Source organism: Nuphar pumila, chromosome 9, assembly GCF_984573655.1.
Source record: "Nuphar pumila chromosome 9, dmNupPumi1.hap1.1, whole genome shotgun sequence".
In the NCBI taxonomy this organism is placed as follows: Eukaryota; Viridiplantae; Streptophyta; class Magnoliopsida; order Nymphaeales; family Nymphaeaceae; genus Nuphar; species Nuphar pumila.
In genome coordinates this window covers 86,631,249-86,703,337 of record NC_143257.1, presented here as the reverse complement: position 1 = coordinate 86,703,337, position 72,089 = coordinate 86,631,249, and positions in this window count along the sequence as shown.

Here is a 72,089-nt window from a genome sequence, read left to right as displayed (position 1 = left end):
ATGTCTCCTACTAAATAGATTGTAGATCACATATCTAATGTTAGATTTGCAAGAAAAATAACAAAAAAAAAAAGTTTAAAAAATTGAAAAATTAAAACTCTCTGCACCTTCACACTGTTATAGACACCCCAATTTTGACCAAATCATTTCACGTCAGGAGTTACATGACAAAATCCAATATTTTTGGCCTATTTTAAAGTTATGCCAAGTTTAACTTTATTTTTTATCTTAAAAATGATATCTTCAAGATTTTTGTCCAAAATATCAATTAAACTAGAGGATCTTAGATTTCAAATAAATAAAAAATTAGGTTAATCCAACAATGGAGTCAACAATTATAGCCAAAACAAAGTGACTTGTTTAGTAAAAATCATATTTTTTAGGTAGGGCCTACTTTGAGTGAATTTTTGACTGCCAAAACGATCTAATTTGATCTTTTACTTAAAATATAAATTAAGGTTGAGGATGTTAGCTTTCCAATGCACTAAACTGTGTCTTAATTTGACATTAGTATATGAAGTTATGCCAAAAAACTTAACATACTAGGCCTATTTTAATCAAATTTTTAACGACATTAAGGTTTGTTGTTAGGAAACTGCTAATGACAATTGGATTATCGTTAGCTATTTTTTTGATGTGTCGTTAGAAAGGTTAAAAAATGATGATTTGTCATTAGCAAATCTCAATGTCTTTAGCATTTTTTAGTGACATTAGCACCATGTATTGTTAGCAGTTCATTTGGTTCTGATTCGTGCATCAACTTGAGATAAGCCTCTAGAAGCCTCTTTCCCTATATCTAAGACTTAAAATGTGTATTGATTGAACCTAGACTACATCTTGGGGTCCCAAAATACCGATCTTGTCTATATTCTTATTCGAGAAACCTTATCTCTCATGTAAGGTAACTCTAATCAATTAGAAAGAGATTTTCAAAGCTCCAACCAATAGGATTTTGCTACATCATCCATGTACAGATCTGGATCTTTGGATCTCGAATTCCTATGATTAAGATCCAAATCCACTAGAAAAAACTATAAATAGAGGTCATCCCTTCTATTCTAAATCTAGAACCTAAGTAAAGAAACTCTGTTACACCTACTGTCCAACCTAGCTTCCTAGATCCTAGTACCTAGACTTCGTCCACATGAGTCCAGTCCAACTAAGACAACCCGAGCCTAGTCTAGGTCTAGATCCCCTATCTCACTTAGTCTTTTATATCCCATATCTAGTCGGAGTGTTGTCAGAGTCTCTACGTGCTTGTTATCATCATAGGAAAGGGCTACATAAGTTTGAGGTGAGATTCAATTTTTTACACTTTTTATTGTATTTATTTTATTATAAAAGTATATATATATTTTTAACAAATATCATATTTGTTATATTTTTGTTCTTTTCAAGAGTTGGTGGTGTTCTGTACAATTAACCTCAACATTTTTAGGATTCACATAATGACGATCATGGTGGGACCACTCTTTTAGTCTTAAAAATCAACATCTTCATGATCTTAGTACTATGAGGTTAGTTTTACTTTTTTTAGTATTTTTAGATATTGGATCCCGTGGATCCAAAATCTAATTCTGCCTTTTTTTCTATCTAACCCTACCCTATTGGTAGGATCATATCTTTCTACCTATAAGTTGTATTACGATGTTCTAGGAGTCGTTAGAAAATAGATGACTAGACCTTCGATTCTCATTTTTTGGCATGGATTCAGATTCTACATCTAAAGCCTCCTAAAATGCATGAAAATTGAGAAGACAGTCAGTTTCTGACTATTTTCTATAAACATGTTTCTATGTCTTAGACCATATCTTAGTGCTCTGGCATTGCAAGCCAATGTTTTTATAGCCTATGAAAAAATGAGACATGGATATAAAAATAGTCTATTTTGAGTCAGAATCGAAGACCCTCTTAGGGTCATCATTTTAGGGTTGCAAAATCGAAGAAAAATTTTAGTCTACAAAAGGTTATCACCGATCAGTCCGCCTTCCAGAAATCATATCTCTCCAAAACTATCGAGGTGGTATCCCATGTGGTAAGCAAGGTCTTATGCCAAGCTGAAGGCCTAGGTTCGAATCCCTCTACCACATGAGGCTTAAGAGATATCTGGTCAGGGTGGCTTTGGTGGCGTTGGAAAGAAGACTTCTCAAACTATTTATGCTCATTTTACTAATTTTCTGATTTATAGTGATGGTGGCCAAAAAATAGCTTAGAACAATCAAACTAGGTGTCTTGGTGGTTGTTTTTCTCTTGTTTTAAGTACATTGCTGGGGTGGTATCTTAACACCTGTTGATCACTTTTCAACGAAAAGAGTGTCGTTAGAAAGATCTCTAAGTCCTATTTTGTTGTTCTTTTGGGAGTTTTTTTGAAATCTGCCATTTTTTTAGTACAAAATCAATATAAAAAATCTGATATGGATCTTGGATTTCATATATACCTCGGTAGCTCCCTAGCTTTGGTTTGGATTTGGTTTTTAGGCACTGGAATCCCATGATTCCACAACCCCTGCGCATTTTCTTTAATTCAATATTGTTATTTGGATGCTCGTGTGCTGCATTTGGACCCAAGAAAATCCTAGGCAAGGGTTTCCTTCGGATCCAATTTTTGATCTTGTGATCCATATTCCCATGAATTAGATCCCATTAGAAAGTCGTGTCTTATAAAAATTGATTTTTGGCTTCTTAAAACTCTTGATTAAAAGAATATATATATTGGGTGTTTATTTCTTGTTTTATAGGTAGAAATCCTTGGTAGACACTTGTTGAAGAAAATTTAGTCACGTAGGATTCTTAGGAAAATTTATAACCTCCAATAAGGTAGTCATTCACTCTATGCGAGACATTGTTTGCATTGCCTTTGCGCCTCTCTTGATTTATCCTCATTTCTTAGGACTTTGGTTGTATAGACTTTGTTTTCTTGTTTGGATTTTGCAAAAACTCCTCATCTTGTTATATATTTTTGGATCTCTAGATCCCCCACAAATACCAGAAGCCATTAACTTGGGTAAATCGATATTGGACCAAGGAGGCCGAGTACCCACTCCCTATACTAGGCACCATAGCTCGGGTATATAGCAAAAGGTTCAGTAAGAAGGAACCCCTACCCATTAGAAGCCAATGGAGTGGTTTAATAGATCCGTGGAGCATTCGAGGAGACCAAGTAAACTTGATTTTCAAAAATTTGATCGGTGTGTTATGTGATTTCTGTAGACACTTTTTTATAATTAGATCCCATGCCAATGGTTTAGAAGAATGATTCTCACATAGATCTCCCTAAGAGCCCAAATTCATCTAATCAAGGACAGGGTTTTGAGAACCCTAACTTGAATCTGCAACTTGATTCCATAGCCCAAGATCCACCCAAAAACCCTGAGAAGAAGGCAGAGGTGAAATTCCACTAGAGGGGGGGTGAATAGTGAAATACGATGCAGATCGATAAAATAAAAATATAAGGCAATAAGGCACAACATAATAAACACATGATTTATATTGGTTCGGTCGAGTTACTGACCTACATCTAGTCCCCAAGTAAAACACTTGAGCCTTCTACTATAAAATCCGTGTTACGGGATAAATAGTACAACACCCTCTTCCTCAGAGGTCTACTTCTCTCAACAGAGAAGGGAAACACCCTCTTCCTCAGAGGTCTACTTCTCTCAACAGAGAAGGGAAAACACCCTCTTTCACAGAGGTCTACTTCTCTCAACAGAGAAGGGAAACACCCTCTTTCACAGAGGTCTACTTCTCTCAACAGAGAAGGGATACAACAGAAATCAGAAAGTTACAACACTTTCCTATAGAACCTTCAGAATGATATACAGAGTATGAATGCACGTATGAAGATTCTCAGAATGATTTTTTTCTTTTCTTACACACTCTTGTATTTTTCTGAGAGCTTTTCTTGACTTTTTCTCTTTCTTTTTCTAAGCTCTTTTCTCAGAGTGTCGAGCAGGAATTTTTCTCGTTGAAAGCTTGCTTGTCTTTTCACACTGTTGTGTTTGTATATATATAGTCTTTAGAAAACTAGTCGTTGTCTTTTTGAAATGATTGTCCTTTTGGGATATGAGAAGTCAGGTCATTTCAAAAACAACTTAGTGTGAAAAAGATAAGTGTACTATATTGCTTTTTCAAAAAGTCTTCTTTCCATACGAAGCATTTTTGGAGTACACTATTCGTTGGTGTATTTTAAATGAGTTATTCTTTGTATTAGGTCTTTTCTCATAATAAATGTTCTGTAGTATTTTTGAACGTTGAAGTGTAGTTTATCATGTAGTTTATCATGTAGTTTTGTCTTTACTCAATTTAATGGTTTGTAGTACATTGAACGTTGGAATATATTCTATCATGTGATTTTGTCTTTACTCAATTTAATGAATATTAGTATATTAATATTTTTCTTACAAGTCGTCACTTATAATAAATGTATGTAAGTGTGATAAATGTTAGTTGAGTACTTTATTTATAAATGGTCATTTCTTAAAAGCTTTTTGGAATAACATTTAATGTTTACAGAAGGAATGATGACTTTAAGTAAGTCGACATTCTAGAGTGTGGGTTTTATTTATAAATAAATAGTCATTTCTAAAATGCTTTTTGAGGTGACATTTAATGCTTACAAAAAGAATGATGCCTTTAAGTAAGTCGACATTCTTGAGTGTGGGTTTTATTTATAAATAAATAGTCATTTCTCAAATGCTTTTTGAGGTGGCATTTAATGCTTAAAGAAATAAATGGTCATTTCTTATTTTAATAAAATAATATTTATTTTCTCAAATCGTCAATTCTAAAATGAATGGTTGTGAAGTACACTAAATGCTTGAGTAATACTTATATTACAAATAGTCATTTCTCAAATAAATGCTTGTGTATTATGAACCAATATATCTTTTCATAATTTATCTTTTCTTACATAAATGTTTATGTATTATGAACCAAAATTTTTTACGTAAATGTTTGTGTATTATGAACTAATGCATTTTGTCTTTTCTTACATAAATGCTTATGTATTATGAACCAATACATCTTTTCACATTTTGTCTTTTCTTCATAAATGCTTATGTATTATGAACCAATACATCTTTTCACAATTTGTCTTTTCTTACATAAATGCTTATGTATTATGAACCAAAATTTCTTACGTAAATGTTTGTGTATTATGAATTAATTCATTTTGTCTTTTTCTTTCATATTTAAAATCATTAGCTTTTATATCTTTTCAAGTTGTCTTTTTCATAAATGCATGTTAGAAGGTACAATTAATGCTTTTGAAATCATGAGCTATTATATCTTGTCAAAATGTCTTTTTCATAAATGCTTGTAAGAAAGTACAATTAATGCTTTTGAAATCATGAGCTATTATATCTTGTCAAAATGCTTTTTTCATAAATGCTTGTAGGAAGTACAATGATTTGTTTCAAAAAGGTGTTTTTGAAATGCTACAATATACATGACGTATCCTTTTATGAAAGCTTAACTTTTTGTAAATAAATGGCTTGTATGATTTCAAAGCATATAGTCTAATATGAAATATGCATGCTTTTGAAGGTTCTGTTACATATGACTCTAAAGAAGAAAAAAATCTTCATCTTGAGGTAGCCGATCTTCTTAGATAATCTTTATGAATGTATGACCCATCAAACTTTTTCTTCAAAGTAGTATGATTGCATCAAATAGTTGCACTTGATCAAGTTGTCTTCACTCTTCTTAAGTGAAATAACCTTGCATCAAATACTCGTTAAATACATAGCACATCATATCCAGTCATAATATAACATATTCAGTTTCACATATGAAAGCATATCATATTTAGCATATCTCATGAAAGCATGTCATGTATTTATCATGTATCATATATATGCATCATGAAAGCATATCATATTTATCATGTATCATCAAAACATAGTTTCTCAACAAGAGGTACCAGGGAGTTATGAGCCATGTTAGGGGAGAGCTCTAACATAGGAATATTGATGACCTTTCTGTCTGGAGAGGACTTTTGGGTAGCATGATGTAGAAGAAATAGATAAAAAAGAGGAGGAAGATAGACTTAAAAAATGAGTAGTCCACTAATTTTTGGGCGGATCTACTCTCAAAGAGTTAGAAAACTTCAATGTAACTCTAAAATTAATGATAAAAGAGATTCAATAGAGGTTCATGAAGAATGGAATTTGGTTAAAAAATTTGCAACAAGAGAAACAACTATAGAGGCAGGAAGTCATACTACCTTTGTCAGACATATCAAGACAACCCACCATCCAAAGGTCATAGTTTCTATGACCTAGATTCAAAATCTTCAACCCAATGAATATAGAGAACAACTTCGTAGTTTGAAAGAGTGTAAACACCCCAATTTTTCCTCATCCATGCTCAGACAACCCTCCTCGTGCAGTGCCAACCCTGTTAGGTCAGTGTAGGAGTCAAACCCCGAGTCTGTTTCAGAAAATCACCAATTTACCCATTTTTATTAGGAAAATTATCATTTTACCCCTAGGTCATCCCAGACCCCAGTTAGTCGGAGTCAAACAAGCTCATTGGTCAGTTCAGAACAATTAGAATATCAGTCATTTCAAGCTCACCTGAGCTCACAATGAACAAGGCATTTTCATTTTCGACAATTCCTGCCAAAATGGGATCATTTCTTCAGAAATGAGCTCATTTCTCAATTAAATCCAAACCAATTGTCTTCGAGTCGATCATTCTCAGTCAATCCTACTCCCATGAGTCTAGCTTGAGCTCACCAGGAGTTCAAGTGCTCCGGTTTAAGTTCAAAACCATTTCCAAGTGTCTAGGAGTCCATTTTAGTCTATTTCAGCTCTTTCAGCTGGAATTGAGCTGAGTTCAGTCAATTGAGCTAGTGTTCGAGCATCAATTTTAGTTCATGTCAGTATTACTGATCTTTGTTCTAGCTCAAACCTAGCTCAGATTTGTAATTCACTTCACTCCAGTGACCATTCTGTACCGTTTCTCTATAAATGGCAGCTTTTCTTGAAAATTTAGTCGGAAAGGTCAGTTGAGTCAGTGTATGGTCAGTTCATTTGAGTTCAGAAACTCTAAAACCCAGATCAATCCAATTCATTTCAGTTCAAATCAGTTCAAACCCCATTTTTCAGTGTCACTATAGCTCGGTAGAGCCTGAAAACCATTTCTTCAACCATTTTGCAAATCTTATCAATTTTAACACTTTTTGAACTGGTACAACTGCCAATCAGGGTCTAATATCTAAAATTCTTCATTCAGGGTCTGCATTTCGCACGACATTTCATACTATTTCTCATCATTTCATATCATTTCTCAGCATTTTATCACATTTCATTTCATTTTCGAAGTCCAGAACTCCATTTTTATAAATTTCAATCCAGATTGAGTTTTAAAAGTTTTCAGAAATCAATTTAAAACCCTGGGTTTCTAAAATTAACATTTTTACCCTCGGAAGTTTAAATTTGGAAATATTTTTTCGAGAAAAATAATTTGGATTTCTTTTAAAATCAAAATTTTAAATTCTACACTGGATTTGCTTCACCACGAGGTATTGAACTTCAAATTCTGAGTTTGTTCCAAAAACTGCCAAAAATAGCTCGTTTCGTCCAGGAATTTTTCTAAAAAGACTATTCTACCCCTATGATTCTCAAAATGAATTTCAAATTTGGAAAGTGAGCCCACTCTGAAAACTCCTTCATTTTTATTTAAAAATAAAAAAAAAATTATCTTTTGCTTTCTTTCGTTCTTTTTTATTTTTGTTATTTTTTTTATTTTATTTTATATTTTTTTGTGAGAGGAGGTGGGACCCACAAGGGGGTCAACCAAGCCTCCAGCCCCATTTCCTTCTTTCTTTCATCTTTTCTTTCCTTTTTCCTTTTTCCTTTTCCTTCCCCTTTCCTTTCTTCTTTTCCTTTTCTTTCGTTTCTTTTCCTTCCTTTCTTTCTTTCTTCCCTTCCCGACCTTCCTTCCTTTTCCTATTCTCCAGCCATTCACATAAAGGGGCTTCCTTTTTCATTTTAGCATCTCAACACTAAGTTGAGAATGAAAAAAACCTAAGTTTTCTTAAGGATCAAAAAAAGAAGAAAAACACTCATACGGCTGCACCATCTCTCTTCTCTCTCTCTCTCTCTCTCTCTCTCTCTCTCTCTCTCTCCCTTGATTCCCCCTTAGCTCCAGCTTGCAGCCACACCTCCACCTTGAAGGTCCAACACCACTCCAATGCCTTGCAGCAAGATCCACACCTCCATCTTGTTGCAGCCAGCTCCCAGCCCTTCTTGGTCATTGCTCCAACATCTCCAAGCCACCATTCACAGCATATCTGAAGCAGCCACCATTGCTCCAGCTTTGCTGTGGTGACAGTCATCTCCACCACAGAAGCAAGTCTTCCTTCCTTAGCGCCATCTCCAATCGGTTCCAGCATCATCTACAGCCTACCAATCCAAGGTAATAAGCTCTCTCTTCTTTTTTTTTAGGTTTTACATGAACTTAGGGCTATATGGATGAGGTGGTCCATCCGTTCAATAAATGAAGCCCCTCATTCCAAATAGCTAAAACAAATTTCAAGCACGCCTCCCCAAATTTTTTTCTGTTTTCTTATTTTCTATCATATAACTTTCATGTTTTAGACATGTTTAGTTTGTTTTTCATTCATTTAGTTATCTTTTTAAAGTTTCATTGATAGTTTATAAATTTAAATCCATGCATGTAGTCTAATTATAATTTTGTGAATATATTTTCATTCAAAAATACAAAAGAAAATTGTGATATCTTTAGTTGTATGTCTTTGCTTTTTTGCCGAAAATTTGATAAAATTTTAGTTCGGAACCCCTTCTAGCAAATCAAACCTTAAACTGAGATTTCTGTTCTCCAGAAACTCCAAATTCAGTTTTAGCACGAGAGAACCTATGAGATCCCCTAAATGGAAGATCCGAACCTTCCCTTAAAAATTACAGTAGATTCACGGTGAAATCTACTAATTATCTGGAAATTTTGAGATCTTTACAAGTAGATTTGTCTTATGTTAGAAATCAATTTTCCCAGACCCCTGGGAAAATCTTAATTTTTCCTTGTCAGGCTATAGATAGACCCTAACGTGCTGTGTCCGCTCAACCCGTAGCTCGAATGCGAAAACTTTCAACACAAAAGTTGCTCCTAACCCCTTTTATTGTCATTTTCCAAAATTTAGAAATTTTGGGGATTGTCCAAGTATTTTTCCTGAAATTATCTTTTCTATCTGACAGATTCCAATATCCAAAAATTTCAGAGATTCGGGTCTCTGATAACAGTGTGTCCATTTCCAATCCGTAACCCAAATCCCAATAATGTAAAAATATAAAATTTGCCTCTGTCTGTCAGGGACATTTTCCTACAATTCCAGCCATTTTCCCATCTGTTTTCTATTTTCTTCACATTTTCTCCCGAAGACTGTCTGTTTGCCCTAAATCCTAGAGTCACCAGATTCCGATCCAACTTGCCGGAGATGTACAGCTTCGACCATAGGTCAAAACCAGAATGTATAAGAGTAAAAAATCCTTGCCTTACTGTCCTCTATCACCCCATAAAATTTGGGAAATTTTTATGGAAGTTTGATATCCGAAATCCCATTTAAAATCAACATTTTAGGAAAATTTCTGTTTTTTTAGGATTTTTAGCTATTTTCCATATTAAGAAAATACAAAAAAATAGATTTTCGAGCTCCATTCTGTTTTTAGGGTTTAGTCTAGGTGTACATGCCAAATTTGGCTCAATTCCAAGTTCATTTGATTTGTATGTTAGTTTATTTTTAAATTCAGAAGCTCAAAATCAGGCGAAAATCAAGTTAAATTTGATATTTTATGATATTTTCATCATTTTAGGGTTTTTATCGTATAAATAAGCATGTCATGTCATATTAGGGTTAATTTCAATCTCATTTGCATTTCAATTTCTCAGTTTTACAAAATTTATTTCAGAAAACCCTGGTTTCAAGACCATAGTCTTGTTATCAGGGGCATTTTGGTCATTTTGACCTCAATTTCGAAATTCCAAACTTCAATTTTCCAAATTTTCATGCATATCATCATATTTCATGATATTATATTTGATTTTTTTCATTTGATTTTCAAATTTCCAAATTTTCTTTCAGAAAACCTTGATGTCAAGATCATCAAGGGTATTTTGGTCATTTTGACCCCAATTTCGAATTTCCAAGTTTATTTTCAAAATTTATTCATTATTTCTCATGTTTATATTAGGGAGGTATGAATTTTGGTTTATTTCTGAATAATATCCGATAATTTTCAATATTTTCGGATAAATTTAGAAAAACCTACATTTCTGTGCTAACATTGTTTTCTAGTTTTGCAGGAACATTCAAGAGGAAGACTTAACCATTTTATTTATTTGTTTTATTTAATCCAATGTAAAAATCAATGTAATATTTGGAATAAGAGTTACTTTTTCAGCTTAGAATAAGATTGCATTGCATATAGTTTGATTTCTGCAAAATTCCAATATCTGATGTATGATTCATGTGCATTTATTTCAAATCACTATGGTTGACACAAATGACACACTCACAAGCTCTTATGGAGTTTATAAACTCGGTGGGATTCGTATTTATGGCCATAGTCAGAATACAAAGAGAACCAAGATTTATGATCTTCGTATTAGCCACATTCAGCCTACACTCTTAGGCTAACTTAAAAAATGCACTGCATTTCTCAAAACTTAAAAAGGTTTTTCCAATTCCTCAATGAAATTCCCTTTCAAATTCATTCATTCATTCAATTTGCATCATTTTCAAAATCATTTCCCAATTCCATTTCAGAAAAATCAGTTTTCCAAAAAATTTCCAAGTTTTTCTCAGGATTTGATTTTCTCAGAATCCTAAGTTTTCACATGAAACTTTAAAGTATTTTCTAAGTTCAAATCAAGATTTTCCCATGTTTTAAAATTCTCAAATTTCAAAATCCCAAGTTTTCAGAAATCGATTTTCTCAAAGATTTAATTTTCCTAAGAATCCATTTTCCATTTCAAAAAATCATTTTCCAATGAACTTCCTGACTTTCTCAAGATTCTCAAATCCATTTTCTCGGAAAAGCAATTCCAAATCTCAAAAATCAATTTTCCCAAGATTCAAGTTTTCCTGAGAATTCATTTTCCAATCCAATTTCTGATTTCTAATGAAATTCAATGATTTTCCCAGAAATTCCATTTTCAAGCACTTTTCCAACCATTTTTCAAGCATATTTCAATTTTCCAAAGCAAACATCATATTTCTCAAACTTGCATCTTTTTAAAATCCCATAACACAAGCCTGATTCTTGGTGCATTCTAGGAAAATAGAGCATAATTTAGATAATTTAACTTAGTCAAAGCACACATTTGATCCTTGGTTCAATTACCCCTGGTAAAGGCGCCAGGAACGGTTGAACCTCATACCGACAGACAGATCCCATTCCACGGAATTTTCCTGCAAATTTTCAAAACGGAGGCGAGTAAATTTTCAAAATCAAATTTCAAAATTTTGGTCGAGTTTGACTCACAGAATCGTTTCTCTCACTCTCGTAGAGGGAGGGAGGAAAATTTTTGTGATGATAACAAAGAGGAGATTAGAAATATGAGCCATCAAATGAGAAGTGCCAAGGGTGAGAGGAGACCCTATGAGATCTAGGACTTTATTTTAGGCCAGAGCAATGAGCCTTTCATTCTCATTTCAAGATAATTTATCAAGTTTAATGAGATAAGGAACCTAGAGACCCACATAACCTTGTTTTTTTTATGCCCAATTTGATTGCTTGAAATATGACCAGGTCTTGATTTAATGGTTCTTGGTAAGCTTGGAAGGAGTCTTGTCTTGGTTCTCTACCTTGGACCTCCATGAGATCATGAAATTTCATACCCTAATGAATTTATTCATAGAAAGGTTTTGTAAAACCTGTAAATTTTGAGAATTTTAAATAAATAAAGTGAACACCTTTATCCTCAAGTTATAAATGTGTTTTCAGGTTTTTAAATTTCATTTAGTGATATATTACATGTTCATTTACTCGTTTCTTGCCAATAAGGGTATAAATGATATTTTTAAAATGATTTCATATGATTAACTATTAAAAATATTTAAATTTATAATTAAAACTATATATTTAAGTTTTCCTTTGATTTATCAAAGTGTTTTCAAAGAGTTTTGAGCTCAACTAGATATATTTAAGTAACCTGCAAATGAATTGTCATCAAAGGGTATTTTGGTCAAAAATAATTTAAGCGAATATTTTATTTCAAAATAGTAATTTCATTAAATCCTTGTTAAGACCAATAATTTTGAGAGTTAGAACAAATTTTTTATTGTTATCAAGTTTAGAATTTTGTTTAGTGAAAAGAAATGAATTTTTCATATGGACCTGTAGTCCATATGGTTTTGTACACAATGGGTCAACCCAAATTAAGGTTTTCATGGATTTTTAAATAAGAAGATTCATAATTATTTATATTTTATAATTTTGAAATCAAATACATATATAAAATCTTATAATTTTATTTTTTTAGTGTTTGATTTAAAACATAACCTGATATAGGGTTTTGGAGTGAAACAAATTTGAACCAAATCCGATTTGGACCCGGTTTGGAATAGGCACACAAGGGGTGTAAAGAGAGGTCATGTGGGGCTCACTAGAGTACCCCAACCCCTCTTATTCTCCTTCTCTCTCTCAAATCCAATAGTTGACACCCCCACTTTTTCTCCTTTTCTCTTTTGGGTTTTGAGAGGAAGCCTGTCTTCTTCTTCTACCCTAGCTGACCAGCATTGGGATTCATGCCAGCATTTTTCTTGGGATTGCGCCACCGACGACCACCATTGATGCCTAGGTGAGTTCCTCTCTCTTTGATCATCATCTTCTTCTTTTTTTTGGGTTTTTTTCTAGCTGAATTCTCCTAAATAGGTTTTTCTTGGGATTTGTGCCATTCCCAGCCTTAGGAATCATGTCCCAGTAGATTGGCACCATCTTCTTCATCAACATCATCGTTGATTTCATCTTCTCCATTTTCTTCTGCTGTTTTCCCTCTTTGGATTGATTTTTCCAAGAAAATCGATTCTCACCTTGAGAATCGAGCTCCTTGGAAATCATGCAACAACATTAGTGTGTGTGTTGGGGGGGGGGGGGTGTTCTTGGAGAGCATGCAGACTGTGGAGGACTCCCAGCCATAGCCGACCAACCTTAATTGCCAATTTTGGTGTTATTCAGATCAATTTTGAGGAAATCACCCTACCCGATCTTCAATTTGGGTTGTTTTTTTGTGCAGATATACTCCCTGACACTACCTTGGTTTGCATGCAGTACTGTGGTACTCTAAGTTGGTGGGAGAGCAGCCCCAACAGAGCGTTCTTTTCTGTTTCTCCTTGGTGTTGCATGCGCACACTAAGTATTCAGTGAATTGCCAAAGAGGCAATTCGTTGAGGAGTTTGCGAAACCCCTTAGATTTTTAGGATTTGCCACACTTATATACTGAATCTATGAGGGTAAGAACCCTTAACTAAATTTTTAGAACGCTCATTTCTGTTGTTTTGTCACAATCTAGTGTGTTTTAGCATTTAGTTAGTCTATGCTTGTAGTGTAATATCATATTTGTGTAATTAGGTTTTTGACATGCTTAATAGTTGATTATATTAATTTTTAATTAATTAAGTGATGCAAGAATGTAATTAGAATTGTTTAATTAATATATTTAATTCTATTTTACATGTTACTAAATTCAGAATTTCAATTTTTACCTTGGGATTTGTGTTGCATGCTAAGTGTTCGGTAAAATGCCTAAGACAGAAAATTCCAGATTTAGATGCGATTTTGAACGAGATCCAAAATCAGTTTTTAAATGCCGATCATGTATATTTAAAACCCAGTTTTGTACATATTTGACTTATGGTTTTGATTAGATGTAAAATGCATCATAAAAATGCATACGAGCAAGCGCGAATATGAGTAGTTAACTATGTTAACACACATATCGTAAAATCAGTTTTATGCAAGTGAACATGCATTGCTTATGTTCGCAATTGAGTGTGCATAGATGCATGCATTAATTCAATTTAGACATGTAGCATTTAAACGTTCATATGAAGCGAATGTATGAATTGTTATGCAGGTACCACAAATAATACAATACTTAATGCTAAGTATCGCAAGCTGTTAAAAGCCAAAACACATTCAAGTTAATGCAATTGCTTAAGAAAGAAGGTAATTACTCGTGGTAAGTTAATATGATGCAAAATCTTATACAAAATATGGAATGAAGTTCGGAGATCATGTAGAGCATGATTTGAATGTATGAGAATAAAAGTGTTTTTCTTGTTGTGGTACGGAGATAGCGCTTGGCATGATTGTAGTATAGCGGAATATTGTAAACACCCCAAATTTTCACCCTTTTCCAGTGTTTGTCCATTCCATAAGTCATTACAGATCATTGCATGTATTCTGCATAGCATTGCATGTCATTGCATCTCATTTTCGAGATCCAGCACTCCTATTTCAAAACATTCAATCCAGATTTGAATTTTAAAGCTTTATTTCAAAATCAATTTCAAAATCTGGGTTTTTATTCAATACTCTGTCATTTTCCAACCCCAGGACTTTATATTTCGAAATATTTTCTCAGAAAACAATCTGGATTCATTTCAAATTCAAATTTTAATCGATTTCAATTCACAGATGAGACCCATTGAGGTGGTGTCGCTTCTGAATTCCTCTATTCATCAAATTTCTCAAATTTTTGAAAGTTTCAGTCCGATCAGGACTCTGTCTCAGAGTCCTAATCCGGTCAGGAGTATGGTTTTTAAGTCTGTTTTACTTCCATTTTCAGTCTTTTTCGATTATTTTTAAAATTTAGGTCATTTTACAGAGTCCAGTTAGTTCAGGACTCTATTTTAGAGTTCGGTTGAGTTAGGAGTCTAACCCTGACTGTGTTTTTTGACTTATTTCATCATTTCTTGATAAAATCTTTTGAAAATTCTTTCATTTGGCTTTTAAAATCTAAAATCTCAGAGTCCTAAGAGTTCAGGACTCTAACCCGGAGTTCCAGTTCGCTTGAGACCCTATTTTCAAAGATCTTGAATTTCAAATATCGATTTTAACCCCTTTTCAAAGCCATTTTCAATGTTTATTTCAAATTTTCTAAAACTCGATGTGGGCCCACTCAGTTGGCACCATATCCAGAGGAATTCTAATTCAGTTAGAACCCTATGCCATTTCAAAAATTCTAATTTTAAATTTGCTTTTGAAAATCCTTTTGAAAACTCCTTCAATTTCAAGTTTTAAAACCGCTTTTTGAAAAAAAAACTCAAGTAGGGCCCACTCGGGGTGGCGGCATATTCGAGTCAGTCAGGGCTAGACTAGGGTTAGTTGATGTCTTGGTTAGTGTTAGAGGTTTAGAAGAGTCAAAACCATTTTGAAAAACTCATTTTGAAAGTTAGTTTTTAAAACTAGTGTTTTAAAGGTTTTTAAAGGTGTTTTAAAAAAAAGCCAAATGTAGAAAATGCCAAGTGGCATTACATTTGGGGATTTTTTAGGAGAGTCTAGGGGTTAATTAGGTATTAAATAGGATAATTTAGGCTAGGGGTAGGATAGTCTTTACACCCCAAAATCACCCCCCTTAGAAGAGTCCAATTTTTTTAAAACATTTGATTTTTAACCTAAAATTTTTTTATAAATAGAAAGCCATAGGGGGGTCGATTTTTCCAACTTGCTTTCCTTGGGATTCTTGGAGCTTCTCTCTCCTCTACAGCCCTTCCTCCATTGCAGCAACCTCAAGGTAATTATTTTCTTTAATTTTTAGCTTTTATTTAATACTTTTCATTGTTTTAAGCATGATTTAGCCATTGGCACCATCACCTTCATGGACTAAACCATGGATTCAACCATCAAGAATCAGAAAGAACAATCCAATAAGGTGATCTAACCCTGTTTTGGGTGATTTACAGGGATTTTAATCCATTAGAATTGATTTTAATATGATTCTTTACATTATTAACCAATAAAATATATGATTTACCCTTTTTAATGGGTTAAATCTATGTTTTAAAGGTGACATCAAATTCCAGCCATTGATTCCCTGTTTTTATTTTATTTTCATGGTTTATTTATGTTTGTTTTACGTTCTATAGCATAGAAATAAGTTTTATTTACTGTTTTATGGTTTATTTTATTTATTTACATTAGTTAATGCATGGTTTTTCAAGTTTCTTAAATTTTTGTGTGTTTTAGGTTTAGAACAGTAAAGATAATGTTATTTCGGATTAAAGTACTCATTTTTTATTTATGATTTTTTTATATGTGGTGCATACATGAGTTATTGAGTTCCTGTAAAAAAATCAGAGGTTTTGGATCTCGGGAACCCTGTCAAAAAAATCGGAAATCAAATCGGGGTTTTAAAGCTTTAAAATCGTGGTTAAAATCAAGAAGGTAACTTGCTGTGATGATATTTCTCTCATCTTATATCCGATTTTAGATATGTAAAATGATATGGATTCACATTGAATAGATCTGTCTACTGTGAAATTTTAAGAATTTTTTATTACTGTTTAGTATTTTTCCCCTTTCAGAGAACCTGTTTTTAATTTTAAAACTCGTTAGGGTTTACCAAAACCCTAATCAGACTTGTGTTAGTCATAAATCCCAAACCACAGATCCGATTTTAGATCTGTAAAAAATGAGTATTATTATTTTTATGTATACTGTTCATCACTAAAAGTTCAGAGATTTTTGTTTAGGATTGCTATTTATGTTTGTATTTTCAATCTGGAGTAGCCGTTTTAATCCCTGTTAAAAGTGATATATTTTAGCTCAGATTGCCGGAAGGGTTTCTCCCTAACCGGAGATGATTTTTCCGATCTGTAAATTGGGAAATCTCTGTTTTTATTCTTAGTTAGTCTCTGTAAAATTTCATAAATTTCCATGGAGATTTGCCCCTGGTTCAGGTCTTGGATTGAAACTGGTTGGTGAATTAGGTCAAAAATAGCATATTTTTAAGGTTTAATGCAATTTTCGGATTAATTTAATGTCAAAAAATTATTTTTATAATTCCAATTCGACATTAGGGTTATAACAAGTGCAGGTACCAATTTTTATGGATTTTGGAATCCATTTGATGGCTGAATTAAGCAAATTGCAAAACCGGGTTCCTGAAAGATCCAAAAACACTGCAAAAATCACAAAAATTTGTGATATTGTTGGATTTTTGTGTATAAGCATATGGTTTTAGGGTTTTATTATGTTCATAAGCATCTTAGGATATTTTAGGTTTAATTTTATAGTTATTTGATTTCATTTAGATGATAAAACCCAAATTTTTACCAAAATCTCTTTCTAAAAACCCTGATTTCAAGGCCATAGTCTTGCTATCGGGGGCAATTTGGTCATTTGACCTAATTTTCGAAATCCCTAACCCTAATTTCATATTTTTAATCATGTCATAGCATATTTGGTTTGAGTTTATTCCATTCAAATTTCAAAACTTGCATTTTATCAAAATATCTTTCTAAAAACCCTAATTTCAAGGCCATAGTCTTGTTATTAGGGGTATTTTGGTCATTTTGACCCCAATTTCGAAATTTCATATTTTACCTTTATTATTTCTTCATATTTTATCATTTTGATTTAAGGGAATCATGGCAAAAAGGCTTATATCTAGCAAAATCCAACAATTTCCTGATATTGTTGGATAAATCTAGAAAAGCCAACATATTTTCATTAACCAAGTTTTCTAGTTTTGCAGGTACATTGAAGACTTTATTTTTCATGTATTTAAATTTCAATAGTGATGTAACTTGTAATTAAACTTTGGAATAAGAATTTACATTTCTTGCTTAGCTTAGGTTGCATTGCATATAGTTTATTTTTATAATTTTAATGTGTGATGGATGATGATTCATGCATATTTTTACAAATTCACCATGGTCTACACGAATGGCACATGCACTAGCTTCTATGAAGTTTATAAACTTAGTAAAATTTATATTTATGGCCATAGTCAGAATACGAATGATACTTAGATTTATGATCTTCACATTAGCCACATTCAGCCTATACTCTTAGGCTAACTTCAAAATGCACTGCATTTCTCAAAAATACAAAAAGTATTTCTCAATTCCTCAAATCCATATTCATTCATTTCATGCATTTGCCAATTCCAATCTCAATTCAAAGAAGTTCATTTTCTCAAAATCTCCCAAGTCTTATAGCAAAATTGATTTTCCCAAAAGCATTGAATTTCAAAGAATATTTCAAGTATTTCTCAAGTTCATAAACTCAATTTTCCAAAGTTATGCAATCAATTTCAAAGTTTGAAGTTAGAATTTTTCTAAGTCTTATTCAGAAGAATATGGATTTGCCAATGATATTTCAAGTATTTCCCAAGTTCCAAATTCAAATTTTCTAAGTTAGAATTTCAATTTCCAAGTTTGAATTCAGAGAAACCAAGTCTCTCAGAATCGATTTTCACTAAATGTCAAGGATTTCTCAAAATCGATTTTATTTTTCTCAGAAGTACATTTCAAATCCCAATTCACGATTTTCCAAGATTTACATTTTCTAAATATTTCAATCATTCAAAGCAAACATCATGTTTTCAAAATGTGCATTTTCTGAAAATTCATAGCACATGCCTGATTCTATGTGCATTTAGAAATTAGAATATGATTTAGACAAGTTGAATAGAGTAGAGCATAAGATTGATCCTTGGTTCAATTACCCCTGTTAAAGGTGGCAGGAACGGTTGAACCTCGTACCGACAGGCGAGTCCCATTCTACAGAATTTTCCCGCATTTTAAAAATGGAGGCGAGTTATTTTCAAAATCTTTTTCAAAGGTCAGTTTGATTTGCAAAAGTTAAAAATTTTTTGCGATGATAACAGGTTTGGCGACCGTGATGGGACCTGTCTTTGCCTGATCAATCTAATGCTCTACTTAGTTCAAATTGTCAAAATCGATTTCCATGGAATGTCAGCTTTTAATTTATGATATCATGTGAACCTAGGAGCCTAGACTTGAACCCAGCTGACATGTAATGCATATAGACTAGGTATGGTTTGGTAGGACCATATTGAGGAGAATTATTCATGCTCACATAGACTTAGGTGTAATACAACACTCCTCAATTTAGGAATTGTATGAAAACAATGCTTGCTTCTTCAAATATTTCAAAAATCAATCTCTTTAGGACTTAGAGCCTTCTATTTGATTGCATGTGCTCATATTTCAAAAATCACCCTACCTATATTGTCCCGGTCTTCACGTTGCTGGGCGCTCTTCCAGAACCATAGTTCGGGATAGAGCCTCACAACTGGGCCACCTATCTGGGTGAAAACCCCCCTGCCACGTACCAAGGGCCATAGTCCAACGTATATCGGCAGGTGCTCAAGGATGTTGGAAAACATGAACCTAGAACCGGAGAAATTGATTTTATGCCACGTACATCGAGCCTTGGCTTGAGTATATAGGCATAACTGGATTGGATACAGTTGATCTAAACCTTAGAGTTAGGATTAAGGTCCTACAGCTATTTCAAAAATTGTGCATCTAGAGTCAGCTTTTAGGGAATGCTGTATGTGCATACTTGTTTATGCAGAATGTGATTGAATGTGTTATTTCCTTTTTATTTTCCATATTTTCCCAATTTTCTAAAATACTGGACGATTTTCTCAAAATTCCCCAATCTATGTCCATGTACTGTCCATGTTTTAAACTTTGGACAATTTTCCAAATACTTCATTTTCCATATTTCATCAAACCCTGGACGATTTTCCAAATTTTCCTTAATTTCCTTCAAAACTCCAGGTGATTTCCCATCTTTCCTGTCTTCTGGATCTCGAATTTCCTGCTTTATTTTTATCCTGCCTGCATTTTCCTCAAAATTCCTGTATTTTCCAAGTCTTATTCCAATTTCCATGTCTTCCAGTCCGATGGCATCCAGTCAGCTTGATTCAGTCTTCCCTGAGGGTCACATCTCCTACGAGGTGTGACAAAGTCTTCCCGAACATCGAGTCCTCAGCACCGGATCCTTCTTTCCCCGGTGGTATTATTCTTGGTTCAAGAACTTCTCTCGTATGTTTCCGGACCATCTGGACGAGTGTGGATTGGAACTGGCGTCCGCAATGGGAAAGCAGACAGTCAACGGCAACTTGATTCATGCACTAGCAGAGCGGTGGAATCCGAGCACTTCTACCTTCTGGTTCCCATGGGGCGAGATGACAGTGCTGATGGATGAATTTTCAGAGATTATGGGATTGCCCGAGCCAGCCGGTCAGCCTGGAGATCCATTGGAGAAACAGTTTCTGATTAATGTTAAGGGTCTGGACCCTAAGGATGCCTTAGCTCGCATGACAGGACGCAAGTCTTGGCCATTGATTGAAGAAGATGAAAATGAATATGTGGACCTGCTCGAAATCTACAAACAGCATGGGACATTTGCAGAAGTCAGCTCCTTATCTCGAACAGCTCGAGAAAGAATTCAGCACGCGATGGTTCTATGCACTGTGGGACTCGCTTTCTTTCCCGATGGACGGAATTATATGGATATCAGAATAGTCCAGCTTCTAAGGAGATGGGGAAGTCGACAGACCAGCCGCCTCTCGATAGCCATGGCCGCACTCGCCTTTTTATACCGAGGGTTGACTCGTTTCGCACTCGGAGAGTCGATCCTAGTCGAGGGGTGCACCTATGCCTTGCAGTCTTGGTTCCTCCGACATGTGCCAGTCTGAGCCAGTTCCTTCAGATACAATGGTGAAAAGCTTCTTCCAGTTGCGCGATACCGGTTCCTGATCGACAACCTTCAGGAGGAAGAAGTCGTATGGGACTACTTTGATCGTCAGGAATCACCTCCCAGATACACTTATGCTTACGACAAGCGATTCAGACTACTTGGCTCGTTCTTCTGCGCATACTATCATCCAGAGCGGTGTGTCAGGCAGTTCTCTCAGAGGCAGAAGCGCGTAGAGATTCGTCCACTAGCCGGGGTCTTGCCAGAGTTCGATCTCACATCAGATCAGTGGTCTGGAGCATACCATTCTGCCAGACATGGCTGTGATTCCTTTGTCAGTCTTACTATTTTTCTTGGTCCTCGTGTGTCTTCTGATTTTGTAGAGTGGTGGAAAATTGTCTGTCCCCCTCCCCTTTGTCAAGTGTATTATTGATAAAATCATGTTTTTCCCCTCAATAAAATTCCTTTATTTTACATTTCACTTTGGTTTGACGACCTCGCCTAGGTAACAAGGCATATTTTCAGTTGTTTATCTTGCAAAGAATAACAACGCAATTGTCGTAATCCCAGCGACGACTCGATCCCTAGTAATGGGATATTATTTCGATTGTCTACCAAAATTCTCAACAAATATTTTCCTCCAAACCAAATTTCCTTCAGAAGCCTAACCATCAGTTCTATCTTGCAGAGAGCATTTGTGATACCCGATGGTTCATACAAGATCCAGAAAGAAAACCACATCAGTTGAAGGCGTCGCGTACTCAGTAGCTTCAGAAGAAGAGATGGACTCACCTCGATCAATCCAGAGTCAGGGTCAGTAGGCGGATGACGACATTGATCCTCAAATGTACGTCATGTTCAAAAAAATGATGACCAAGATGCTGGCAGAGCAAGCCGAGGCCAGTACTGAGCAAATTCAGACTAAACAGAAAGATAAGGGTCATACCGTCAAGAATATCAGCAAAAAGCAGAGTCGTCACGAGGAAATGTCTGATGAATCAGAATCAGCTGACGATGCTGACAAGGAATGTGAAAATAAACATGAATTCAAAAGGTCGACTCAGGGCCAGGGGTCGGCTTACAAATCCAAAAATCAGTCTGTTAATGACCCTACTCAGTCGCAACTAAAAGATATGATGAAAATGGTCAAAGATCTGCAGGCCCGCAACAAGGGCAAGAAAGTCTTCACCAGCGAAGACTTTTATGATGGTTTAGATGGGGACGACAATCTGGATAATCTCCCCAGAAAATTTATCAAGTTTGATGGTTCTGGCGACCCTAAGGCTCATCTCGCCATGTTTTTTGCTGAATGTTCACGATTCAAGCATGACAATCGGGCACTCTTCCTTTGCTTCCCTCGCAGTCTGGAGGGAACTGCAGCTAAATGGTACTCAGAGCATATCAACCCCATAGAGCTGAAAGAATTTGATAAGGTGGTAAATATGTTCATTGAGCGCTTTCTGTTCAATGCTGAGGCGCTCCCGACCCTCAGCCATCTCTGTGGCCTGAAACAGAGAGAATGAAAAGGCCCGAGATTTTATCCACCGCTGGAGGTCAGCTTGCAATAAGATGAGAGACCCCATATCAGAAGGGCATGCTTTGTCCTTGATTCTAAGCAATTTCTCGCAGCCTCTAAAAGGCCTCATCTCCACCGCACCATCCCGAACCTTTATAGAGTTAACAGAGCGAGCCGAGTGGCTCGAATTAAGTATGGAGAATGGCTTCTATGAAGGTTTCACTTTCACCAAGAACAGCGGCCAGAACGAGTCAAAGAAGAAGACTCACTTCACTAATTCTGTCAGTAATAATAAATGGAATCATCGCAAGGGGCAGAATAGAGACTTCTGTTATGGGGCAGGAGGTTCAAACAGGAATGATCAGAAAGGGAAGCCGATCCCGCAATTTAGCAAGCCGCTAGAGCAGGGACCAAAACCCCGAGAGAAAGTGAAGCATGAAGGATGGAGCTATGACAGGAAATTCACTCCATTAGATCAATCACTCGAGACTGTGCTCGAGTACATGTTGACCAAGGAGATGGTCAAGTTGCCAAGGCTGGCCGATCCTCCCGTTCCTATGGGAAAATTCAAAGACCAATTCTGCAAGTTCCACAGAACAGTGGGGCACAATACTGAGAATTGCTTCGTTCTGAAGAATATTGTTCAGGACTTTATTGATAAAAATCTTCTGGTAGAAGGTGCGGAAGATGAAAATATAGATATTCTAAAAGAGCCATTTCCTCGTCATTCTACAGTAGTCATCACCGAACAGTCGTTTCAACCATAGGAGCATATCAGGCCGTGCTCTGAAAATGACATGCAAGCTCAGCATCAAGTCCTGGTATTATATCAGGCTCGGTCCAAGGCCTATAAGATGGACCTTATTTCAGCTTTCGGCAAATTGAAAGTATCTGACAAGCCCGTTGGGATATCTCCCGAGGTAGCCAGAAGTATGCCATGGCTCCCTAAGCATCTCATTAAGTCCACCCCAAAGAAAAGCGAGACATCCACTCTAAAGCCTATTACAGCATTATCCAATGTCTCAATTTTGGACTTAACCCAAGCTTCCGCTAAACATCGGCAAGTATTAAATAATCTGTTGCAGAAAATCAAGGTGAAACCAAGCATAACTCCGGAAGACATGGCCCACATAGTCAATCAGGCCATGACTAATGCTCCAGTTACATTCTCCGATGAGGATCTCCCTAAACCTCATGTATTTCACAACAATGCCTTGTATGTTGTGGTTCGAACCAGAGGGATGACAGTTCCTCATGTGCTGATCGATGGAGGCAGCAACCTCAATATATGTCCGGAAATGACCGCCAAAGCTTTGGGCATAAAAGAAGAAGAATACATTCCAGATCCAATCACCATTTATGGGTTCGACAATCATGGCCAAACAGCGAAAGGAAAAATATTCCTAGAGATCTTCATTGACTACTCGGTCCATTCAATTCTCTTTCACGTGGTCAATGTGCCGCCCACTTATAATCTACTTCTCGGGAGACCATGGATCCACAACACAAACGCAGTACCGTCTACTCTGCATCAATGCATCAAGTGGTCAAAAGGTGGTATGATCACGACAGTCTTAGGCGAAGATCCGGAGCAGAGGCTAGCACAGCCCATGGTTCCCCGACCCTCTTTCACTACTGATATCCCTAGCATTAGGGGTATTGAAGAGGTCAGCTTCGAAGAGGATTCAGGAATCATGCAGACGGCAGAGCGACCCGAGCATACAGTGGCTGCGACCCGATGGGGAGGTCCACAGTTCTTCAAGATTGGAGGACGAATTGATTATAGCACACTTAAGGATCATCCGCTATTCTCCCAATTTATGAAAGCTAAGAAGGGATTTGATTTATTAGTGAAGCACGACTACCAGCCTTTTCGAGGCCTAGGCAAAAATGAAGATGGTTGTCTTGAACCAGTGATTCCTCAGCACTGCCCTAAAAGAACCGGATTGGGCTTTAATGGCTGAAGATCTCAGAAAGGGACTGTTTTCATTAAGGGAGCGCATTAGAAGAATTCCTTTGTCTTTCCTTTTCTATTCTTTTGTCGGGATGATATCCCATTTCATTTTCATTATTGTCATTTTGATTAATTCTATCTTTCAATAAAGTTGCCAGTTTCCTTTGTCTATCTTGATGCCGTTTGTCTCTTTACTCCTCAATATTAAATCTTCACAAAATTGAAATTATTTTGCTCTTTTATCTTTCCAATTATTTTCAATAAAAGCAATTTATTTCATGATGAGCAATTTCCCTAAATCAATTTATCCTCCAATTTTCAGAATGTCTTCCCGATCTATCAAGAAGCTCGTCTTTAATCCAAAAGCTTGTTCGACATCAACAATAATTCATCAGGTCAGAATAAGAGCAGAATGTGGTCAAACTGCAAAACAGTCAGAAGAATCCGCAGAGTTCGATTCAGCTCTTCAGGAACTGCCAGAATTTGCATCGGTTCAGAAGCAAGATGAGCCATCATCCTTAGTTCAAGATCCGACTGAGGATATCAATATCGGATCAGAAGATGATCCTAGAATTCTCAAGATTGGCAGTGGTTTGAGCCCAGGAGAGAAAGAAAGCCTCACTAATTTCCTCAAGCAACATGAAGAAGTATTCGCATGGACTTATGAGGATATGCCAGGTTTAGATCCGAAATTGGTGGAACATCGCCTCGTTTTGAAGCCTGAGGCAAAACCAGTCAAGCAAAAGTTGAGAAAAATGGATCCTCGAATCGAGCAATAGGTCAAGGAAGGACTTGAGGATCTGCTTAAAGCAGGATTCATTCGAGCAATTGATTACCCGGATTGGTTGGCGAATATCGTAGCAGTTCCTAAGAAGAATGAGAAAGTGCGAATCTGTATCGACTTCCGTGATCTCTATAAAGCCACTCCAAAGGATGACTATCCGCTCCCAAACATTGATCTCCTAGTCGATAGCACAGCCGGGCATGCTATGTTTTCCTTTATGGACGGATACTCTGGATATAATCAAATCAAGTTGGCCGCTCGTGACCAATCCAAAACATCCTTTACCACGCCATGGGGCACTTTCTGTTATACGGTTATGCCTTTTGGGCTCAAGAATGCTGGGGCAACCTATCAGCGTGCTATGGCTGTTATTTTCCATAATCAGATGCATAAAATCATGGATGCATATGTCGATGATATTCTGGTGAAATCCAAAGAAGAGGAAGATCACATCGAAGCTCTCAATCAAGTTTTCAAGCGACTCATTCTTTACAAGCTAAGACTCAATCCACAAAAATGTGTTTTTGGAGTCGAATCAGGCAAGTTGCTAGGCTTCTTGGTCAGCAAGAAGGGGATAGAAATGGATCCCGCTAAGGCCAAAGCTATCATTGGCATGCCGCCCCCGACTAATCTCAAAGAATTGCGTAGCCTTCAAGGACGCATGCAATCAATTCGGCGATTCATTTCTAATTTGGCCATGAGATGTGAGCCTTTCAATCATTTGCTCAGAAAAGGAGTGAGGTTCGAATGGGGACCAGAGTGTCAGCAGTCGTTCGAACGCATCAAGAAATATCTTCTCAATCCTCCTGTTTTAAAGCCGCCAGAATTAGGGAAACCCCTATTGCTATACATTTCAGTTAATCAAGTTGCTTGCGGCGGATTCTTGGCGCAATACGAAGAAGGCAGCTTGATAGAACATGCCATTTACTATGTGAGCAAGACCTTTATTGATTATGAGAAGAAATACTCTCAGATAGAGAAGACCTGTTTAGCTCTGGTATGGATGTGTCAGAAATTGAGACACTATCTGTTGGCATCTGAAGCCAAAATTCTATCTAAATTAAATCCTCTCAAGTATATTCTTGAACAACCATTTCTCAGCGGACGAATCGCCAAATGGCAAGTCCTATTAATGCAATACGACTTGGAATATGTATCTCAGCAATCTATCAAAGGCCAAGCAATTGCAGACCAATTAGCATATTTTCCTCTAGCAGAGGATGTTAAAGCTGAGGATGATTTCCCCGATGAGCGGATCTGCAATATTCAACAATCCCCAATTTGGAATTTATTCTTCGACGGTTCCAAGAATATGGCAGGCATAGGAATCAGAATTCTGCTAATTACACCAGAGAAGGAGATGATTCCCTTTTCTCTTAAACTGGATTTTCAGTGCACTCATAATATGGCTGAGTATGAAGCTTTGATACAAGGTCTGAAAATTCTACAAGACTTCAATGTCAAAAGAGTGCATGCTTATGGCGATTCTTTGTTAATCGTCAATCAAGTTCTGGCCGAATGGCAAGTGAAAGATCAGAAATTACTTCCCTACCAGAAGATTGTCTCAGCTCTTGCCAACAAATTCGAAGAATTTCAACTTTTTCATATCAAAAGAGATTTCAATCAAGTTGCAGACAGTTTAGCCAATCTGGGATCCATCATGTCTTTCAGGAGTGGAGAATCTTGTCGCTCATTTGAAATTGGCAGACTTGATCAACCCGCTTTCGTCCCAATAGAGCAGATAAACCAGGCTGAGCAGAAGAAGAAGCCTTGGTATCATGATATCAAGAATTTCATTAAAACTGGCAAATTTCCTCCAGAATTATCAAAGAGAGAGCAGCGAGCAATTCAACGCATGTCTGCTCGATTTTTTATTCTTGTCGACGTCCTTTATTGTCGTGGATTCAGTTCTGAGTATTCCAGATGTTTGGACGAAGAAGAAGCCAAAGAAGTTGTGCAAGAAGCACATGAAGGCATTTGCGGTGGTCATGTTGGCTATCAGACTCTCGTCAAACAAATCATCCGAGCAGGATATTATTGGAGAACTATGCAACAAGATTGCTATCATTTTGTGAAGAAGTGCGTTCAATGTCAGATGCATGCGCCTTCCATTCATGCGCCAACGACATACTTGCAATCTGTCGTCTCGCCATGGCCATTTTCCATGTGGGCTTTCGATGTTGTAGGCCCCATCACTCCTTCAGCCTCCAATGGTCATAAATATTTTCTTGCCGCAACAGAATATTTTACTAAATGGGTAGAAGCAGTCACTCTACGCACAATAGAAGGTCGACACGTGGTTTCTTTCATCCATAAGAATGTCTTTTGCCGTTTCGGTATACCGCATGATATTGTGTCGGATAATGGCAGTCATTTCAAGAATGAGAGAATGAGGACATTCTGCTCAAAGTTCATAATTCATCATCATTTTTCCGCTCCTTATTATCCTCAAGGAAATGGTCAGGCAGAGGCCACCAACAAGATTCTGATTCGAATCCTGAAGCGAACTTTAGAAACGGGCTGTGATTGGCATGAAAAGATTCATGATGCATTATGGGCATACAGAACCACCATTCGAACTCCAACGAATGCTACTCCGTCAGAACTTGTCTACGGAACTGAAGTAGTACTGCCTCTACATGTTCAGAAACCTGCTCTGAAATTTGCATCACTTCTAGAATTACCTCTTGATCAGTATCAGCAACAGCGGCTGGTACAGCTTGATTTGCTCGATGAAAGAAGGCTCAGAGCAGCAGAGCATGCTCAATCCTATCGCCAGAGGATAGCCCGACAATATGCAAAATCTGTCATTGAGAGAAAATTTCGGGTCAATGATCTAGTGCTCAGATCAACAACTTATCTCAGGCACCGCCCGGGTGGCAAATGGTCGCCAAATTGGGAAGGTCCTTATGTTGTCAAAGAGGCACTACCTCGCAATTCATATCGGCTCATCAATGCTGATGGAATAGAATTACCAGATCCCATCAATGCTCGACATTTGAAAAAATTCTATACTTGAACAATTCCCTATTCTTTGTAATTCTTTCAAATTTTCTTCAATAATAATCAAAATTCTTTTTCTCAGTTACATTGGGGCATTTTAAAATTTTGTTTTTATCTACAAATATCCTGTATGCAGGCAGGATAAACAAATCTCTCATTTCACGCACTTATGCATTCATGTGCATCAATTTGCATTCATTTGCATTCAATCGCATTAATAACGATCTGGTCAGTATTGAGATTTCAACTATCAATCCCATCAGAATTCCTAACAATTCAAGACTGAAAGACAATCACCAGAACTGAACCAAAATCCAGTATCCAAACTGGTACATTTTTAAAATCGGTATGCATACCGGTATCCTTTCAAAATCGAGCACTCGTGTTAGTGTTCCACTTAAAGGTCATGTCAGTCGACCCCTTGAGTTCAGGCTTCGTGCTGATCACTCATCAAATTCCCAATTTCCAATTTCCAAATATCAAATTCCAAAATTTCCAAATTCCAAAATTCAAAATTCCAATTTCAAATTATCAATTTCCAAATTTCCAATTTCCAATTTCCAAATTTCCAATTTCCAAATTTCCAATTTCCAATTTCCAATTTCCAATTTCCAATTTCCAATTTCCAATTTCCAATTATCAATTTCCAAATTTCCAATTTCCCATTTCCAATTTCCAATTTCAAATTTCAAAATTCCAATTTCCAAATTTCGACCTTTTGGTCACTCAATACCAATTCCAAGAATTTCTCTTGCGAGAGACCCTTTGTATAGGGAGAGTTCGAGGGAGCTCGCTCTTTTCGCATGCTATCCAATTCGTTCACTTAGCCCCTTTTCAGGGAGAGTTTGAAGTGACTCGTGTCTTTGTGAACCGTTTGCAAAACAAAATTCCAAATTTCACACAAGGAACCCTTTTTATAGGGAGAGACTCGACGGAGACTTGCTTTCCTTGTGGCCCCATAATTTCAGACTAGACCATTTCATCATGAAGGACCCTCTTTTCAGGGAGAGTGTGATGAACTTGTTCCTTCATGACCAATTTACCAACCTCACCAATTCCGGCCCCCTTTCCATAAGAGAAGCCTAATGTTAGGAAGTTTTGACGAAAGCTTAATTTCTCTTCGAAAGTTTGTTTTGCAAACACCTCCTCTTCAGGGAAGAGAGGAGTAATTCCCAATTTTAATTTCTGAATCTTCTCCTTTGGGGAATGGAGAAGAGAATCTATGTCATGGATGTGTTGCGTTGTGCTTTAAATGCTCGCTTTCACAAAAGGATTTCAAGAAAATTTTGCCAATTTGTCATTAAATATTTATTGATTTCAAAAATCTTTATTGCACAAAATTATTACTTCAGAATACCTCCACTATTACTTCCGAAAGGGCAATGCTTTCACGAAAAAGGATTCAAAGTTCAAAATCTTTTTATTGGCAAACCAAAAGGATGAAGAATAAATCCGCGATATGGCCAGCAAAGAGAATTCAATGTTGTTGCAAAGCCATGAGTGATTGATATTGATCGCAGTCAATGGCACATTTTTAAAGACCATTCTTGAAAAATAAAGTAGTCGAAATATCCTGGGTGATATAGAAAAATCCACTCAATTTCAATATCTCCTCAATCACCTAAGCTGCAATTAAATATCTGCAAAAGGGATCTCTCAATTGTCGTCAAGATGAAGGCGAATTAAGCGAGTCGACCCCCGGGGCCAAAGAAGATTTGGATCATCTCCAAGATGACGGAGTTTGTGACGGATCCTTCCAGGGAAAGTTCAGATCACCGTCGAGATGAAGGCGAGTGTGATGAGCCTACCGACAAACCGTAAAAGATATTTAATTTCTGCTATCATCAAGAGATTTCCTACCAAAGAGCCAATAACTATCAAGATAATCCCTGAGAGAAAAGAAGGATTGGAACATCTCTGAGATGAAGGAGTTTGTGACGTACCCTTCAAAAAAAAAAAAAGAGAGAGACAAGTCAGGACATCTCCAAAATGAAGGATGATGTAATTCCCGAAAAATCCAAGAGAGCTTCAATCTGCTAAAGAGAGAGTGCAGAAAGATCATCATGAGAAAAGAATCCCAGGATATCAGACTGCCAAATCTATCAAGAATCTTCTTTAATTTTGTGAAATTCTTTTATCAATATTCTTTCACCAATAGCTCTCGCAATATCAAGAATACTTTCTTTCCCGTCCATATCAAGGAAATTGATAGCTTCCTTGAAAGAAAGCCAATCGCAAGCAATTTGAATTTGAATCTTGATTCTACGGAGTTAAGCCCAGTCGGAGGTAATACTTCAGGTAGAAAAGAGGGAACACTTTCAAAACAATGTGTATCATTTTAAATTATTTTGAATCAACAATGATTTTCAACATTTTGACAATATTTTCTAGCTATCCTGGCGTGAAGCGAGAGCTTGAGGTTCATCTTTGGCGCATCCTGACATCAGTTGTTATCCCTTTTAAGGACTTGATAACGGGAGTTTTCAAGAATTCCTTCCCTTCTTTGGTATAATCTGAGCGCACGAGCTCTCAGATTCGCACACTTCCCTGTGCCTCCACTGTCCCACCATAGACAGTCCAATTTCGGCTTGAGATTAAGCCACCGATTTCAGCAAAAGGCAATTTCAAAAGCTATTTAGTCTCAGCAATAAGACGCCCAAAATCAAACCCTTTTCAAGCTTTAGGGACCCCAATTTCCTTCCTTTTGCAAAACCCCTATCGGATTCATTGTGCGGAAATCCGAAGGTTCCATCACGGTCTCTTCTTTTGAAGATTCCGTCCATTTTTTGCCCGATCAGGTTAAGGGTACAAACCTGAGCCTCCTTTGATGAGGTATTCCATTTTCTGCCCGATCAGGTTAATGGTACAAACCTGAACCTCCTTTGATTTGGTATTTCATTTTCTGCCCAATCAGGTTAAGGGTATAAACCTGGGCCTCCTTTGATGAGGTATTCCATTTTCCGCCCAATCATGTTAAGGGTATAAACCTGGGCCTCCTTTGATGAGGTATTCCATTTTCTTCCCAATCAGGTCAAGGGTCAAAACCTGAGCTTCGTTCCATACGAGGTATTTCTCGTCCCATCTAGGTTAAGGGCAAAACCTGAATCTCACTTCTTTTCGAAGTAAAATTTTCTCCTTATTCTTCATTTCATATCTATCATCATCACTTGAACTAATTCTTTCATACCCAGTCAGATTCATCTAACTGGGGCATTTTTATAATCCAAATTTGGTGTGTTTTCTTTGCCACTAAGCTCGGCTTTCAACCGGCTTAGCAGCAAAGAGGGGCATCTGTAAACACCCCAAATTTTCACCCTCTTCCAGTGTTTGTCCATTCCATAAGTCATTACAGATCATTGCATGTCATTGCATGTATTCTGCATAGCATTGCATGTCATTGCATCTCATTTTCGAGATCCAGCACTCCTATTTCAAAACATTCAATCCAGATTTGAATTTTAAAGCTTTATTTCAAAATCAATTTCAAAACATGGGTTTTTATTCAATACTCTGTCATTTTTCAACCCCAGGACTTTATATTTCGAAATATTTTCTCAGAAAACAATCTGGATTCATTTCAAATTCAAATTTTAATCGATTTCAATTCACAGATGAGACCCATTGAGGTGGTGTCGCTTCTGAATTCCTCTATTCATCAAATTTCTCAAATTTTTGAAAGTTTCAGTCCGATCAGGACTCTGTCTCAGAGTCCTAATCCGGTCAGGAGTCTGGTTTTTAAGTCTGTTTTACTTCCATTTTCAGTCTTTTTCGATTATTTTTAAAATTTAGGTCATTTTACAGAGTCCAGTTAGTTCAGGACTCTATTTTAGAGTTCGGTTGAGTTAGGAGTCTAACCCTGACTGTGTTTTCTGACTTATTTCATCATTTCTTGATAAAATCTTTTGAAAATTCTTTCATTTGGCTTTTAAAATCTAAAATCTCAGAGTCCTAAGAGTTCAGGACTCTAACCCGGAGTTCCAGTTCGCTTGAGACCCTATTTTCAAAGATCTTGAATTTCAAATATCGATTTTAACCCCTTTTCAAAGCCATTTTCAGTGTTTATTTCAAATTTTCTAAAACTCGATGTGGGCCCAATCAGTTGGCACCATATCCAGAGGAATTCTAATTCAGTTAGAACCCTATGCCATTTCAAAAATTCTAATTTTAAAATTGCTTTTGAAAATCCTGTTGAAAACTCCTTCAATTTCAAGTTTTAAAATCGCTTTTTGAAAAAAAAACTCAAGTAGGGCCCACTCGGGGTGGCGCCATATTCGAGTCAGTCAGGGCTAGACTAGGGTTAGTTGATGTCTTGGTTAGTGTTAGAGGTTTAGAAGAGTCAAAACCATTTTGAAAAACTCATTTTGAAAGTTAGTTTTTAAAACTAGTGTTTTTAAAGGTTTTTAAAGGTGTTTTAAAAAAAACCAAATGTAGAAAATGCCAAGTGGCATTACATTTGGGGATTTTTTAGGAGAGTCTAGGGGTTAATTAGGTATTAAATAGGATAATTTAGTCTAGGGGTAGGATAGTCTTTACACCCCAAAATCGCCCCCCTTAGAAGAGTCCAATTTTTTTAAAACATTTGATTTTTAACCTAAAAATTTTTTATAAATAGAAAGCCATAGGGGGGTCGATTTTTCCAACTTGCTTTCCTTGGGATTCTTGGAGCTTCTCTCTCCTTTCCAGCCCTTCTTCCATTGCAGCAACCTCAAGGTAATTATTTTCTTTAATTTTTAGCTTTTATTTAATACTTTTCATTGTTTTAAGCATGATTTAGCCATTGGCACCATCACCTTCATGGACTAAACCATGGATTCAACCATCAAGAATCAGCAAGAACAATCCAATAAGGTGATCTAACCCTGTTTTGGGTGATTTACAGGGATTTTAATCCATTAGAATTGATTTTAATATGATTCTTTACATTATTAACCAATAAAATATATGATTTACCCTTTTTAATGGGTTAAATCTATGTTTTAAAGGTGACATCAAATTCCAGCCATTGATTCCCTGTTTTTATTTTATTTTCATGGTTTATTTATGTTTGTTTTACGTTCTATAGCATAGAAATAAGTTTTATTTACTGTTTTATGGTTTATTTTATTTATTTACATTAGTTAATGCATGGTTTTTCAAGTTTCTTAAATTTCTGTGTGTTTTAGGTTTAGAACAGTAAAGATAATGTTATTTCAGATTGAAGTACTCATTGTTTATTTCTGTTTTTTTTATATGTGTTTTATACATGAGTTATTGAGTTCCTGTAAAAAAATCAGAGGTTTTGGATCTCGGGAACCCTGTCAAAAAAATTGGACATAAAATCGGGTTTTTAAAGCTTTAAAATCGTGGTTAAAATCAAGAAGGTAACTTGCTGTGATAATATTTCTCTCATCTTATATCCGATTTTAGATCTGTAAAGTGATATGGATTCATATTAAATAGATCTGTCTACTGTGAAATTTTCAGAATTTTTTATTACAGTTTAGTATTTTTCCCTTTTCAGAGAACCTGTTTTTAATTTTAAAACTCGTTAGGGTTTACCAAAACCCTAATCAGACTTGTGTTAGTCATAAATCCCAAACCACAAATCCGATTTTAGATCTGTAAAAAGTGAGTATTGTTATTTTTTTATCTACTGTTAACCACTAAAATTTCAAAGGTTTTTGTTTAGAATTGCTATTTATGTCTGTATTTTCAATCTAGAGTAGCCGTTTTAATCCCTGTTAAAAGTGATATATTTTAGCTCAGATTGCCGGAAGGGTTTCTCCCTAACCGGAGATGGTTTTTCTAATCTGTAAATTGGGAAATCTCTGTTTTTATTCTTAGTTAGTCTCTGTAAAATTTCATAAATTTCCATGGAGATTTGACCCCTGGTTCAGGTCTTGGATTGAAACTGGTTGGTGAATTAGGTCAAAAATAACATATTTTTAGGGTTTAATGCAATTTTCGGATTAATTTAATGTCAAAAAATTATTTTTATAATTCCAATTCGACATTAGGGTTATAAAAAGTGCAGGTACCAATTTTTATGGATTTTGGAATCCATTTGATGGCTGAATTAAGCAAATTGCAAAACCGGGTTCCTGAAAGATCCAAAAACACTACAAAAATCACAAAAATTTGTGATATTATTGGATTTTTGTGTATAAGCATATGGTTTTAGGGTTTTATTATGTTCATAAGCATCTTAGGATATTTTAGGTTTAATTTTGTAGTTATTTGATTTCATTTAGATCATAAAACCCAATTTTTTACCAAAATCTCTTTCTAAAAACCCTGATTTCAAGGCCATAGTCTTGCTATCGGGGGCAATTTGGTCATTTGACCTAAATTTCGAAATCCCTAACCCTAATTTCATATTTTTAATCATGTCATAGCATATTTGGTTTGAGTTTATTCCATTCAAATTTCAAAACTTGCATTTTATCAAAATATCTTTCTAAAAACCCTAATTTCAAGGCCATAGTCTTGTTATTAGGAGTATTTTGGTCATTTTGACCCCAATTTCGAAATTTCATATTTTACCTTTATTATTTCTTCATATTTTATCATTTTGATTTAAGGGAATCATGGCAAAAAGGCTTATATCTAGCAAAATCCAACAATTTCCTGATATTGTTGGATAAATCTAGAAAAGCCAACATATTTTCATTAACCAAGTTTTCTAGTTTTGCAGGTACATTGAAGACTTTATTTTTCATGTATTTAAATTTCAATAGTGATGTAACTTGTAATTAAACTTTGGAATAAGAATTTACATTTCTTGCTTAGCTTAGGTTGCATTGCATATAGTTTATTTTTATAATTTTAATGTGTGATGGATGATGATTCATGCATATTTTTACAAATTCACCATGGTCTACACGAATGGCACATGCACTAGCTTCTATGAAGTTTATAAACTTAGTAAAATTTATATTTATGGCCATAGTCAGAATACGAATGATACTTAGATTTATGATCTTCACATTAGCCACATTCAGCCTATACTCTTAGGCTAACTTCAAAATGCACTGCATTTCTCAAAAATACAAAAAGTATTTCTCAATTCCTCAAATCCATATTCATTCATTTCATGCATTTGCCAATTCCAATCTCAATTCAAAGAAGTTCATTTTCTCAAAATCTCCCAAGTCTTATAGCAAAATCGATTTTCCCAAAAGCATTGAATTTCAAAGAATATTTCAAGTATTTCTCAAGTTCATAAACTCAATTTTCCAAAGTTATGCAGTCAATTTCAAAGTTTGAAGTTAGAATTTTTCTAAGTCTTATTCAGAAGAATATGGATTTGCCAATGATATTTCAAGTATTTCCCAAGTTCCAAATTCAAATTTTCTAAGTTAGAATTTCAATTTCCAAGTTTGAATTCAGAGAAACCAAGTCTCTCAGAATCGATTTTCACTAAATGTCAAGGATTTCTCAAAATCGATTTTATTTTTCTCAGAAGTACATTTCAAATCCCAATTCACGATTTTCCAAGATTTACATTTTCTAAATATTTCAATCATTCAAAGCAAACATCATGTTTTCAAAATGTGCATTTTCTGAAAATTCATAACACATGCCTGATTCTATGTGCATTTAGAAATTAGAATATGATTTAGACAAGTTGAATAGAGTAGAGCATAAGATTGATCCTTGGTTCAATTACCCCTGTTAAAGGTGGCAGGAACGGTTGAACCTCGTACCGACAGGCGAGTCCCATTCTACGGAATTTTCCCGCATTTTAAAAACGGAGGCGAGTTATTTTCAAAATCTTTTTCAAAGGTCAGTTTGATTTGCAAAAGTTAAAATTTTTTTGCGATGATAACAAATATGAAGTACTTTTTGCAGTTACATGTTTGCTCAAGCATGTCTAATATGAATGTATGCATGAATGATATGAATGCATGGCTGAATGAAATGCTTGTGCAAATTGTCTGTATGTGAAGCATGTCATGTATGCAATGAATATATCATGTATATGAATACAAAATGAATAAATCATATAGGTGAGCATGAAGGAATTATAACATGTATCATGCATAAAAGCATAGTTGAATGTGTCATGTATCATGCATGTGAGCATGAATGAAATATGACATGTATCATGCATAAAAACATGATATGAATGAATCATGCATAAGCTCATGAGAGAGTTATTCTTTGCAAAAATGGCACTGGAATGTGACTTATGAATTATAAATAAAGACAACCCTAGGGCCACAGGTCCTTATGAGGTGTCGATGAAACCAGACTCTCTGATATAGATGGATCTATTTTGATCTCAACGAGATGACTGGGTTTGTAATGCCCCAGATTTCCAAAACAATACTAAGTTGAAAATTCATGAATTCCATTTTTTCTTTCTTTACAGCGGAACTTAAAAAATGTTTTAGCAGCGAAAATGGACGATAATGAATCATCAGTTTTAGAAAACACCGGATAAGTCACAGGTATGCGGCCAAGCACTCATTGACCACCAAGGTGTTTTATTTATAAAAATGAGTTGTTTATTACAAACATCACTGCTTGGAAAGGCAATATTAGTTTTATAAAAGAAGCTGTGCAACACTGTCTGAAAAAACCCAGAAACTCGATGCCGCCATGCTCTACATATCGCATCGCAAGTTCAATACTTGTATTCTCTATTAAACGGGGTCAGAACCATTGCTGGTCTGGTAAGAAATCATTCAATCACATCAAGTATAAACTCATGAAATTACATAGACCACTCAGGGTCACAGTTTACAATAACGTCACTCAAGTCTCCACGACTTAGTGTATATTGCGAAAGCCTCCTCAGAGTTATGATTGAAACATTACGCTCAAGTCTCTAAGACTTGACATATATCACGTGAGCCTCTTCTGGGCCTCAATTGGAAAATCAAGCTCAAGTCTCTAAGACTTGGCATATTCGTATCCCACGAATTCAAGCGTGAGCTCCTCGAGCTTAGCTTAGTCGTGCGGATACAACACGGGTCTTTGCTCTATCAGTCCAATAGTATACCGATCTTGACACTTTTCACATGGTTATGTAGGACTTATCAAAACAATGCACATTCATTCATACATCACTGAACCTAAAACTAATGCATTGTTTAGATATTAACCGTTCACCCCCTGGTACATGAGACAAGCTTAAAATTCAACATTAACACGACGTTCTGGGGGTTTATTATTCTATATATTTTAGATACCCTAAATGCTTTATGACCCTGTCCATGATAGGGCAGTAGAACTCATATCGGGATAACCCTAACAGGCCATTTCAGATGCATCATCTACTGCAGTAGTTGGGTTCAATCCTCAGATCTTAAGGATAACCCGACCTCCAAACCTCCTGAGTGACGGGAGGTCCCTTGAACTCTTTGGTTCATGACAAATACATGTCACTCGTAATTGTACCATCACCATCTTTCACGGTGAGCAATAGTCTTGAAAGGGTTCGATGATCTAACCATTACTTATGGGATATTCGAATGCCACTTAGGCAAACCAGTGCATTCTGCACTAAGAAAATATGTACCCCAACCCCATTCAGTATTATGAAGCACGGTTCAACCATGTAATCCAGAAACTATCATTAAGTTGTATTTATATGCATGCTTGACTCTGCTCTCGACAACTACGACCATCATGAGCACTTCACCTCTTTTAGGTGGACAACGAACGCTGGCACTCCAGCCCATACGAGTTTAGTTGTACAATAATATTTCACATGAGCATGCATATGACACGATCACTTCGGATCGACTGCTCGGCGCATATAGCTGGAATGAGTACTTGGCCTAGTCAAGGCGCAACAACTACTCTGGCGCACCGGCCCTTACGAGTAGAGTGCCCTTATAGGTGAAGGTGGAATGAGCCATTTCAGCAGTGTTCTGACAACAAGGCATCATTGTGCCATTCAGGCAAGTCTTCTGCCAAACATTTTGGCAACACTTCCTCTGCTTAACGGAGGAAGCATGATGACCCTTTCTACCCATAGAAAGTATTTGTCAGAATTTGGGTAGTACCTCTTTTCTTTGATGGAGTACACGCTACACACTTTTTGAGTTTTGTTGATCTTCTTTCAAAAATTTCAGTAGCACTTCCTCTTTGATGGAAGAAGCGTGTGTTTCTTTTAAGCTCAGTGAGCATCTTTTCAGAAAATTCAGCAGCACTTCCTCTCTTTGATGGAGGAATGCTACACTTAACTTGGGGATGGATGCGCACCGTTGTGCATACTTCGCATCTTTAGACCATGCGCAAGTGACATAGGTTTGTACAAAAAGCGGTTTTGCGCAAGGGCGAAGCCTTTCCAATAAAGGCTTCTTTCATCAATTAGAATCTTGATCGAGGAGAAACATATGAAATCGCATTGGCGATAGGAGTTGATCTCCATTTGAATGCTCATTTATGCAAAGCTATATGTAATATACGCAGGAGCCTGTGTTATATAGTGCGGTAGCATAAATAAATGCATATTTAATGTTCTGTAGGGAAAACCAAACTAAATAACTTACAGAAAGTAAATATGTATATATTTGCATAAAGCAAGAGCTTTGGTATCGTTCGACGCGATGATAATCTTAAATGCATAAGTAAATTATAGAAAGCATGAGCTTTGGCATCGTTCGACGTGACAACAATATTAAAAGCATAAGCAAATACATATATATGTAGTATAAAGAAAGCAGAAGCCTTGACATCGTTCGATGCGATGACAATCTTAAATGCATAAGCATATATATATACAAGAATAAATATCTAATGATAGTCATAAGGGTACGCACGTGAACACCAAAGTGTTCTAGAGGACATGAACCAAAGACTAGGGCTAGATACTATTTTTAAGAACGCATATACCGTGTCTTCAACATAAATATCCAATGATAGTCATAAGAAAATGCACGTGAACATTGAAGTGTCCTAGAGGGCGTAAACCAAGAACTAGGGTCAAATACCCTTTTTAAGAATGTATACAACATATGCCACACTACAACAATTAGTAAACACTTGATACAGAGAGATTGGCGAGCAAACTTACACTCCTACCGATGAAAAATAACTTTGATTGTGCTTAGTCTGCTTCGAACCTAGTTTCGGCTAAAGTGGGTTCAGACCTTCTTTAGAGAGGCTAAACTAGGTCAGATGGGTTCGATCTAGTTGAGAAAAAAGAACAAGTCAAGCTGCTTAGACCAAGTAGTTTGGACCAAGCTGGGTTCGGTCCAACTCAACTGGGTCAGATGACTTTGAACTTAGCTCAAGTAGGCTAGGTCTAGGTTAGGTGGGTCAAACCTAGGCTAGGATCAAAAGAGGTTGACTTGATCAAGCTTGATTAGACCCAGTTGATTTCAAGCTAGGTCAAGCAGGCTCAACCTAGGTCAGGCTTAGGAGGGATAGGCTAGTTAGATGAGGTTTTAGAGAGAGACGCAAAGTAGAGAGAGAGGGGTTCACAATTTTTCTAAAGGGGGAGGCTTTCCCATTTTATAGGCCAAGAAAACAAAGCTTCCTTGGATTTCTTAGAAGATAAGCATGCCCCTTTTTACTATTTTGCCCCTCTCAGTCTGGATAATGTCAGGAGGTTCCTTTTGGGTGGGGCCCACTTGAAATATTTCATGAAATATTTTATGAGTCCCACAAGATATTTTTTGAGAAATAGTTTTGTGGGCTCCGCCAACATTTTTGTGGGTTTCACAATTTTTTTTGGGATTTCACTTATTTTTTTTCTTAAAAAATTTTGAGTACGCCATTCTCTTCGTATCGACGAAACTAAGAAAGTTTGCTCATATAAATCTCTTAATTTTACTTAGGGAGGAAGTTATGGCTCCCTGTCTGTTTAAGTATATATTTACAAGGATATGTACATCATAAGTATGATTGGTTCGTTAAAATCTATTCATTTAGTATTTCAGGTTCATATGCTATTTTCCCATAAAAATGCCTCATGAGTTTATTCAGATTTTTTGCTAAAATTTTTTGGGTCTTACAGGGTTCGTCCCGATCTATTGTCTTCCTTGGAGAGGAAAATGCGGTACAAGTCTCGTGGGACATAAAAAGATGTTTATAAGGGCTGAAGGCACCTCTTATCTTCGTCCCACAGAGGTTAGGGGACAAGTCTACTAATGAGTCATAGGTGGTAGTACCACAACTTTACAAAGTTAGGGATACATGCTTGTTTGAATGCCTATTGATTTTGGTTTAGCGTAGGCCAATACCTGAACCACAAGTCCTTCTCCCAATTGATGCACTGTAGGGTTGAATCGCATGAGGTGACCCAGTTAAGCTGTCGGGGGGAATCAAAATACATAAAATAATAAACACTTCATTGGTTGTTTATGAGTGACTATACCCTCTTTTTGTACCAGATGGGTCTAAAATAATCAAGAGAAACAATGCATTAGATTTATAGAATCACTTTTATCATGTGCATATACATATAGATGTAGACATATAGAATTCATAATATTTACATATGACATTGCATATGAGCATACATGTGAATGAAAAAGACACGTGATTCCATACATGTGAATGAAAAAGACATATATTGGTTATCTGATTGACCGAATATATCAAGTCATGAACTTGATAGAAATTCCAAAGGGCATACATGTGCTTTTGACTAAATGGAAAAGTCGAAAGAAATGACCTATTCCTATATGAAAAGAGAAATGTCAAAGGGCATAATGTAGTCATAAGAATGAACCTAATGCTTATATAAATATAAAAGTGCATATCATAGTATGAGATGAACATGTTATGTTTGCTTGAGAAAAAGAATGCGGAGGCTTTTATTTGCCTAGACTTGTATGTCTTATTTACTTAAAAAGCATGCACATATAAAATATGTTGGAATGGTCAAATGAGATTTTGACCTATTTGTCATAAACAATTTTATAAATGCATATGTTATGTCTGAGAGACTCTTATGTCCTGACTTGTTTGAAAAGCATGTGTGCATGTTTCACACTAGATATAGTCAACAGAATTTGACCTATTTACTTTACGCAATTATATATGAATTGCTTGATTGTCATTCATTTATGTGAATGGATGAATGAATGACATGAGAATGAATGAATGTCATGGGAATGAATGAATTAATGCTATCTAAATTGGATTCTCTTGACCCTCATTTTAATAATGATGAGAATTACACTATGGTTGTACCATTACAAACTTGATTTGTTTTACTTAAGTTTAGTTTTGAGATTTCTATGAGCATGTTGTTAATGCCCTATAACATTATAGATATCATCCTAGAGGAATAAAGCGAAGGACATGTTACTGCGCACTCAAAGTGACGCTCTTACCTATTACGATCCTTGGGGGATCTAGACTTTTGATATTTTACAGACTTGTAAACACTAAACTTTACTATTTTGATTCATTATTATTCTAAAGACTTGTAAATATTTTGGAATGAGATAAACTCATGGTAGATGTTGTTTCTTTCTTATATGCAAAAATTAGAATTGTATTTAAAATCTCAACTTTTATGTAACTCTTCAAATGTCTTAACACTTAAATAAATTTCATCTTTTACATTTAATATATGAAATCCTCTAGAGTAATAAACTCAATCGGTTTGTGTCTACATATGGTTCCATATTGTATTTGATACTGGGAGGCTAATATACGCTCGCACTTGCGCTCAGGCAGGCCATCCAGTATTTGAAACGATTGGAACATGACCCTAGATGAACCCATTGACACATTACTTTTGGGAGTCATGTAAAACTTTATTTGAATGAAAATTTTTAAATTTTCTTAAAATTTTGGGTTTTGGAAAAAGTTTAAAAAGGTTATTTTTTTTAGGGACGTTGCAATTGACATCAAAGCAAGGGTTAAAGTGACCTTGAGATGTGAACAAGACCGCCATTGTGAGTAAGATATCTATTATGTAATGATTTATACATGAACTCATGCTTAATGTTTTGATATTAAATGTGAAACATGTGTGATATATGATATTGCATGATTGAACCTAGAAATATACTATGACTCATTATTTTTTTTTGTTGCTACTTTTCCTAGCTAGATGGCATGGTAGGTGATCATGCATATATTTTAGGGATATTTCATATTAAAATATGCATGATTTCATGAGAAAATGATTTAAAAACCCAATTTTATGCTAGTTTTGAGTAAATGAGCAAAAATGAATTAAAAATAGAAAATGCATAAAAAATAGCTTTATTTTACATTTTAATGCATGTTTTAGTTGTTGGTTTAATTTTAGCAATTTAGTTTTTAGAAATAACAAAAGAAAAAAAATAGTTAGTTAGTTTAGTTTTTTTTTGAGGTTTTTAGTAAATAAAATTGTTTTAATGCAGTTTTTTAATTTTTGAAAAAATAAATTTAACAAACCAGTTTACACAGTTTGTCTTTAAAAACCGAAAAGGGGCAAAAATTCCAGCGTCTCCCCCTTGTGCGCCAGACTCTTCTTCTTCCCCCTATTTTCCCTCTCTTTCCCCCCTTCTCCACCACCGGCCATTCTTCCGTCCTTCTTCCCCTTCTCCCTCTTTCTCTGTTTCTCCTCTAGCCGGTGGAGGCGTCTCAGTCGGGCGATGGCGTACAGGAGGAGTCCGCTCTCCTCTAACCCTTCTAGCTACGGTTCACGGTAAGTTCTACATCATCTTCTTCTTCTTCTTCTTTTTCCACATTCATCTTCTTCTTTTGGTTTGCTTAATGAATTCAGGTTGTGTTTCTGTGTAAAGAAAAACGAAAAAAGAAAGAAAAAACGGAAAGAAAAAACTCGATCATTGCTGTTTCTCAATTTTTTTCATCGTCCGATTTTCAATTCTGTAATTGATGCTCTAGTTAGATGTTGTTGATTCACTCATAGTTTAATGCATTAGTTGTTTCATTCATTCATTAGTTGTTTAAATTTTTTTTCTGAATTTCCTGTTGCTTCCTGTAGTGATCGATTCTGATTTTCTGTATTTTCTAAGTCTCTGTTTTGCAACTCTTGATTACTGTCTTTGTCACTTGTTTTCAGTCATCTGCAATAAAAGGAATCTGCATCCTTGATATACCTGCGTATCATTGCTATATCAGTGTTTGTTGATACAGATTTCTGAAAGAATTTGGCTCAAGAAGTCCAACCACTGATATCAAATAGATTTTTGTGTGATAGAGATGTACGACTGAACATTGATACACAGTGTGCTGTGTCGGCTGAGTGTTGATCTTGATTTCTGCATATTGTTATCATTTTAGCATTGATTTAGTTTTGTTTAATGCAACATATGCACGTAGTGAATCTGCTAGTTTTTCATTCAGTTTTCTCTGTTACGTTTACGCAAGCTTTGTTCCATATGGTTTGAATTTGTTTTCCCTTGTTCTAGTAGTGCATTTTGTTGTGCTTTCTTATTTGCACCTAGCATCAGTATGTTCTGTGCAATAGCTGAAATAGTGTGTGTTGTAAGTGCCACTCACACTCACACTCTATTGTATTGTTTTCATTAGAGTCTTTCATTTCATTAGCAGTAAGTTGTCATTGACTAGCATTACAGGTTTTCATTACATACTATTGAATTCATTTGCGAATCCATATATCTTGCATTTGTTTAGTTCATTACTTAGCATTCAGTACTTGTGTTCACATCATTGTTAGTTTTTTTATTTGTTTAGCAGTCATACCATATAGCATTAGCACAATTGTTTGCATAGTTGTTTACTTAGTTGTTCACATATAGTATAGATGTTTACATAGTTGATCATACTCTAAGATCCTAAATCATTTCCAGGTTTAGATTGTTTCTATCATACTTGGTAGTTTCTTCCTATATACTGCTCATGTTTCTTTGTTTTGTGCAGGATTGCACAAGAGTGGAGCTCAAGCGCATACGCGACACAGAAGCACAAGAATAGAAGATTTCTGTTTTCAGTGTAGAATTAGGAATTTAATTATGGGTTTGTAAATATCGCTTCTTACACCCTCTGCGAAGGGTATTCATTTGTTGTAATAGTTAGTTGTTCTTACTTTTCTCGTACATTTTACATTTTATAATTCAGCAATAAAGAAATAATTTAGTTGTTTGTTTGAATACGAAATATTCCCATTCCCTGAGTTCGACCCGGTCTCATCCACTAGTGAGAACCGGTTTTTATTATTTGATGTCTGGTTTTCACATGTTTTACATATAAAAATCTTTTCAAAAATTACAACGATTGCAAAAAGATATCAAATTTTTGGCGTCGTTGCTGGGGAACGGCACAATACTAGTATTCACTTTATTGCCTAGTGTTTGTTTGCATTTAGGTTTAGAACCACGTGTGTGCATATCGTAGAGACAAACTTACTTTTCTGCACAACCCACCCGCTAGGATTTCCTTAGAGGTGACTGTGTACGATTGGTACCGTACACATAGATTTCATTTTCTTTGCATAATCTCTGCTATGTGCAACTGCGTGGTCTTTGTTTGGTTTTTGTTGTTTTTAGTTTACTCGCTTTATGGTTTGCGTGGTTTGACCACTAGCGCGTTAGTTAGGTAGAAAAACCCAAAGTTAGGATGTGTGCTACATCGGTCTACTTCGAGGTGTATGCACGGGCAACGATCACTCGACCCGAGCTAATTGAGTCCCAAGTTTCTCGTTAGAAGAACCCCTCATCCTATCACCATGGTAAAAAATCGGTCATTGTTCCGTACCCTTAGGGAGTACTTCTTGCCCAACATATACACTCCCACCTCCTGCATCACGAGACCTGATGTAGGAGCCAATCAATTTGAAATAAAAGCCAGTATCATTCAAATGCTACCATCCTTTCATGGCCTTAGCAACGAAAACCCATATAGTCATCTTGATGATTTTTTGGAGATCTACTCGATAGTGCAGATCAACAACTTTGGAGATGACGCATTGAGGTTGACGTTGTTTCTGTTCTCTCTCAAAGATAAGGCTAAGCATTGGCTAAAGGCTCTTGATACGGTTCAGATTATCACTTGGGAAGGAATGCAACACGAGTTCCTTAAAAAGCACTTCCCAATTGGTAAGACAAATCAGTTTCGTAAAGCCATAATCAGTTTCTCGCAGATTGAGGGAGAACAATTCTACGAGACATGGGAGATGATGAAAGATCTTCTCCCCAAGTGTCCTCACCACCAGGTGCCTCGTTGGCAACTGGTGCAATATTTTTACGATGGCCTGACCGAGAAGGACAAGCAAATAGTGGATTCATCATGTAGGGGCACTTTTATGCTAAAAAGTGAGGATGAAGCATGGTTGCTTTTTGAGACATTGAGCAAGAATTCGATGCACCATGCGACAGCTTCACAGTTCAATAGGGTTGCACCTGCATAGGATAGCACTAAGAAGGCAGGTATTTTTGAAATAGGGATGAACCTTGAGTTGAGCAACAAGGTAGACCAACTGTCCCAGAAATTAGATAATTTTTTGTTGGGTCCCTCTCTTGCTATGCAGGTGTGCGCGTTGTGTGCGAGTCCTGCACACCATGTCCTCGAGTGTCCAGTTGCGCCACAGTACCCTGAGTTTGTCCAAGAGCAAGCTTAGATGGCTCAAAACTTCGCTATGCCCACACCCAATCCATTTGCCAACACTTATAACCCGGGCTGGCGAAACCATCCCAATTTCTCATGGCGCAACTCATAGACCCAACCCCCTAACCCTTCCCAGAGTCAACCCAGGCAAGATGGTTATCCCCCAGCCCAACCTGCTTATACTCAACCCCATTTTCACGAGCCTTCACCTAGTCAGTCCTTTGAGGACAAGATTTTGCAAGTGTTGACTTTGCATACCCAGTCGATTGCAAAATTAGAGACCTATATGGGACAGCTTGCTGAGGCGCTTAGCAGGCGAAGTGAGGGGACATTGCCTAGCCAGCCTATAGTTAACCCTAAGGGTAAAGAACCAATGCATAGTCTGCATATGACAGATGCACATCAAGAGCAAGCTCAAGTAGTAACCCTTAGGAGTGGGAAGCAATACCAAGCGAGGGAGGTTGCAGAAGAAAGAGAGAATATAAGTGAGAAGCAACCTGTCTCTAATGTTTTACCTCAAAAAAGTGAGAGGGTTCTTCCATCTGAGCCTTTACCATCCCACATTCCCAAAGCTCCCTTTCCTGAGGCATTAGACAAACCGAGAGCACTAGGTAAGTCTAGAGTGAACATGCAAGAGATGCTTGAGATATTCAAGCATGTTCAGATAAACCTTCTCTTACTAGATGCCATCCAGCAAGTCCCTGCATATGCAAAGTTACTCAAAGAGCTTTGTATGCAGAAAAGGAAGATGAGGTCCCATGCACATAAAAAGATCTATTTTACTGGGCAGTTGAGCGCAGTATTGCAACACCAAACCCCACCTAAGCTCAAGGACCCAGAGACTCCTATCATCTCATGTGTCATAGGGAACATCACTGTTGCGCGTGTATTGCTCGATCTTGGGGCAAGTGTTAACATCTTGCCGGGTTTCTTCTATGACTAATTTGGATTGAAAGAGATGAAACCTACACCTGTGACTCTTCAGCTTGCGGATAGATCGATCAAGGTCCCAAGAGGGATACTTGAAGATGTTTTAGTCAAGGTGGAGGATTGTTATTTCCCTGTCGATTTCGTGATATTAGATATGGAGGGAGCTGATAGCCTACAACAGACCCCTATTATTTTTGGTCGCCCCTTCCTAGCTACTGCCAACATGTGCATTAATTGCTGCATTGGTGCGATGGATGCGTCATTCGAAAATAGGAAGATGAGGCTGAACATTTTTCGTGCTGCTATGGGGCCTGCTGAAGAAGAGGCTTCTTTCGAGGTTGATGTCGTTCAAGACCTCATAGAAGCAGAATATGCTTAGTTGTTGAGTGATCCACCTCAAGAGGAGGATAATGAATCACTCGAAGAGGATCACCTAGGATTACTTGAGAATCAGACAAGTGATTTGAGTTGGAATGGGCACTTTGAGTCATTTCTCGATTTAGACAGGAACATAGTGCGCAGTGTCATAGATAACACTTTTTTTCATAGAGAGCTCGATTGAGCCTAACTTCATGTCCATTGATCTCATGGATGGTGAAGGTTTTTTCAGGGATCCGTCTGGTTGGGGACGTCAAACTTAACGCTTTATGGAAGGCAACCCATATCTTGTATATTATTAGATTTGCCTTAGAATTTGTAGATTTTATTTTATTTTTCCTTTTTCGTTTTATTCATGAGTTTTTCATGTCATGTCATGTATATATTTCATTCATTCCATTCATAGAACGTGCATTTATAATTCATGTTAGGTTGTTTCTACGCTTTTCCCTCATTTATTGCGTCTCATGTGTATTCACTTAGTTTCATATAAGCATGGGTGTGATCATCGCATTTTTTTTCCTCTTGTATCTTTCTTTCTCTTCCTTCTCTTTTTCTTTCTAACCTCTATTTCTCCTTTTTAAAGGGAGAAATAAAAAGACAGAAAAGAAGAGAGAATGAGAAAAGGAAGTAAAGAAGAGAGAGGAACTCTTCTGCGAAGTTCTCACTTGAGCTGAATTTTGAAAATATTTTAGGAAATTATTCGCCTTCATTTTGAAATATTTGCGAAAAAATTAGGAGATGGGATTCGCTCGTCGGTACGAGGTTTGACCATTCCTGGCGCATTTACCAAGGGTAATCAAACCAAGGATCGAATTTATGCCTTTTTGCCTTGCTAAAAGATTATCTAAGAATTTATTCTAAGTCTAAATGCACAAAAAATCATGCTTGTGTAATGCAAAAATGCAGAAATGTATGCTTTTAGGAAAACACTTTTTGAAATCTGAGGTTTTCCAAGTGATTCTGAAGTAAATGTGATGAAGAATTGATTGGAAATAGTTGATCTTAACTTAGAACTTGAGATAGATCAGAAAAGATATTTTGAAGTTCTAAGTCTTTGAAATAATCAAAGTTTGGGAAAATAAATCTGAGCTTTGAAAGGAATGATTTTAAAGCCGAGATAAAAGGAAAAAATGAATGAAGTTTCAATAGTCAGAAATGGACTTTGATTTAGACTTTTGAACCTGGATTTAGGAGAGGAAATGAAATTTGAGGTGGAATTGAATTTCGAAGCTTGGAATCAAAATGAGATTTGAGAAATCCAAATTGAGTTGTGAGAATATAGAATTGGGTTTAAGAGGTCAAGATAGGCTTGGATCTGAAATTAGGCATCCTAAATGGATTTGGGTCCGAAGTCTGGAATGGAATCTGAAGCCTGAGATCCAGGATGGGGTTGAATTTGAGATCTGGGTTGAATTCCAGATCTAGCATCCTAAATGGAATTGGATCTGAAGTCTGAGATCCAAAATGAAGTTGGTTTTTGAAGATTCGAATCCAATATGGAATTGGGTTCCAAATTTTGGAACTCAAGGTGGAAATTTTGGATCTAAGTTAGGATTGGCTTTTGACTTTGGGTTTGGTTTTTGAAAGTCCAAAGGGGACTTTTGAAGATGGGTCTGGGTTTTGAAAACCCAAATTGAATTTAAAACTTAGGAAAAATCAGATTTTGAGACTCACAATCAATCTCAAAACTTTGATTTTGAATTGAGAATCAAGACTCAATCTGAAGAATGAAGGATGAATTTGATTTAAAGCCTGAGTTTTTGAAATCGTAAGATGAATCAGAGATTTTAAATTGAACTTTGAAATTTGATTTTGAGATATTGATTTGAGTTTGAATTTGAATCTTAAATAAAAATGAATTTGGAATTTCAAAAGTTAATTGGAACTTTGAAATTTGGATTTGGATTGGAGATTTGAAGTTTGAATATAAAATGATTTTGAAATTTCAAAGTCGAATTGGACCTTTGAAATTGAATTTTGAATCTTGAAATGAGATAAAATTGAATTTGAATATATTGATTTGAGAAATGAAGAAGATGCTTAAAATCACTTGGAGTTTTGAAAGGGAATTTTGAAAATATGATGCAATTCTATCCTAAATGATGAATGAATCTAAAGAATGTGAAATTGGTTTTGAAAATTATATTTCATTCTTTAAATGAATGTAAATAAGATTGAAGATATAATATATCCCTGACTATGTGTTACGACAATGAAGCCAAACATGATACTTCAAGTACAAGGTTTTGATGATGAGCAAGTGGAATCAACTGCATTTCAGCAAGGGCTATGAAGAAATTAAAGAATTCGATGAAGAATCTTTGAAGACTTGTGTGCAAATGTTTAATTCATTAAAGTCTTAGATTCTTGTAAGAGCCTTACTTAGAGTGCATATTTAGGTTGCATTTCACCTTAAAAGTCTTTAGAAAAACTTTTCTAAAAGAAACACTTTTGAAAATCTTTTTAGAAAACTATTTTCTTAAATTTTCATGTTTATTAGTCGACCAATAGACTTATCAGTCGACTAATCTTTTCGCGCCATATTTTCTAAAAAGTCATTCTTGTCAAATTAGTCGACCGAAGATTTTATCAGTCGACTGGACAGAATGTCTATTTTCTGGAAAATTAGCAGCAGTCGACTAATGGTTTTATCAGTCGACTGAACAGAACATGTGTTTTCTGAAAAATTTAGCAGTAGTCGACTAATGCTTTTTATCAGTCGACCGAACAGAATGTTTGTTTTTCAGAAGATTTTAGCAGCAGTCGACTAAAAAGTTTTTCAGTCTACTGATGATATTATCAGTCGACTAACTTTTCTCAAGTCGACTAAGTTTCAAAAGTTCAGATTTTCAAACGGCTCGATTAACAGATCAGTCGACCGACGATAACTGTCAGTCTACTAATAACTAACTATTAGTCGACTAACTGATGTTTCAGTCGACTAATTTTGCCGTTTTCCTGAAACTTCACAAAGGCGTGTCTTTTCATTTTTCAAACGTTTTGATCGTTCGAAATGGACTGTTTTGACACCCTTTCATACTCTCAACGTATGGAATCTTTTAACTATAAATATGAGTGAATTTTACACTAAAAAACACAGAGAAACAACAAGAATTCAATTGATTTGAATCATTTACTTATTGCTTTTCACTCCTATTCAGTCAATTATTTGTTTTCTCACTCACGTGATATTTTTTACTTCAGTTTTTCACTCAAATCACTTTGAGAGATAGTGAATTCGTGAGTAGAGTGTTTCAACAACCTCAAAAGCTAATTGCATCTCATTTGCATTCAAAAGGAAGGCTCATAAGTTGTATTGTAAGTTGTTATTTCTTTTCTGTAAAAAGAAGGACTCCTTGGTGTAAAGGAGTTGTTTGCTTTCAGTAGGATTGTTACTGAAAGTGGGACCGGTTATGGTCTGTGTGATCTTGTAGTTTACAAGGTTGATAGTGGAAAATCTCAAGCGGGTTTTGCTTGGGGACTGGATGTAGGTCGGGTTAGACCGAATCAGGATAAAATCTTGTGTTCTTTGTGTGTTTGCTTTTCGATTAGCAAAATCATTCTATATTCCGCAGAAGTTTTTTTAAAAGCACTATTCACCCCCCTCTAGTGCTCGTTGCCTCGATCCTAGTGCACTTTCATTTGGTATCAGAGCACAGGTTTGCTATTACTTTGATTTGACCATCAACTAGCATGACAACTACAACATTTCAGCACAAAGAAGGAAGCTCCTCTGTTCATCCTCCTCTCTTCGACGGAACAAACTATGGATACTGGAAAGTAAGAATGACAATATTCTTGCAATCCATGGATCTAGATATCCGAAGAGTTGTTTCAGAAAAGTACCAAACTCCATCAACTGATTTCAGCCGATGGACCGATGATGAAAAGAAGACTGCTTCACTGAATGCCAAAGCCATGAATGCATTATATTGTGGCGTTGACAAGGTAGAATTCAATCGCATCTCTCAATGCTCTACAACAAATGAAATCTGGCATACTGTTCTCGTGACACACGAAGGTACGTCAAATGTAAAAGAATCTAAAATTGCTTCTTTAGTTCATAAATTTGAATTGTTCAAAATGAAGCAAAATGAATCTATATCAGACATGGTAACTAGAATGACCGATATAACTAACACTTTGAAATCCCTTGGAAAAGAATATTCACAAGTGGATTTAGTCAGAAAGATTCTAAGGTGTTTAACTCCTGAATGAGAGAGAAAAACCACTGCTATTGAAGAAGCAAATGATCTCAATACTCTCACTCTTGAAGACTTAGTTGGTAACCTAATGGCATATGAGGTCCAACTTCAAGACAGACAAGAAGAAGAGCCTAAGAAGAAATCTCTTTTTTTTAAAGCTACTTCTGACTCAGAAAATTCAGAAGAAGATGAAGATGGAGATATTGCCCTCATCACAAGACAATTCAGAAGATTCATCAAAAAGGGAAGATTTCAAAGAAAGGTAAAGAAAGCAGATTCTTCCATTCCCAATGAAGTAAAGTGCTTTAACTGCAAAAAGGCAGGACATATCAATAAAGATTGTCCTCTTCTCAAATTCAATCCCAAGGACCAATTCAAGAAGAAAAAGGCATTTCAAGCATGTTGGGATGATAGTGACTCCTCTTCCGATGAAGAATCAAATGAAGAAGTAGCCAACATGTGTTTTGTAGCACAAGAAGATTCGGTAAGTCAATTTGACTATGATGAGTTATTTGAAGCATTTAATGATTTATATGCTAAATTTAAGAGTCTTAGTTCTAAAAATAAAGAGTTAAAAACTGAAAATTTAACTCTTGACTCTCAAAATAAAGTGTTACTTCAAGAAATAGAAGATCTCAAGAAGGAAAATTCTTGCCAAGCACTTGAGATAAAAGAAATTGGAGTTAGAACCAATCTCTTACAAAATGAAATATTTAGTCTTAAAGAAAAGTCAAAAGATCTTCTTTCTATAGCTACCAAATTCACAAATGGTCAAGAGAATCTAGAAAAACTTTTTGGTTCTCAAAGATGCTCGGTTAATAAAACTGGTTTGGAATATAGCTTCTTTGATACTCAAAATAGACCAAACCTTGTGGTGAAAAATCAAAGACATTATTCTCAACCTTTTGTTCATAAAACTAAACTTTCTAGTTCTAATAGAAATGCATCTAGAAATGATTATTCTAAAAATGTTTATTCTAAATCTTTTTATAGAAAGAATATCTATTATCAAAGGAAACCAAAATCCAAATGGATATGGGTTCCTAAGACTAACTCTCATGGACCCAAAAATAGAAAGGGGTCAAATGCTCTGTTTTCTGATTTTGTTGTAGGTACACAACATAAGGAGCAAATGGATATTGGACAGCGGCTGTTCCAAACATATGACTGGAAGGCCGGAGTTATTTTCCACCCTCCAAAATAAGGATGGAGGAACCGTCACCTTTGGTGACAATAACAAGGGAAAAGTGATAGGTATTGGTAATATTGGTAATCCAAAATTTCCCTTGATAGAAAATGTTCTTTTAGTAGATGGTTTAATGCATAATTTAATATCTATCAGTCAATTATGTGATAAAGGTTTTCATGTTTCTTTTGAAAATGATTTATGCTTAATTTCTGATTTTCAATCTAAAAAGATCATTTTTAAAGGTAAAAGAAGAAACAATGTGTATGAACTATATCTAGATGAATTACCCTCTTTTAATGAAAAATGTCTTATTGTTTCAAATGAAATTCAATGGTTATGGCACAAGAGACTTGGACATGTTAACTTTAAAATTATTTCAAAATTATCCAAGAATGATCTTGTAAGAGGCCTACCTAGAATACCATATAAAAAGGATCACTTATGTGATGCTTGTCAAAGGGGTAAACAAATCAAGAGTTCTTTTAAAGCAAAAGATATAGTTTCAACAAAACGTCCTCTTGAACTTTTACATTTAGATCTATTTGGACCATCTAGAATTCAAAGTTTGAATGGTAGCAAGTATGCTTTTGTTATAGTAGATGATTATTCTCGGTTTACATGGGTGATTTTTCTAAAAAGCAAAAATGATGCTTTTTCAGAATTTTCTAAACTTTGTAGAAGAATTACAAATGAAAAATCTACATCTATTATTAAAATTCGTAGTGATCATGGTGGTGAATTTGAAAATGAATCTTTTCTAAAGTTTTGTGATTTACATGGTATATCTCACAACTTTGCTTTTCCTAGAGCGGCTCCACAAAATGGAGTTGTTGAAAGAAAGAATAGAACTTTGCAAGAATGTGCTAGAACCATGCTTTAAGATAAAAATTTACCAAAATACTTTTGGGCTGAAGCAATTAATACAACATGTTATGTCTTAAATCGTGTTCTTATTCGACCAATTTTACATAAAACATGATCGTATACCAAAGATCTCATATTTCAAAATTTTTGGTAGTAAATGTTTCTTGTTAAATACCAAAGATAATCTTGATAAGTTTGATTCAAAATCAGATGAATCAATATTTCTTGGATATTCTTCTAGAAGTAAAGCATATCGTATTTTCAATAAAAGAACTTCTCAAGAGATTTGGGATGGACTCATCGAAATCAAGAAGGAATCCTATGAGTACAACTACTTCTCTTGATAAAGATGAAAATGGTAAAAGTGTAGATACTAAGCTCTACAGAGGTATGATCGGATCTCTATTATACTTAACTGCTAGTCGACCTGATATTATGTTTAGTGTTTGTATGTATGCAAGATTTTAAGCTAATCCAAAGGAATCTCATTTAACTGCAGTAAAACAAATTCTTCGTTATTTGAAAGATACTTCAGATTTCGGTTTGTTTTACCCAAAATCATCTTCCTTTGATTTAGTTTCATATAGTGATGCAGATTTTGCAGGAAGTAAATCTGATCGCAAGAGTACTAGTGGAACTTGTCATTTCTTAGGAAATTCCTTAGTCTCTTGGTTTAGTAAAAAGCAAAATTCAGTATCACTCTCAACAACTGAAGCAGAATATATAGTGGCTAGTTTAGCATGTTCACAAGTACTTTGGATGAAACAAACCTTAAAAGATTTTGGTTTGAATTACTCCACAACAACTATTTATTGTGATAACACTAGTGCTATAAATCTTTCGAAAAATCCTATTCAGCACTCAAGAACTAAGCATATTGAAGTTAGACATCATTTTTTAAGAGATTATGTGTTAAAAGGAGATATTTCGTTAAATTTTATTTCCACTAAAGAACAACATGCCGATATCTTCACTAAACCTCTTAAAAATGAAGATTTTATGAGAATTAGGAGAGAACTAGGTATTTGCTCATTTTTTGATTTATAAAAATGCTGATTTTTGAACAAAATCTCAAAATCGCACTATATTAGTCGACCGATAAAATTCTAGTCGATTGGTGTTTTATATTTTGGAATGTATCGCACCATGTTAGTCGACCGATATATTTCTAGTCAACTGATGATATTTTTAGAATAAGTCACACTTTTTAGTCGACCGATAAAATTTTAGTCGACTAAATTTTTTTAAAAAAAAATTTTTAAATGAAGGGACCCGACACCCCTTGGATTTGTTTTAAAACCCATTTTTTTAAAAAAGAGGCATCGTTTCACTTCATACCATTTCGTTTTTCTTAAAAACAAAACCCTTAAAAACGAAAACCCCTCTTTCTCTCTTGCCTCTCTCTCTTCCGAAAAACCCTCGGAGTGTCGTTTGATTCCATCTTGACTGGGATTTTCTTGCCGTGACAAGGAGACGCCGGAATCTTCTGGCCGTGATCTTGAAACGCCGGAACCCTCTTGTGTGACAGTGCATTGCCAGAATCCCCTTGTGGCCGACTTCTCACTCACCGTCAGCCATTGTATCCTCCTCTGGTTCTGTTTCACATCGCCGGACAACGTTCTACTTCTGCCGAAAATCATTTTGAAGTCGTCATTGTTTTTGGTAACTTTATTTTTTTTACCATGCCTCGTACGAAGTCTGCATCTGCAAAAGGTTTAGGTTCTCCTCCTCCTACACCTACTTCAAGACATGGTTTTTCACTAAGATTACTTCGCAATCCTCTTCTCTATGACACTTTTGGATCAATTTCTGCACTACCTATTCTACCAGGATGAAATGTTCTATTTTACTTGTTTTCTCGTTACAAAATAAGAGAATTATTTCCTGGTATTTCACATCTTTTTGATGCTTGTGCAGATACCCTTCACTATCCTTTTCTTATTCACTTGTTTTACACGAATTTACAAATGAATCATGAAACTGGAGTTTTGTCCTCTCTTGTTCGTGATGTTGAAATCGAGTTTGATTCAAAATTACTTGGAGAAATTCTTGAAATTACACCTTCAGACACTCTTTTCAACACTATTGAATTGAATGATGAAAGAGTTTTTGAACAAATTCTTCTTCCAGAAGCACCTCACTGCCCTCCTTTCAAAAATACTAATCTTCAAACTCGTGCACACATTGCTGGACGAATCCTTGCCCACAATGTTCTACCCAAAACTGGTTCTTTTGATTATTATTCCACAAATCTATCTACGGCTCTTTATGTTTTATTTGGAAATATTTCTGTCAACTGGACCAATGTGTATTTTACAAACTTGTGGAAACAAAAACCATTTCTTCCTTATGGTTGTCTTTTAACTCGTATTTTTAGACATTTCAAAGTTCCTTTAACAAATGAAAAATACATTGAGCAAAAAGAGTTCTTTGATCAAACAATTTTTAAAAGAATGAAAATTAAATATCTGCCTCCTTTAAATGTTGATCAAACTGAACCATCTGATCCTAATGAACCATCTATTTCTGAACCTTTACCTTCTGCGACACCTTCATCTCATGCAAAAAGAAAGAAATTTTCAACAAATCAAGACCATGATGAAGTTATGCAGAGACTGGAAGCTTTGGAGCTGCATCAACACACTTTTCGTGAAGATGTGACTCAACAACTTGCTTCAATTCAGAAGGATGTAACTGCCATTAAGGATTTGCTAAACTATCTTTTCTGATCTTTGATCTTTGAAATACATACTTTATGGGTTGTAATATTTTTAAACTTGTATCTCTATTTTGCTTATGCTATTTTTGCCCTTACTCTTTTTGATTCTGACAAAGGGGGAGAAAAAGATAAAGATAGCATTACATTGAAATTGCAGGAGATCTTAAGAAAAAGATGATAGCAATTACATTGCAGGAGATCTTGCATGAGAAATGCAAAATTAAGAGAAAAAGAAAGCTTTGAATGAATGTATTTCTAAATGCATGAAGAAATGATGAATGAAAATGCAAACCAATCAATATGTGATATATGTGCTTTAAATGTGCTAACTTTTAATGTTTTGCAGCATATTGATAGGGGGAGTAAAATCTCCATCTATGCATCTAAATGCTTCATCTTTGCTTAAGTTTGTCATCATCAAAAAGGGGGAGATTGTTACGACAATGAAGCCAAACATGATACTTCAAGTACAAGGTTTTGATGATGAGCAAGTGGAATCAACTGCATTTCAGCAAGGGCTATGAAGAAATTAAAGAATTCGATGAAGAATCTTTGAAGACTTATGTGCAAATGTTTAATTCATTAAAAGTCTTAGATTCTTGTAAAAGCCTTACTTAGAGTGCATATTTAGGTTGCATTTCACCTTAAAAGTCTTTAGAAAAACTTTTCTAAAAGAAACACTTTTGAAAATCTTTTTAGAAAACTATTTTCTTAAATTTTCATGTTTATTAGTCGACCAATAGACTTATCAGTCGACTAATCCTTTCGCGCCATATTTTCTAAAAAGTCATTCTTGTCAAATTAGTCGACCGAAGATTTTATCAGTCGACTGGACAGAATGTCTATTTTCTGGAAAATTAGCAGTAGTCGACTAATGGTTTTATCAGTTGACTGAACAGAACATGTGTTTTCTGAAAAATTTAGCAGCAGTCGACTAATGCTTTTTATCAGTCGACCGAACAGAATGTTTGTTTTTCAGAAGATTTTAGCAGCAGTCGACTAAAAAGTTTTTCAGTCTACTGATGATATTATCAGTCGACTAACTTTTCTCAAGTCGACTAAGTTTCAAAAGTTCAGATTTTCAAACGGCTCGATTAACAGATCAGTCGACCGACGATAACTGTCAGTCTACTAATAACTAACTATTAGTCGACTAACTGATGTTTCAGTCGACTAATTTTGCCGTTTTCCTGAAACTTCACAAAGGCGTGTCTTTTCATTTTTTAAACGTTTTGATCATTCGAAATGGACTGTTTTGACACCCTTTCATACTCTCAACGTATGGAATCTTTTAACTATAAATATGAGTGCATTTTACACTAAAAAACACAGAGAAACAACAAGAATTCAATTGATTTGAATCATTTACTTATTGCTTTTCACTCCTATTCAGTCAATTATTTGTTTTCTCACTCACGTGATATTTTTTACTTCAGTTTTTCACTCAAATCACTTTGAGAGATAGTGAATTCGTGAGTAGAGTGTTTCAACAACCTCAAAAGCTAATTGCATCTCATTTGCATTCAAAAGGAAGGCTCATAAGTTGTATTGTAAGTTGTTATTTCTTTTCTGTAAAAAGAAGGACTCCTTGGTGTAAAGGAGTTGTTTGCTTTCAGTAGGATTGTTACTGAAAGTGGGACCGGTTATGGTCTGTGTGATCTTGTAGTTTACAAGGTTGATAGTGGAAAATCTCAAGCGGGTTTTGCTTGGGGACTGGATGTAGGTCGGGTTAGACCGAATCAGGATAAAATCTTGTGTTCTTTGTGTGTTTGCTTTTCGATTAGCAAAATCATTCTATATTCCGCAGAAGTTTTTTTAAAAGCACTATTCACCCCCCCTCTAGTGCTCGTTGCCTCGATCCTAGTGCACTTTCACTATGGTCATTGAATATATTATATAACAATCATATTTAAATTCAGGTGAAAAATAAAACATATTTTGGTGCTTTTATAGAGTTTAAAATGAAATTAACTCTCAATATATCCTGACTACGGCCATTGATATATTCTTTGAGTTAATTTTAATTAAACCTTGATAAAAGAAGAAAATATTTAAAATATGATGATTTTTGAAAAGGGACCCAGTGTGGATCCAGTGTTATTCCATAAAAGATGAAAATCCTAAGTTTTGTCCACATCCTGACTATGGCCATTGATGCAGGTCATCAACTTAAAATTTAATCACCTCCTATTAGAATAGTGCACATGCCATTCGTGTTTATTGGTTGTGAAATTTTGACAAAAAAGGTAAAATGAGATGAGATAAGCGACTTCTGAGATATATACATGCTCATACATTCTAATCTAGTGCAGAAAATGTAAATTCTCATTAAGACCTAACTTATTACAACATTTAAAATTGAAATTACAACTCCGAAGTAATGACATTTTCCATGTATTTCCGTGAGCAAGTTTCGACTGAGGGGAAGGAAGTGTGGCTCTTGTACTCTCATGCAAGATGATGTCCCTTTCGCACAGCAGAGAAGAAAAGTCGATCCTGGGAAACTTGATGATGCTTGATGCGAAATGGATGCAAGAGAAAGAAAAATGGAATCGTAAAAATGAGAAATGGATGGATCAAAGGGGTCCCCCGAGTGTCCTTGTTAAAGACGAGAAGGAAGATTCGAGAGGGGAAGCGGTTGAAGATGAACGGAGGGAGAAGGGTTCGTTTAGGATGGACGATGGTGAGAGATGAAGGCTTCCAGAGGGGGAGTGCGCGAGAGAGATAGGCCGTTGCATATTTCCAATTTTTCCAAAAAGAGGATCCCTTTAAAACGATTTTTCCTAAAGCGGTTTTTAAAAGGAGTTTTTAGTAAAACAAGCTTGAAAAAGTTTAAAACTACTCATTCTTCACATAGTTTTTCTGATTTTTTTTTGTTCCTTTTGTTGTTTTTCCATATTTTTGTATTTTTGGAATAAAACCCTAAAATTTACAAGAAAACAAAGATTTAAAACTAATTTTCTTTGTATTTTTGAGAAATATTTACAAAAGAGGGGTTTTCTGAGAATTCAAGGCTATTCTTTTGAAAAATTCTTCAGAAAGTGAGTTTATATCCAGAATTTGAGGTGATATTTGAGTTTCGGACCTCGAATCGAAAAAATATAAGATAGCAGATTCAAATGGATATTGGATGAGCTGTTTGAGCCATTTAGAAAATGTTTTTGGCATTTTTATAATTTCAATTTATAAATTGAATAACGAGGCTCAAATTTGGATTCTAAACACTGGGTTCAGATCCGAAATCGAGTTGGATATATCAACATGGATTTTAACTCAGAAAATCTGAAGAATAACTGAAATTTGGTTTTGCAATTGCTTTGATTTTCTCAGAAGACGGGGCCAAGGGCAAAAAGGACATTTTTACAACACTTTGAAAATTTTGGGGTGTTCACAGATGCCCCTCTTTGCTACTAAGATGGTTGAAAACTGAGCTTAGTGGCAAAGATAACACTCCAAATTTTGAAAATGCTTCGGTCAACAGATCTGAGCTGGGTGTGGAAGAATTTATTTGAAAGATGCGATTTCTCAGACTTAATACCTTATCCTGAATGGCTTTAGAGAGACAAAATCCTCGAAAATGACTTGACTGAATAATAGAGGATGGGAAAATCATGGTGGGACTTTGGGTGAAAATCCCGAAATAGTCGAAAATCAGAATTTTGATCCAGTCTTATGGGTGAGACAAAATCAACTTTTGGAATGACTCAGGTTTAGCCCTTAACCTGGATGGGACGAAGATATATCAAGATGAATTGAATGAGGAAAGGAATACATGAGGACCTTGATGGGACATTTTTTTTGAAAAATTCCTCGTGAGATGAAGCTCAAGTGAGATCCTTTCCTGGATGGATGAATGAAGCATGGATTCCTTTGTGGGGGAAACCGTGATGGGACTGGAAGAAAATGCCTCGTGAAAATGAGGAATTTCGTTAGAACGAGACTCAGGTTTAACCCAAACCTGAAAAAGGAAGATACCTCGTGGTATGAGGTTCAGGCTTAACCCTTAACCTGAAGGGGACGACCAAATGGAATCCTCGAACGAAGAAACCATGATGGGACCTTCGGAGTTTGACGAACAAATCTGAAAAGGGGTTTGCGAAAGATGGAAGATGGGGTTCCCTAAAGCTTGGAAAAGGGATGATCTTGGGCGTCTCATTGCTGACACTGAAATAGTTTTTGAAATGGATGGCCTTTCGCAGAAAGTTCAAGTTTTGACCCTTAACCTTAGCGGGAAACAACCATACGAAATTCTCGGATAAAGAAACCATGATGGGACAGGAAGATATACCTTTCCTGAATGAGGCAACTCTTTTGGAAAATATAAACAACACTAGGTTGCATCAAAATGGATATTGAATGTTTATTTCATTCTTGGAATAGCTAGCAAATTTTGCCAATAAGATAAAATTATAGTTGACTCAAATGCTTGAAAATGTGCACGTATGTGCAGAAAGACATTCCCTCTTTTACGTAGAGTATTTCCTCTAATGAGGTTAACTCCTCGGTTTTAAGAGTCAAATTCAAAATTTTAGCGCTGATGATTTTCTTCAAGGAAGCTATCCATTTCCTTGATATGAGAAGAGAAGAAATATTCTTAATTTCATAAAAACAAGTAGTGAAAAGATATTGATGAAAGAATTTTGCATGAGAAAGGATGACTTCTGGCAATTTTGGCAGTTTGATATCTGGGTGTTTTCCCATGATGATCCTTTTGCACTCTTTTTAAGTCATTGAACTTTCTCGGGTTTTAACATCATCCTTTATTTTGGAGATGTCCTGACTTTTCTCTCTTTTTCGGAGAAGGGTACGTCACAAACTCCTTCATTTTGGAGATGCTCCGATCCTTCTTTTATCTCAGGAATTCTATTGATGATATTGACTCAAAAGGTTTTTAAGTGATAGCAGAAATCAAATATCTTTTAGGGTTTGTCGGTAGGTTCATCACACTCGCCTTCATCTTGATGGTGATCTGAACTTTCCCGTCACAAACTCCTTCATCTCGGAGATGATCCAAATCTTCTTTGGCCCCGGGGGTCTAGCTCGCATATTCGTTTTCATCTTGACGTCCGTTGAGAGATCTCTTTTGTAGATATTTGATTGTAATTTTAAATTAATGAGAAGACATGGATTGAGTGAATTCTTTTTATAGTTCAAGATATTTCCATTGCCTGATTGTCAGATAGCCGTCTTTAAACATGCACCATAGCCATGATCAATATTAATTTGCTTTTGGCTTTTCAACGCCATTGAATATTTCTTTTCACTAATCATATCGAGGACATTTCTTACATCCTTTTGGTTGATCAACAGGGAAAATATTTGAATTTTATCCCTTTTTCACAAAAAGTTTCACCTTTTTGGAAAGAATACTAGAGGTAATCTGAGATAATTCTTTTGTGTAGTCAGGTTATTGAAATCAACAAATGTTTTTAGCAAATTGGCACAATATTCCAGAATCCTTTTGTGAAATAATCACTCAATATAGATTTTGATGAGACCTTTAGTTGCAATTTGGAGGAATGGTGTAAGAATCAGACTTTGGAAAACTCGAATGATGAGAAATATTAGATTTTGGAAATCCTGACCAGTTATGAAAAATTGGATTTTAAAATCCCGACCAGTGAAGGCACTGGATTTGAAATCCTGACCAGTGAAAAATACTGGATTTGAAATCCCAACCAGTTATGAAAAATTGGTTTTTTTGAAATCCCGACCAGTGGAAACACTGGATTTGAAATCCCGACCAGTTATAAGAAACTAGATTTTTAAAATCCCGACCAGTGGAAACACTGGATTTGAAATCCCGACCAGTTATAAGAAACTGAATTTTTGAAATCCTGACCAGTGAGAACACTGGATTTGAAATCCTGACCAGTTATAAGAAACTGAATTTTTGAAATCTCGACCAGTGAAAACACTGGATTTGAAATCCCGACTAGTTATGAAAAACTGGATTTTTGAAATCCCGACCAGTTATGAAAACTGGATTTTGAAATCCCGACCAGTTATAAGAAACTGGATTTTGATTTAAAAAGGTTTTGAAGGTTTGAAAATGATTGAAATTGAGAGATTATAACCCGAGGATTGAGAAAATGATAAAATTTTGAAGATATTGCAACCCAGAGGTTGGGAACTGATGGAATTTGAGAGATGAAAGATCTGAAGGTTTGAAAATGATAGAATTGAGAAATTGCACCCTGAAGGTTTGACTTGTAGATTGATTTGGGAGCTCGACCATCGTGAGCTGGGACTTTTTGAAATACATGACCAACAAAAGCTGAAACCTTTTAAAATACATGACCAGCAAATGCTGGATCTTTTGAAATACATGACCAACGAGCTACTGGATCCTTTGAAATACATGACCAGCAAAAGCTGGATCCTTTGAAATACATGACCAGCAAAAGCTGGATCTTTTTGAAGTGCATGACCAGCCAGCTGGAACTTTTCAGAATATATGACCAGCAAAAGCTGGATCTTTTTAGAATACATGACCAACAAGTGTTGGATCTTTTGAAGTAAGTCAATTTTTGGAAGTTAAAGTCAGAACTTGATTTGTAGAATGAAAACTTTGATCAGAAGGTTGAATTTAGAAAATTATTGGTACGAGGAATGGATTTTTTAAATGAGCTTAATATAGGATTGAAAAGTTTGAGAAATAACCAGTGCAAGGATCGGGTTTTAAAGATGAGCTTGATTTTCAAGAATTTAGAAAGCAAAGATTCTTGGTGAAAATTAATGGACCATCATAGTTTTAACTGTATGTGGTCTGCTTTCAGGATTTATCCCCTTATCCTAGACGGGAAAAATAATAAAAAGAATACCTCATTGACAGGAGGCATCAGGTTTATCCCTTAACCCGAAAGGGTAATTTAGAAATAAAGATTGCTAAGATGAAAAATTTGCTAAAACTTGACAAAAATCGCCAATAGTTCAAAAAATTTGATTAATTTTGAGGAATGAACCAAATGAATGAGATTAATAAAGATCACAAGGTTAATTGAAAAATTGGTAAAATTTGAGAAAAAGAGTTTTTGTCTAATCCTGCCTGCATATGATGAAGGAAGATAATTATAGATAAAAAAAATGCTCTAGTATTATGGAAAAAAATGCGAGAATTGATAGAAGATCATTGTTTTATTGAAACGGCTTTTTAAAGAGTACAAAAAGGTTTAGAATGAACATTTCAAGTATAAAACTTCTTCAGATGCAAGGCAATGACGGGATCTGGCATTTCCACCCCATCTGTGTTGATCAGACGATATGAATTGCGAGGCAATGCTTCCTTAACCACATAAGGGCCTTCCCAATTGGGTGACCACTTGCTCTGTGGTCGATGCTTGAGATGAGCTGTCGATCTGAGCACCAAATCGTTAACTCAAAATTTTCTCTCAATGACGGACTTGGCGTAGTGTCGAGCTATCCTCTAACGATGAGCTTGAGCATGCTCTGCTGCCTTGAGCCTCTTTTCATCCAATAGATCCAGCTGCACCAATCTTTGCTGCTGATATTGATCAAGTGACAATTCTATAAGGGAAGCAAATTTGAGAGCAGGCTTCTGGACATGAAGAGGTAACACTATTTTAGTTCCATAAATAAGTTCTGAAGGAGTAACATTGGTCGGAGTCCGAATGGTGGTTCGGTATGCCCAAAGTGCATCATGAATTTTCTCATGCCAATCTTGACTTGTTTTCACGGTCCTTTCCAAAATGCGGATTAGAATCTTATTGGTGGCCTCTGCTTGGCCATTCCCTTAAGGATAGTAAGGATCTGAGAAATGATGGCAAATTTTGAATTTAGAATAGAAGGTTTTCATCGTCTTATTTTTGAAATGGCTTTCATTGTCTGACACGATGTCATGTGGTATGCCAAAGCGGCAAAGAATGTTTTTGTGAATGAAGGAAACCACATGGCAGCCCTCTATTATGCGTAGAGTAACGACTTCAACCCATTTTGTGAAATACTTTGTAGCATCCAGAAAGTACTTGTGGCCATTGAAAGCAGAAGGAGTAATTGGGCCTACGACGTCAAAATCCCACATAAAAAATGGCCAAGGAGAAACAACTGATTGTAAATACGTGGTTGCTGCATGAATGGAAGGTGCGTGCATTTGACACTTGATGCACTTCTTTACAAATCGATGACAGTCCTGTTGCATGGTTTTTCAGTAATACCCTGCTCGGACGATCTGCTTGACGAGAGTTTGATAACCAACATGGCCACCACAAATTCCTTCATGTGCCTCTTGGATAATCTCCATAGCTTCTTCTTTGTCTAAGCATCTTGCATACTCAGAACTGAACCCATGGCGGTAGAGGACATTGGCAAGGATGAAATAATGGGTAGACATGCGTTGAATTGCACGCTGCTCCTTTTTTTGCATTTCTGGTGGAAATTCACCAGTCTCAATGAAATTTTTGATATCTTGGTACCAAGGTTTTTCCTTCTGTCTGCCAATTGATCTGCGATCGCTTAGCCTTTAATCGACTTTTGAGAAACGTACTCTAAATCATATTGCATTAGAAGGACTTGCCACTTCGCAATCCGTCCAGTGAGAAATGGTTGCTCAAGAATATATCTGAGAGAATTAAGCTTTGATAGAAATTTGATTTCAGATGCCAATAAGTAATGTCTCAATTTCTGGCACATCCAAACCAGAGCTAGACAAGTTTTCTCTATATGAGAATACTTCTTCTCATAATCGATGAAAGTTTTGCTCACATAGTAGATGGCGTGCTCTATTAGGCTGCCTTCTTCATACTGTGCGAGGAATCCACCACAGGCATTCTGATTGACGGAAATGTACAATAAGAGGGGCTTCTTCAATTTTGGCGGCTTCAAAACTGGTAGATTAAGGAGATACTGCTTGATGCGCTCAAACGAGAGTTGACATTCCGATCCCCATTCAAATTTAACTTGCTTTCTTAGCAAATGATTGAAAGGTTCACATCTTATGGCCAAATTGGAGATGAATCTGCGAATAGACTAAATACGCCCTTGAAGGCTTTGCAGTTCCTTGAGATTAGTTGGAGGTGGCATGTTAATAATTGCTTTTGCTTTAGCTGGATCCACCTCTATTCCTTTTTTGCTGATTATGAACCCAAGCAATTTGCCAAACTCTACTCCGAAAACACATTTTTGAGGATTAAGTCTCAATTTATAAAGAATGAGTCTTTCAAAAACTTGAGCGAGAGCATCGAGGTGATCCTCTTCTTCTTTAGATTTGACCAGAATGTCATCTATATATGCATCCATATTCTTATGCATCTAATCGTGGAAAATAACGACCATTGCTCTTTGATAAGTTGCCCCGGCATTTTTTAGACCAAACGACATTACTGTGTAGCAAAAGGTTCTCCATGGTGTAGTAAATGAAGTTTTTGACTGATCACAAATGACCAGCTTGATCTGATTATATCCTGAATATCCATCCATAAAAGAAAACATGGCATGGCCCACTATGCTATCGATCAAAAGATCAATATTGGGAAGTGGATAATCATCCTTCGGGGTAGCCTTATTGAGATCCCTGAAATCAATGCAAATCCAAACTTTTCCGTTCTTTTTAGGAACTGCCACGATATTTGCCAACCAATCTGGGTAATCAATGGCTCGGATGAAACCTGCTTTTAACAAATCTTCAAGTCCTTCATTGACTTGCTGCTTAACTCGAGGGTCTAACTTCCTCAGTTTCTACTTGATTGGTTTGGAATCTGGTTTTAATCTGAGTCGATGCTCAAGCAGCTTGGAATCTAATCTTGGCATATCTTTATAAGTCCATGCAAATACTTCTTGATGCTGCTTAAGGAATTGGATGAGTCTTGCTTTTTCAACTGCATTTAGACTCGAACCGATTTTGAGGATTCTCGGATCATTTTCTGAACCAATGTTGATATCCTTAGTTGGATCTTGAACCAAAGATGAGGGTTCATCCTGTTTCTGAATGTGAGCAAATTCTCGCAATTCTTGGATAGTTGAATCAAACTCTGCTAGCTCTTCGGTCTGCTCTGTTGCCTGGTTGACCTCTGCTCTGACCTTTATCTTAGAAATCCTTGCCAATTTTGATTTCTTTTGAGAATATTTGGGATTGATAATGAACTTCTTCATCAATTCAGGAGTTATGTTTCAATGATCTTCTGAAAAATGCCAAAAAAGGTTTTTAAGAGAGGGTACAAACCCAAAACGAACTTTTAGCTTAAAAAGCAAAGAACAATGGCACAAACAAAACAAGCAAGAATGGTAGATGCCCAAATATGAAGAGAAGATTAACTTTTCATTGATTGGAAATGAGATATTTACAAGATTTGACAAAAGATGGGACTGTGTTGTCCCTACAAGATTTTAACAGATAAACAAGAACAGAAAAGTAGGAAAACTAAGGCATCATCCTCCTCATTTGGTTCCTTTGACAAATATTGTTCCTTTGCTGAAAGCTTGGCCGGTGAACCCCAACTCTGAACTGTCTGAATGTTGAGTAGGAATGATTGGCTCTACTATACCATCCTCGTTTCTTTCCATGCCCCGGAATGGCTGGTACCCGTGTTTTATCAGCAGATCAAATCCCTTTCTGGCTTTGGAAAACTGAGGAAATAAGGGATGATCTTTGAAGGAAGTATAGTTGATACGTCCCCCCAATTTAAAGAAACAGGATCCTTACCATTGGATCGTGGCCGCAACATTTTTTTCTTCCTGGACATCTTTCAGCTTCGACATTGCTAAACTCTCGCTGAGGTTGATTTCATCACTCTCTTGGATGCTTGGAATGTCCGCTGTAAATGTTGGACGAGGAATCATAGGTTGAGGCAACCTTTCTTCGGGTTCTTCTCCCAGAATGGTGGTAATCATTTCTCCCTTTGACCATTTTATGCACTGGTGGAGGGTTGATGGAACGACATTAGCATTGTTGATCCATATTCGTCCCAATAGAAGATTATAGGTTGGCGACACATGAGCACATGCAAGCAAGCAGAGGGCTCTAAGTCCTAAAGAGATAGAATTATGAAATTTTTTGAAGAAGCAAACATTGTTTTCATACAAGTCCTAGATTGAGAAGTGTTGTATTTCAGACCTAAGTCTATGTGAGCATGCATAATTCTCCTCAATATGGTCCTACCAAACCATGCCTAATCTACATGCAATCCATGTCAGTTGGGTTCAAGTCTAGGCTCCTAGGTTCATATGATATCAAGAATTAAAAGCTGACAGTTCATAGAGCATGATTTTGATAATTGAGCTAAGTCAAAACTCATAATTGATCAGACGAAGACATGTCCCATCACGATCGCCAAACCTATTGTCATCACAAAAAATTTCCCCCTCCCTTGCAAGAGAGAAACGAATTTCGCGAGTCAAACTCGACCAAAGTTTTGAAAATGGTTTTGAAAATTACTCGCCTCCATTTTGAAAATTTGCAGGAAAATTCCGTGGAATGGGATCCGCCTGTCGGTACGAGGTTCAACCGTTCCTGGCGCCTTTACCAGAGGTAATTGAACCAAGGATCAATTATGTGCTTTAACTTGACTCAAATATCTAAATTATGCTCTATTTTTCTTAGAATGCATAAAGAATTAGGCTTGTGCTATGAAATTCTGAAAAGATGCAAGTTTGAGAAAATATGATGTTTGCCTTGAAAAATTGAAATATGTTGAAAAAATGATTGAAAAAGTGCTTGAAATTAGAATTCTTGGGAAAATCATTGAATTTTATTGGAAATCAGAAATTTGCATTGGAAAGTGGTTTCTCAGGAAAACTTGAACTTTGGAAAATCGATTTTAAGATTTGGAATTGCTTTTCTAAGGAAATGGATTTGAGAATTCTGGGAAAATCAGAAAATTCATTGGAAAATGATTTTGAAATGGAAAATGGATTCTCAAAAACTGGATTCTCAGGAAAATGGGAAATCTAAGAAAACCGATTTCCGAAAACTTGAGATTTTGAAATTTGAGAACTTTAAAACATTGGAAAATCTTGATTTGGACTTGGGAAATGCTTTGAAATGTCATTTGAAAACTAAGGATTTTGAGAAAATTAGATCCTGAGAAAGACTTGAAAATTCTTGAGAAAACAGAATTTTCTGAAATTGAAATTGGAAAATGAATTTGCAATTTGAATAATATGAATGAATGAACATGAATTTGAAAGGGAATTTCAATTGAGGAATTGGGAAATCCTTTTAAAACTTTGAGAAATGCAGTGCATTTTGAAGTTAGCCTAAGTGTGTAGGCTGAATATGGCTAATACGAAGATCATAAATCTTGGTTTTCTTCGTATTCTGACTATGGCCATAAATACGAATCCCACCGAGTTTATAAACTCCATAAGATCTTGTGCACGTGCCATTCGTGTAAACCATAGTGAATTTGAAATAAATGTGCATGAATGATACATTCAGATATTGAAATTTTGCTGAAATTAAACTATATGCAATGCAATCCTATTATAAGCAGAAATGTAAATTCTTATTCCAGATATTACATTGCTTTTTACATTGAATTAAATAAAATAAAGAAATAAAATAACTAAGTCTTCTTCTTGAATGTTCCTGCAAAACTAGAAAACAAGGTTAGCACAAAAATGTAGGTTTTTTTGAATTTATCCAAAAATATTGAAAATTATCAGATATTATTCAGATATAAACCCAAATTCATACCCCCTTTGATATAAACATGATAAATAATGAATAAATTTTGAAAATAAACTTGAAAATTCGAAATTGGAGTCAAAATGACCAAAATACCTCTGATGACCATGAAATTAGGGTTTTCAGAAAGAAATTTTATAAATTTTGGAAATTTGAAAATCAAATGAAATAAATCAAACATAATATGATGAAATATGATGATATGCATGAAAATTTGGAAAATTAAAGTTTAGATTTTCGAAATTTAGGTCAAAATGATCAAAATACCCCCGTCAACAAGACTATGGCCTTGAAACCAGGGTTTTCTGAAATAAATTTTACAAAATTGAAAAATATGAAATGCAAATCAGATTGAAATCAACCTTAATATGATTATACATGCTCATGTACATGATAAAAACCTTAAAATGGCGAAAATATCATAAAATATCAAATTTAATCTAATTTTCTCCTACTTTTAAAGATAAACTAACACATGGAGAAAATAAACTTGGAATTAAGCCAAATTTGGCATGGACACCTAAAACAACCCTAAAAACAGAATGGAACTCGAAAATATAAATTTTTTTGTATTTTTAAATATAGAAATTTAAATAAAAACCCTAAATTTTGTGATTTTTGCCTAAAAATGTTGATTCTAAAGGGGATTTCGGATATCAAACTTCCATAAAAATTTCCCAAATTTTATGGGGTGACATAGGACAGTAAGGAAAATATTTTTTCCTTTTACACTTTCTGGTTTTGACCTATGGTCGGAGCTGTACCACTCTGGCAAGTCGGATCAGAATCCAGCGACTCTAGAATTTGGGGGAAACAAACAGGTTCTGGTTTAAAATATGGGGAAAATAGTAAACAGATGAGAAAAAGGATGAAATTGTGAGAAAATGTCCCTCACAAACATAGAAAAATTTGATATTTTTTCATCATTGGGATTCAGGTTACGGTTTGGAAAAGGTCACACTGTTATGAGAGACCCAAATCTCTGAAATTTTTGGATATTGGAATCTATCAGACAGAAAAGAAGTTTTTGGGAAAAATTCTGAAGCAGTTCCAAAAATTTCCAACTTTTGGGAAATAATAGAAAAATATGTTAGTAACAATTTTTGTGTTGAAAGTTTTTGTATACGGGATACGGATTGAACGGACGCGATGCATTAGGATCTATCTATACCCTGACAAAGGAAAATCGAGATTTTCCCAAAGGTCTGGGAAATACGATTTTTGACAGAGGTCAAAACTGCTTGGAAAATCCTCAAAATTTCCAAATCATTAGTAAATTCAATTATTATATCACTGTTATTTTTGGAGGATGATTCGAATCCCCCACATTGGTGATTTTGAAGGTTTTTGTCTGCTAAAACAGGAACTGGAAGTTCTGGAAATTTAAAATCCCAGTTCGAAATTTGATTTATTAGAAGGGGTTAGAAAAATTCAAACGATTCTAGGTTTTTGGCAGGGAATCACAGACACCGTAGATGTAATTACACTAAAAACACCATGAATTATTAGTGAAACATTATGCATAAAATAACAATTGAAATACGCACCTAAAATCAAAACTATGTTCTATCAATGAAATCATACTAAATAGCATAAAAAAAATAAAGCGAAATAAATGTAACATGAAGAAAGACATGAAATATATTTAAAACTATGAGTAAAATAAAAAAATCAGGGGGGATGACATTCACTTGATGTTGGCTGCAAGTGAGAGGGACCCGATCCATCCATCGGATGGATTCCCTAACCTAGATGGCCTTGACGCAAACCCAGTCTTAAATTGATTTTTATATTACGTTTTGAAAAAAAGAAAAACATTCATAGCAGTACGAAGAAAGAGGAATATCAAACAAGCACCAATGAAATGAGAGCCTTACCTTGGATCCCTTCCTTGCAATGGATGGGCTGGAAGCATATATTTGCAATGGAGGCTGCGGCAATGGACGTTGGAATTGATGTATTGATTGACGCCAAGGAGGAAGGTGTGATGAACGCTGTCACCAAAGGGTGAGGTGTCTCTTGGAGAAGGGCTGGAACCAAATGAACGTTGGCTGCTTGGAGGTAGCTACAACCATGGACGTTTGCTGTAGTTGGTGGGCTTCTTTGTGTCTGCTAGAAGGAGCTTGTTGAGGCTGCTAAAGGTGCAAGGGCTGCTACAGTTAGTGGTGGTGTTGTTGGCTGCAAGGAAGAAGATGGCTGAACTGTGTTGAAGGTTGCTGTTATGGCTGCAGCAGCCAAGGGGAGAGAAGGAGAGAGCTAAAGGGAGAGAGAGAGAGAGAGAGAGAGAGAGAGAGAGAGAGAGAGAGAGAGAGAGATGCTTGGATGAGGCAGCCGTCTCTTCTTCCTCTTTTTTTTTTTTGGACTTAGGGCTTAATAGCTTTATACCTAGGGTTTAATAAGATGATATGGTTTAAGGAATAGCCATACGTGAATGGCTGGGCAAGAGGGAAAGGAAGGAAGGAAGAAAGGGAAAAAGAAAAAGGAAAGAAATAAGAAAAAGAAAAAAAAAGAAAGGAAGAAGAAAGGGAAAGAGAAAGGGAAAAAGAAAAAGGAAAGAAAGGAAGGGAGAGGGGGCTAGAGGTTTGGGCGACCACCTTGTGGGTCCCACCTCTCTAAAATAAAATAAATAAATAAAAATCAATAAAAACAATAAAAAGAAACATCCTTTTTTTTAGTAAAATAGAAATGTAAATGAATGGGCCATCTCAGTGCGGGTCCCAATTCCAGTTTTGAAATTTATTTTGATGATTAGAGGGGTAAAATAGTCTTGTCAGAAAATTTCCATACGAAACGAGCTATTTTTGGAATTTTTTGAAACGAGCTCGGATTTTGAAGTTCAATACCTCGTTGCGAAGCAAATCCAGTGTAGAATTTGAAAATTTAATTTTGAAAGAAATACAGATTGTTTTTCTCGAGAAAATATTTCCAAATTTAGACTCCTGGGGGTAAAAATGTTAATTGTGGAAACCCAAGGTTTGAAATTGATTTCTGAAAACTTCTAAAACTCAATCTGAATTAAAATTTATAAAACTGGAGTTCTGGACTTCGAAAATGTGATGAAATGTTATGAAATGCTGAGAAATGACATGCAAAATGCAGACCCTGAATGAAGAATTTTGGATGTTGGACCCCGATTGACACTTGTGTCAGTTTAAAAAGCCTTAAAATTGATAAAGTTTGCAAAATGGTTGAACAAATGGTTTTCGGACTCTACTGGATTAGAGTGACACTGAAAATGAGAGTTTGAGCTGAAATGAACTGAAATGAGTTAGATTGAGCTGGGTTTTAGAGTTTCAGAACTCAAATGAACTGACAAGGTACTGACTCAACTAGACTCTCCGACTAAATTTTCAAGAAATATTGCCATTTTTAGAAAAATGGTACGAAATGGTCACTGGAGTGAAGTGAATTACGAATTTAAACTGGGTTTGAGCTGAAACAAAGATCAATAATACTGACATGAACTAAAATCGAAGCGCAAACACTTGCTTAATCGACCAGACTCAGCTCAGTTTCAGTTGAACGAGCTGAAACAGGCTAAAATGTGCTCCTGGACACTTGAAAATGGTTTTGAACTGAAACTGGAGCACTCAAACTTCTGGTGAGCTCAAGTTAGACTCTGGGAAACATGACTGACTGTGAATGACTGACTTAGAGACAATTGCCTTGGATTTGAGTGAGAAATGAGCTCATTTCTGAAGAAATGATCCCATTTTGGCAGGAATGGTCAAAA